This window comes from Pseudoliparis swirei, unplaced genomic scaffold (assembly GCF_029220125.1).
Source record: "Pseudoliparis swirei isolate HS2019 ecotype Mariana Trench unplaced genomic scaffold, NWPU_hadal_v1 hadal_27, whole genome shotgun sequence".
NCBI lineage: Eukaryota > Metazoa > Chordata > Actinopteri > Perciformes > Liparidae > Pseudoliparis > Pseudoliparis swirei.
In genome coordinates, this window is record NW_026613263.1 from 1071157 (window position 1) to 1143245 (window position 72089).

Sequence of the window (72089 nt, forward strand, 5' to 3'; positions counted from 1 at the left end):
TGTTGTAATGTTGTACCCATGTTGTCCCATGTTGTCCCCATGTTGTACCCATGTTGTCCCCATGTTGTCCCCATGTTGTCCCATGTTGTCCCCATGTTGTCCCATGTTGTACCCATGTTGTCCCCATGTTGTTTGTCCCCATGTTGTACCCATGTTGTCCCCATGTTGTCCCCATGTTGTCCCCATGTTGTCCCATGTTGTCCCCATGTTGTCCCATGTTGTCCCCATGTTGTCCCATGTTGTCCCCATGTTGTCCCCATGTTGTCCCCATGTTGTCCCCATGTTGTCCCCATGTTGTCCCCATGTTGTACCCATGTTGTACCCATGTTGTCCCCATGTTGTACCCATGTTGTACCCATGTTGTCCCCATGTTGTCCCCATGTTGTACCCATGTTGTACCCATGTTGTCCCCATGTTGTCCCCATGTTGTACCCATGTTGTCCCCATGTTGTACCCATGTTGTCCCCATGTTGTACCCATGTTGTCCCCATGTTGTACCCATGTTGTCCCATGTTGTCCCCATGTTGTACCCATGTTGTCCCCATGTTGTCCCCATGTTGTCCCCATGTTGTCCCCATGTTGTCCCCATGTTGCCCCATGTTGTCCCCATGTTGTACCCATGTTGTCACATGGTGTCCCCATGTTGTCCCCATGTTGTACCCATGTTGTCCCCATGTTGTCCCCATGTTGTACCCATGTTGTCCCCATGTTGTCCCCATGTTGTCCCCATGTTGTCCCCATGTTGTACCCATGTTGTCCCCATGTTGTACCCATGTTGTCCCATGGTGTCCCCATATTGTCCCATGTTGTCCCCATGTTGTACCCATGTTGTCCCCATGTTGTCCCCATGTTGTCCCCATGTTGTACCCATGTTGTCCCCATGTTGTCCCCATGTTGTCCCATGTTGTCCCCATGTTGTCCCCATGTTGTACCCATGTTGTCCCCATGTTGTCCCATGTTGCCCCATGTTGTCCCCATGTTGTCCTCATGTTGTCCCCATGTTGTCCCCATGTTGTACCTATGTTGTCCCCATGTTGTCCCCATGTTGTACCCATGTTGTCCCCATGTTGTACCCATGTTGTACCCATGTTGTCCCCATGTTGTCCCCATGTTGTCCCCATGTTGTCCCCATGTTGTCCCCATGTTGTCCCCATGTTGTCCCCATGTTGTCCCCATGTTGTACCCATGTTGTATGTTGTACCCATGTTGTCCCCATGTTGTACCCATGTTGTCCCATGTTGTCCCCATGTTGTCCCCATGTTCCCATGTTGTACCCATGTTGTCCCCATGTTGTGTTGTCCCATGTTGTCCCCATGTTGTACCCATGTTGTCCCCATGTTGTCCCCATGTTGTACCCATGTTGTCCCCTGTTGTCCCCATGTTGTACCCATGTTGTACCCATGTTGTCCCCATGTTGCCCCATGTTGTCCCCATGTTGCCCCATGTTGTACCCATGTTGTCCCCATGTTGTACCCATGTTGTCCCCATGTTGTCCCCATGTTGTCCCCATGTTGTACCCATGTTGTACCCATGTTGTCCCCATGTTGTCCCCATGTTGTACCCATGTTGTCCCCATGTTGTCCCCATGTTGTACCCATGTTGTCCCCATGTTGTCCCATGTTGTACCCATGTTGTCCCCATGTTGTCCCCATGTTGTCCCCATGTTGTCCCCATGTTGTACCCATGTTGTACCCATGTTGTCCCATGTTGTACCCATGTTGTCCCCATGTTGTACCCATGTTGTCCCCATGTTGTCCCCATGTTGTCCCCATGTTGTCCCCATGTTGTCCCATGTTGTCCCCATGTTGTCCCCATGTTGTACCCATGTTGTCCCATGTTGTCCCCATGTTGTACCCATGTTGTACCCATGTTGTCCCCATGTTGTCCCCATGTTGTCCCCATGTTGTCCCCATGTTGTACCCATGTTGTCCCCATGTTGCCCCATGTTGTCCCCATGTTGTCCCCATGTTGTACCCATGTTGTCCCCATGTTGTCCCATGTTGTCCCCATGTTGTCCCCATGTTGTCCCCATGTTGTACCCATGTTGTCCCCATGTTGTACCCATTTTGTCCTATGTTGTCCCCATGTTGTTCCCATGTTGTCCCCATGTTGTCCCCATGTTGTCCCCATGTTGTACCCATGTTGTACCCATGTTGTCCCCATGTTGTCCCCATGTTGCCCCATGTTGTCCCCATGTTGTCCCCATGTTGCCCCATGTTGTACCCATGTTGTCCCCATGTTGTCCCCATGTTGTACCCATGTTGTCCCCATGTTGTCCCCATGTTGTACCCATGTTGTCCTCATGTTGTCCCCATGTTGTCCCCATGTTGTACCCATGTTGTCCTCATGTTGTACCCATGTTGTCCTCATGTTGTGTCCCCATGTTGTACCCATGTTGTCCCATGTTGTACCCATGTTGTCCTCATGTTGTCCCCATGTTGTCCCCATGTTGTCCCCATGCTGTCCTCATGTTGTCCCCATGTTGTCCCCATGTTGTCCTCATGTTGTCCCCATGTTGTACCCATGTTGTCCCATGGTGTCCCCATGTTGTACCCATGTTGTCCCCATGTTGTACCCATGTTGTCCCCATGTTGTCCCCATGTTGTACCCATGTTGTCCCCATGTTGTCCCCATGTTGTACCCATGTTGTCCCCATGTTGTCCCCATGTTGCCCCATGTTGTCCCCATGTTGTACCCATATCCCCATGTTGTCCCATGTTGTACCCATGTTGTCCCCATGTTGTACCCATGTTGTCCCCGTGTTGTACCCATGTTGTCCCCATGTTGTCCCCATGTTGCACCCATGTTGTCCCCATGTTGTCCCCATGTTGTCCCCATGTTGTCCCCATGTTGTCCCCATGTTGTCCCCGTGTTGTACCCATGTTGTCCCATGTTGTACCCATGTTGTCCCCATGTTGTCCGCATGTTGTCCCCATGTTGTCCCCATGTTGTCCCATGTTGTCCCATGTTGTCCCCATGTTGTCCCCATGTTGTCCCCATGTTGTACCCATGTTGTCCCCATGTTGTCCCATGTTGTCCCCATGTTGTCCCCATGTTGTCCCCATGTTGTTGTCCCCATGTTGTCCCCATGTTGTCCCATGTTGTCCCCATGTTGTCCCCATGTTGTCCCATGTTGTCCCCATGTTGCCCCATGTTGTCCCCATGTTGTCCCCATGTTGCCCCATGTTGTACCCATGTTGTCCCCATGGTGTCCCCATGTTGTCCCCATGTTGCCCCTATGTTGTCCCCATGTTGTCCATGTTGTCCCCATGTTGTCCCCATGTTGTCCCATGTTGTCCCATGTTGTCCCCATGTTGTCCCATGTTGTCCCATGTTGTCCCCATGTTGTACCCATGTTGTCCCATGTTGTCCCCATGTTGTCCCATGTTGTCCCCATGTTGTACCCATGTTGTCCCCATGTTGTCCCCATGTTGTCCCATGTTGTCCCCATGTTGTCCCCTGTTGTACCCATGTTGTCCCCATGTTGTCCCATGTTGTACCCATGTTGTCCACATGTTGTACCCATGTTGTACCCATGTTGTCCCCATGTTGTACCCATGTTGTCCCCATGTTGTCCCATGTTGTACCCATGTTGTCCCATGTTGTACCCATGTTGTCCCCATGTTGTCCCATGTTGTCCCCATGTTGTCCCCATGTTGTCCCCATGTTGTCCCCATGTTGTCCCATGTTGTCCCCATGTTGTCCCCATGTTGTCGCCATGTTGTACCCATGTTGTCACCATGTTGTACCCATGTTGTCCCCATGCTGTCCTCATGTTGTCCCCATGTTGTCCCCATGTTGTCCCCATGTTGTACCCATGTTGTCCCCATGTTGTCCCCATGTTGTCCCCATGTTGTCCCCATGTTGTCCTCATGTTGTACCCATGTTGTCCCCATGTTGTCCTCATGTTGTCTCATGTTGTCCCCATGTTGTACCCATGTTGTCCCTATGTTGTCCCCATGTTGTACCCATGTTGTCCCCATGTTGTCCCCATGTTGTCCCCATGTTGTCCCCATGTTGTCCCCATGTTGTCCCCATGTTGCCCCATGTTGTCCCCATGTTGTCCTCATGTTGTCCCATGTTGTCCCCATGTTGTCTCCATGTTGTACCCATGTCGTCCCCATGTCGTCCCCATCCCATGTTGTCCCCATGTTGTCCCCATGTTGTCCCATGTTGTCTTCATGTTGTCCCCATGTTGTCCCCATGTTGTCCCATGTTGTCCCATGTGGTCCCATGTTGTCCCCATGTTGTACCCATGTTGTACCCATGTTGTCCCCATGTTGTCCTCATGTTGTACCCATGTCCCCATGTTGTCCCCATGTACCCATGTTGTCCCCATGTTGTCCCCATGTTGTCCCCATGTTGTCCCCATGTTGTCCCCATGTTGTCCCCATGTTGTCCCCATGTTGTCCCCATGTTGCCCCATGTTGTACCCATGTTGTCCCCATGTTGTCCCCATGTTGTCCCCATGTTGTACCCATGTTGTCCCATGGTGTCCCCATGTTGTACCCATGTTGTCCCATGGTGTCCCCATGTTGTACCCATGTTGTCCCCATGTTGCCCCATGTTGTCTCCATGTTGTCCCCATGTTGCCCCATGTTGTCCCCGTGTTGTCCCTGTGCTGTCCCCATGTTGTACCCATGTTGTCCCCATGTTGGACCCATGTTGTCCCTATGTCGCCCCCATGTCGTCCCCATGTCGTCCCCATGTTGTCCCCATGTTGTCCCGTGTTGCCCCCATGTTGTACCCATGTTGTCCCCATGTTGTCCCATGTTGTCCCCATGTTGTCCCCATGTTGTCCCATGTTATACCCATGTTGTCCCCATGTTGTCCCCATGTTGTCCCATGTTGTACCCATGTTGTCCCCATGTTGTCCCCATGTTGTCCCCATGTTGTACCCATGTTGTCCCCATGTTGTCCCATGTTGTCCCCATGTTGTCCCCATGTTGTCCCATGTTGTCCCATGTTGTCCCCATGTTGTCCATGTAGTCCCCATGTTGTCCCCATGTTGTCCCCATGTTGTACCCATGTTGTCCCCATGTTGTCCCCATGTTGTACCCATGTTGTCCCATGTTGTACCCATGTTGTCCCCATGTTGTCCCCATGTTGTCCGCATGTTGTCCCCATGTTGTACCCATGTTGTCCCCATGTTGTCCCATGTTGTCCCCATGTTGTACCCATGTTGTCCCATGTTGTCCCCATGTTGTCCCATGTTGTCCCCATGTTGTCCCATGTTGTACCCATGTTGTCCCCATGTTGTCCCCATGTTGTCCCCATGTTGTCCCCATGTTGTCCCCATGTTCCATGTTGTCCCATGTTGTCCCCATGTTGTCCCCATGTTGTACCCATGTTGTCCCCATGTTGCCCCGTTGTCCCTATGTTGTCCCCATGTTGTACCCATGTTGTCCCCATGTTGTACCCATGTTGTCCCCATGTTGTCCCCATGTTGTACCCATGTTGTCCCCATGTTGTCCCCATGTTGTCCCCATGTTGTACCCATGTTGTCCCCATGTTGTCCCCATGTTGTCCCCATGTTGTCCCATGTTGTCCCCATGTTGTACCCATGTTGTCCCCATGTTGTCCCCATGTTGTACCCATGTTGTCCCCATGTTGTCCCCATGTTGTCCCCATGTTGTCCCCATGTTGTCCCCATGTTGTACCCATGTTGTCCCCATGTTGTCCCCATGTTGTCCCATGTTGTCCCCATGTTGCCCCATGTTGTCCCCATGTTGTACCCATGTTGTCCCATGTTGTCCCCATGTTGTACCCATGTTGTCCCCATGTTGTCCCATGTTGTACCCATGTTGTACCCATGTTGTCCCCATGTTGTCCCCATGTTGTCCCCATGTTGTACCCATGTTGTCCCATGTTGTCCCCATGTTGTACCCATGTTGTCCCCATGTTGTACCCATGTTGTCCCCATGTTGTCCCCATGTTGTCCCCATGTTGTCCCCATGTAGTACCCATGTTGTCCCCATGTTGTCTTCATGTTGTCCCCATGTTGTACCCATGTTGTTCCCATGTTGTCGCCATGTTGTACCCATGTTGTCCCCATGTTGTCCCCATGTTGTCCCCATGTTGTCCCCATGTTGTCCCATGTTGTCCCCATGTTGTACCCATGTTGTACCCATGTTGTCCCCATGTTGTCCCCATGTTGTCCCCATGTTGTCCCCATGTTGTACCCATGTTGTCCCCATGTTGTCCCCATGTTGTACCCATGTTGTCCCATGTTGTCCCCATGTTGTACCCATGTTGTATGTTGTACCCAAGTTGTACCCATGTTGTACCCATGTTGTACCCGTGTTGTCCCTATGTTGTACCCATGTTGTCCCCATGTTGTCCCCATGTTGTACCCATGTTGTCACATGTTGTCCCCATGTTGTTCCCATGTTGTCGCCATGTTGTACCCATGTTGTCCCCATGTTGTCCCCATGTTGTCTTCATGTTGTCCCCATGATGCCCCATGTTGTACCCATGTTGCCCCCATGTTGTCCCCATGTTGCACCCATGTTGTCCCCATGTTGTCCCCATGTTGTACCCATGTTGTCCCCATGTTGTACCCATGTTGTCCCCATGTTGTCCCCATGTTGTACCCATGTTGTACCCATGTTGTCCCCATGTTGTCCCCATGTTGTCCCATGTTGTACCCATGTTGTCCCCATGTTGTACCCATGTTGTCCCCATGTTGTACCCATGTTGTCCCCATGTTGTCCCATGTTGTCCCCATGTTGTCCCCATGTTGTCCCCATGTTGTCCCCATGTTGTCCCATGTTGTCCCCATGTTGTACCCATGTTGTCCCCATGTTGTACCCATGTTGTCCCCATGTTGTCCCCATGTTGTCCCCATGTTGTCCCATGTTGTCCCCATGTTGTCCCCATGTTGTCCCCATGTTGTCCCCATGTTGTCCCATGTTGTCCCCATGTTGTCCCCATGTTGTCCCCATGTTGTCCCCATGTTGTCCCCATGTTGTCCCCATGTTGTCCCCATGTTGTCCCCATGTTGTCCCCATGTTGTCCCCATGTTGTCCCCATGTTGTACCCATGTTGTCCCCATGTTGTCCCCATGTTGTCCCATGTTGTCCCCATGTTGTCCCATGTTGTCCCCATGTTGTCCCCATGTTGTCCCCATGTTGTCCCCATGTTGTCCCCATGTTGTCCCCATGTTGTACCCATGTTGTCCCCATGTTGTCCCATGTTGTACCCATGTTGTCCACATGTTGTCCCATGTTGTCCCCATGTTGCCCCATGTTGTCCCCATGTTGTACCCATGTTGTCCCCATGTTGTCCCCATGTTGTCCCATGTTGTCCCCATGTTGTCCCCATGTTGTCCCATGGTGTCCCATGTTGTACCCATGTTGTCCCCATGTTGTACCCATGTGTCACATGTTGTCCCCATGTTGTCCCCATGTTGTCCCCATGTTGTACCCATGTTGTCCCCATGTTGTCCCCATGTTGTCCCCATGTTGTACCCATGTTGTCCCCATGTTGTACCCATGTTGTACCCATGTTGTCCCATGTTGTACCCATGTTGTCCCCATGTTGTCCCATGTTGTCCCCATGTTGTCCCCATGTTGTCCCCATGTTGTCCCCATGTTGTACCCATGTTGTCCCCATGTTGTCCCCATGTTGTCCCCATGTTGTACCCATGTTGTCCCCATGTTGTCCCCATGTTGTCCCCATGTTGTCCCCATGTTGTACCCATGTTGTCCCCATGTTGTCCCCATGTTGTACCCATGTTGTCCCCATGTTGTCCCCATGTTGTACCCATGTTGTCCCCATGTTGTACCCATGTTGTCCCCATGTTGTCCCCATGTTGTCCCATGTTGTCCCCATGTTGTACCCATGTTGTCCCCATGTTGTCCCATGTTGCCCCATGTTGTCCCCATGTTGTCCCATGTTGTCCCCATGTTGTCCCCATGTTGTCCCCATGTTGTCCCCATGTTGTACCCATGTTGTCCCATGTTGTCCCCATGTTGTCCCCATGTTGTCCCATGTTGTCCCCATGTTGTCCCCATGTTGTCCCCATGTTGTACCCATGTTGTCCCCATGTTGCCCCATGTTGTCCCCATGTTGTCCCCATGTTGTACCCATGTTGTCCCCATGTTGTCCCATGTTGTCCCCATGTTGTACCTATGTTGTCCCCATGTTGCCCCATGTTGTCCCCATGTTGTCCCCATGTTGTCCCATGTTGTACCCATGTTGTCCCCATGTTGTACCCATGTTGTCCCCATGTTGTCCCCATGTTGTCCCCATGTTGTACCCATGTTGTCCCCATGTTGTCTCCATGTTGTCCCCATGTTGTCCCCATGTTGTACCCATGTTGTCCCCATGTTGTACCCATGTTGTCCCCGTGTTGTCCCTGTGTTGTACCCATGTTGTCCCATGTTGTCCCCATGTTGTACCCATGTTGTCCCCATGTTGTACCCATGTTGTCCCCATGTTGTCCCCATGTTGTACCCATGTTGTCCCCATGTTGTCCCCATGTTGTACCCATGTTGTATGTTGTCCCCATGTTGTACCCATGTTGTCCCCATGTTGTCCCCATGTTGTACCCATGTTGTCCCCATGTTGTACCCATGTTGTCCCCATGTTGTCCCCATGTTGTCCCCATGTTGTCCCCATGTTGTCCCCATGTTGTCCCCATGTTGTCCCCATGTTGTCCCCATGTTGTACCCATGTTGTACCCATGTTGTACCCATGTTGTCCCCATGTTGTACCCATGTTGTCCCCATGTTGTCCCCATGTTGTACCCATGTTGTACCCATGTTGTCCCATGTTGTCCCCATGTTTGCCCCATGTTGTCCCATGTTGTCCCCATGTTGTCCCCATGTTGTCCCCATGTTGTCCCCATGTTGTACCCATGTTGTCCCCATGTTGTCCCCATGTTGTACCCATGTTGTCCCCATGTTGTCCCCATGTTGTACCCATGTTGTCCCCATGTTGTCCCCATGTTGTCCCCATGTTGTACCCATGTTGTCCCCATGTTGTCCCCATGTTGTACCCATGTTGTCCCCATGTTGTCCCATGTTGTCCCCATGTTGTTGTCCCCATGTTGTCCCCATGTTGTACCCATGTTGTCCCCATGTTGTCCCCATGTTGTCCCCATGTTGTAATGTTGTCCCCATGTTGTCCCCATGTTGTACCCATGTTGTCCCCATGTTGTACCCATGTTGTCCCCATGTTGTCCCATGTTGTCCCCATGTTGTCCCCATGTTGTCCTCATGTTGTCCCCATGTTGTACCCATGTTGTCCACATGTACCCATGTTGTCCCCATGTTGTACCCATGTTGTCCCCATGTTGTACCCTTGTTGCCCCATGTTGTCCCCATGTTGTCCCCATGTTGTCCCCATGTTGTACCCATGTTGTCCCCATGTTGTCCCCATGTTGTCCCCATGTTGTACCCATGTTGTACCCATGTTGTCCCCATGTTGTCCCCATGTTGTACCCATGTTGTCCCCATGTTGTACCCATGTTGGACCCATGTTGTCCCCATGTTGTATCCATGTTGTCCCCATGTTGTACCCATGTTGCCCCATGTTGTACCCATGTTGTCCCCATGTTGTCCCATGTGGTCCCATGTTGTCCCCATGTTGTACCCATGTTGTCCCCATGTTGTCCCCATGTTGTCCCATGTTGTCCCATGTTGTACCCATGTTGTCCCCATGTTGTACCCATGTTGTCCCCATGTTGTCCCCATGTTGTACCCATGTTGTCCCCATGTTGTCCCCATGTTGTCCCCATGTTGTACCCATGTTGTCCCCATGTTGTACCCATGTTGTCCCATGTTGTCCCATGTTGTCCCATGTTGTCCCCATGTTGTCCCATGTTGTCCCCATGTTGTCCCCATGTTGTCCCCATGTTGTACCCATGTTGTCCCCATGTTGTCCCCATGTTGTACCCATGTTGTCCCCATGTTGTCCCCATGTTGTACCCATGTTGTCCCCATGTTGTCCCATGTTGTACCCATGTTGTCCCATGTTGTCCCCATGTTGTCCCCATGTTGTACCCATGTTGTCCCCATGTTGTCCCCATGTTGTCCCCATGTTGTCCCCATGTTGTCCCATGTTGTCCCCATGTTGTACCCATGTTGTCCCCATGTTGTACCCATGTTGTCCCATGGTGTCCCCATGTTGTCCCCATGTTGTACCCATGTTGTCCCCATGTTGTCCCCATGTTGTCTCCATGTTGTCCCCATGTTGTCCCCGTGTTGTACCCATGTTGTCCCATGTTGTCCCCATGTTGTACCCATGTTGTCTCCATGTTGTCCCCATGTTCCATGTTGTCCCCATGTTGTCCCATGTTGTCCCCATGTTGTCCCCATGTTGTACCTGTTGTCCCCATGTTGTCCCATGTTGTCCCATGTTGTCCCCATGTTGTACCCATGTTGTCCCCATGTTGTACCCATGTTGTCCCCATGTTGTCCCATGTTGTACCCATGTTGTCCCCATGTTGTCCCATGTTGTCCCCATGTTGTCCCCATGTTGTCCCCATGTTGTCCCCATGTTGTCCCATGTTGTCCCCATGTTGTCCCCATGTTGTCCCATGTTGTCCCCATGTTGTCCCATGTTGTCCCCATGTTGTCCCATGTTGTCCCATGTTGTCCCCATGTTGTCCCCATGTTGTCGCCATGTTGTACCCATGTTGTCACCATGTTGTCACCATGTTGTCTTCATGTTGTTCCCATGTTGTCCCCATGTTGTACCCATGTTGTCCCCATGTTGTCCCATGTTGTACCCATGTTGTCCCCATGTTGTCCCCATGTTGTCGCCATGTTGTACCCATGTTGTCACCATGTTGTCTTCATGTTGTTCCCATGTTGTCCCCATGTTGTACCCATGTTGTACCCATGTTGTACCCATGTTGTCCCCATGTTGTACCCATGTTGTACCCATGTTGTCCCCATGTTGTACCCATGTTGTACCCAAGTTGTACCCATGTTGTACCCATGTTGTACCTATGTTGTACCCATGTTGTCCCCATGTTGTACCCATGTTGTCCCCATGTTGTACCCATGTTGTACCCATGTTGTACCCTGCATTCTGGCCTGGCAAAGGTATTTTACGAGGCATCTTTGCTACCTTAAAAAATGTAAATGTTTTTTAATAACTCTACTCTCATTTACAAAAACATGCCTAATTCTATTGCACAGATGTCCTGTCTTTATGTTAAATTCTTTATAATACATCTTACTTGTTCAAAGTGCTGTTTGGAAATTTATTGAGAGGGTCCTTTTCTTAGGCCTGCAAATAAAGAGATAAATGCTATGTGGCCAGCCTTAACAAACAATGCTCTGATGTGTTGAGCATGCAGTCTACCAAGAGGTTATACCAAGAAGTTAACACGATGCTCTCCTGCTGCTTGTTATGACAGCTGAGTTTACATCACCACACAAAATCACACGCACAAACACAACACATTATTTCAAGATTTAAAGTTTAAGAGAGTGAGAACTTAATTGAACCACATGTCATTAACAGGGCTCTTAAGTTTTGAAAACAGGCAAGAGTGACATATCTATCCAGGATGCTTTATTTTCATTGGTTGCTGGATTAAATCTTACCCAGATACAACAGATACGGTTTTTCTTCTGATTGTCTATTGTGTCGCCCATTTCTTTTTTTTGATTGGCTGATAAGTGGCTCCTCACAGCAGAACTCCAGGGGAGCGTTTGATTCCTCCACGGTGAGGGCAGCGCGGCTCATGTTGGCGGCACATTAAAACATTAAATAGCCGAGAGTTTTTTCAGCGTGAGAAATACGATGTGTGGCGGGAGTGCGTGATGTAAGACCGATACGTGACTGTCCCGCTCAATGCGTGACACTTGAGAGCCTTGCACTAACACACCGTAGTCTCTGCTCGTTGTGTCTGTTTGAAAATCTTCTTCTGTTGCTAACTTCGGGACTCTTTGGGGTAAACAGGATGTCTATGCAGCGAATAGGTTTATAGATGCGCTCCTTAGCGCCATCTATCGTCGCGGAGTTTAAAAAGAAACCAACGCACCTCGGCCCAAAATCAGAATTTCTTTTGCCGTGAGATATTGGTTGTGTGGCATGAGAGCGTGAAAACATGCAAAAGCGTGTGTCACACGGCGAAACCGTGAGAGTTGGTAGCTCTGGTATATATATATATATGTTTGTGTGAATACATATATGTGTGTGCAGGCATGTGCACAGGTAGAGCCCTAGTGGTGCTCAAGCTCCTCCCCTTTGCCCTGGATGAGTAAAGTGCCCTTTTTGCTGGAGACACATTTTTTTCATTCATCAGTATTTAAGAATAAAAGTTACTCTTTCTGTCATCAAGTCCCCCCAAATGTGTTTTAATATCCGACGGGGCATTTATTTGAGTTATTGTGAGAATTTCGCCCCGACATGCTGTCTGATGCTGCCAGAGGAAACGCAGGTTGAGGACAGCGTCATCAGTGTATTGATGCTAATGCTTCAACTCTGTCAGAAATTTTTTTTGGCATTGGGTGCCCTTTTTTTGGGTTTGAGCACCTGCCCCCCAAAATGTCTGTGCACGTGCCTGTGTGTGTGTGTATATATATATATATATATATATATATATATATATATATATATATACATATATACTGGATTAAATAACACACTAGCACTGTCTCGTTTATCTTGTTCTGGTTTATATGCATGCAATAGTTCAAGAAACACATGTTGACAACATACATGACGATCAGAAACATAAGCTTACCACTTTAACTCTTTCATCAAAGCTTCTGTAACTGAAGTCCAAGAGAAGAATGAGTGCTGAGGCTGCAGAACGACACCAGTTTGATCCCTTTAAAGCAGTCTGATCACTTTACAGCAGTTTACAGCAGTTTGATCTCTTTGCAGCAGTTTACAGCAGTTTGATCACTTTACAGCATTGCAGTTGTCAACTCGGAAACCGCACACGCGTAACCAACCAGGGAGGTCAGGTGACATTCATGTGGGTTCTAGCACATATAGGGGTGAGTGGGAATGAGAGGGCAGACAAGTTAGCAAAGAGGGCTTAAAGAAAGGAGACATAGAAATGAGAGTTAGCATCAGTAAGGCGGAGGTCAAGAGTATTATCTGGGAAAACGTCAACCAAATGTGGCAAAATAGGTGGGACAGAGAAAAAAGGGAGACATTTGTATCTTATTCAAAGGAGTGTTACGGCAACCAGGGTGGGAAGTTGGAACAGGAGAGAGGAAACAGTGCTGACAAGGCTACGGTGGGCCGCACTGCACTCAACATGACACTGGAAATGATCGTGAAACACCAGACAGGGCTGTGTGAAGCATGTGGAGAAGAGGAGTCAGTGGAGCATGTGGTGGTTCATTGTAAGGCGCATGAGACTCATAGAGGTGATGAGGAAGAAACTGGGGGAATTGGGGGTGCGTGAGTGTCCACTGAAGGGAATACTGAGCATGGGGGGGAGAGCAAAGATTAGAGTACTGTTCACGTTCTTAAAGGACACAGGGGTTTATTATAGGGTATAGTTGAAATGTAGGGATGAGGGTTACATTAAAAATTTATATATATTTTATATATATATATATATATTTGGTTTTTTGTTTTGTTGGTTTTGTTTGTTTTGGGGGTAAGGCGTCAACTGACGGAATAGTACTCCAGAGGGTAGCGGTAATGCATCAATAATATGGATGACAACCGCCGTTAAAAAAGAAGAAGAAGAAGAACTCGGAAACCGGCTCGTGAGCTACTTTAAACACGACCTGACGTCACACATATTATGTATGAAGCCGAGTAAAAAACAAACCGGTTCTCACTACGACCTGCACGTCGTGAACATTATGACGTCAAAGGTGCTTTTTATCTACATCCGCTCCGAAAGAAACCACAATACCCAAAATGCTCTGCGCGACTTCCGGGGTCGGTGAACAACAGCAGCGGAGCGGTAAGCGTTTGATCTTGTTTTCCGTAATTCATGTTATTAAAGTTCTCTAGAAGTGTAAAATAATCTCTCATACACATGAATACATACGTGTGTACGTGTAGTGTATGTTATAAAGAGAATCTCTACATATGTGTGTATGTGTTGTGTATGTTATGAAGAGAAGCTCTACATACGTGTGTATGTGTAGTGTATGTTATAAAGAGAAGTTCTACATATGTGTGTATGTGTAGTGTATGTTATAAAGCATCACAAATAAAACGTTATTTATTTAGTTTAGTTCTTTGAAGATCACAAGTTCGCAGTACTTTGAGGTACTTAAGTATGTCCATGTCCTGCTACTGTGTCCTTGTTCCCCGCTGCAGATTAATAATGCAACATGTAATCAACAGAAAAACCATTCTGCTGTCTTATTATAATAGATTTAGAGTCCACCTCGACCATAAGCATCACCACATGTGATCATAGACCTCGTTCTGAGGTGGGCTGCAACACGGGTACTCATCACTATATGTATATATACTCATCAGTATATGTATATATACCCATCACTATATGTATATATACTCATCAGTATATGTATATATACCCATCACTATATGTATATATACTCATCACTATATGTATATATACTCATCACTATATATACTCATCACTATATGTATATACTCATCACTATATGTATATATACTCATCAGTATATGTATATATACCCATCACTATATGTATATATACTCATCAGTATATATACTCATCACTATATGTATATACTCATCACTATATGTATATATACTCATCAGTATATGTATATATACTCATCACTATATATACTCATCACTATATGTATATATACCCATCACTATATGTATATATACTCATCACTATATATACTCATCACTATATGTATATATACTCATCACTATATGTATATATACTCATCACTATATATACTCATCACTATATATACTCATCACTATATGTATATATACTCATCACTATATATACTCATCACTATATGTATATATACTCATAACTATATGTATATATACTCATCACTATATGTATATATACTCATCAGTATATGTATATATACTCATCACTATATGTATATATACCCATCACTATATATACTCATCACTATATGTATATATACTCATCACTATATGTATATATACTCATCACTATATGTATATATACTCATCAGTATATGTATATATACTCATCACTATATGTATATATACCCATCACTATATATACTCATCACTATATGTATATATACTCATCACTATATGTATATATACTCATCAGTATATGTATATATACCCATCACTATATGTATATATACTCATCACTATATGTATATATACTCATCACTATATGTATATATACTCATCACTATATATACTCATCACTATATGTATATATACTCATCAGTATATGTATATATACCCATCACTATATGTATATATACTCATCACTATATGTATATATACCCATCAGTATATACTCATCACTATATATACATTATGATACTATTGTTCTTTCGTAAAACATAAATCATTCAGGGCAGAAAACAAGAGCGGATGTAAGGTGTAGGAAGGTTTAGGAAGTCGAGTCCTGTTGGCGTGAGGGTCATCCCGTTGCTATGGAGATGTGGCTCATCCCTGGTCCTCCAGTTCAAGAGGAGACGGGCGAGTTTCTTCTGACCCTTCATCAATAGAGAAAAGATAAACACGGAAACGGCGGACAGATCCTGACTTTAGTTTACACTTCCCATAATGCACCTCTTCATTCTACACATGGCTCTTTAACTCCTCCCACCGCGGTTGTGTTTGTGTGGTTCAGGTGCCGTGATGCCCCTGGAGGTCAGATGGCCGTTCCCACAATGCCCTGCTTTGGCCTGGAGGATCTCCAGCTCACTGATCATGGGGATGGTGGGCTCCTACTCCTACTTCTGGACCCGTGAGTTCTCTTGAGATGTGATGATAAACTGGAGGATGAAGTGTTCCTTCATGCGATGATGAGTGTTTATGATAAACTGGAGGATGAAGTGTTCCTTCATGTGATGATGAATGTTCATGATAAACTGGAGGATGACGTGTTCCTTTATGTGATGATGAATGTTTATGATAAACTGGAGGATGAAGTGTTCCGTCATGCGATGAGTGTTTATGATAAACTGGAGGATGAAGTGTTCCTCTATGTGATGATGAATGTTTATGATAAACTGGAGGATGAAGTGTTCCTTCATGTGATGATGAATGTTTATGATAAACTGGAGGATGAAGTGTTCCTTCATGTGATGATGAATGTTTATGATAAACTGAAGGATGAAGTGTTCCTTCATGTGATGATGAATGTTTATGATAAACTGGAGGATGAAGTGTTCCTCTATGTGATGATGAATGTTTATGATAAACTGAAGGATGAAGTGTTCCTTCATGTGATGATGAATGTTTATGATAAACTGGAGGATGACGTGTTCCTTTATGTGATGATGAATGTTTATGATAAACTGGAGGATGAAGTGTTCCTTCATGTGATGATGAATGTTCATGATAAACTGGAGGATGAAGTGTTCCTTCATGTGATGATGAATGTTTATGATAAACTGGAGGATGAAGTGTTCCTCTATGTGATGATGAATGTTTATGATAAACTGGAGGATGAAGTGTTCCTTCATGTGATGATGAATGTTCATGATAAACTGGAGGATGACGTGTTCCTTTATGTGATGATGAATGTTTATGATAAACTGGAGGATGAAGTGTTCCTCTATGTGATGATGATTGTTTATGATAAACTGGAGGATGAAGTGTTCCTTCATGTGATGAATGTTTATGATAAACTGGAGGATGAAGTGATCCTTTATGTGATGATGATTGTTTATGATAAACTGGAGGATGAAGTGTTCCTTCATGTGATGATGAATGTTCATGATAAACTGGAGGATGAAGTGTTCCTTTATGTGATGATGAATGTTTATGATAAACTGGAGGATGAAGTGTTCCTTTATGTGATGATGATTGTTTATGATAAACTGGAGGATGAAGTGTTTCTTCATGCAATGATGAATGTTTATGATAAACTGAACGATGAAGTGTTTCTTCATGTGATGATGAATGTTTATGATAAACTGGAGGATGAAGTGTTTCTTCATGCGATGATGAATGTTTATGATAAACTGAAGGATGAAGTGTTTCTTCATATGATGATGAATGTTCATGATAAACTGAACGATGAAGTGTTTCTTCATGTGATGATGAATGTTTATGATAAACTGGAGGATGAAGTATTTCTTCATGTGATGATGAAATGTTTATGATAAACTGGAGGATGAAGTGTTTCTTCATGTGATGATGAAATGTTTATGATAAACTGGAGGATGAAGTGTTTCTTCATGCGATAATGAATGTTTATGATACACTGAAGGATGAAGTGTTCCTTCATGTGATGATGTATGTTTATGATAAACTGGAGCGTGAAGTGTTCCTTCCTAATGATTATCTAATCATTATACACTCACGGGAAACATTTCACTGCACTATAAATATGTTTTACTTCTCAGTTTTTTTATGCAGAACTTTTACTTGTAATGTAGAATTCCCACAGTTTTTTCTTAATCTTCAGACTACATGAACTGCTTGACGGTCCACAACCACGAGGTTTTGTTGGACTTGATTGACAGGCGGCCCTCAGACACGCCCCTCATCACTCTGTCCAATCACCAGTCTTATATGGATGACCCACATATCTGGGGTAAGCAACAGAAGTGCCCTCTGACATCACACGTCACATGATCAGTGAGAACCGTCCCGTGTGCCAACAGGTGTGCTGAGGTTCAGACAGCTGTGGACCTTCAACAAGATGCGCTGGTGAGTTCCGTCCCACTCGGCAATCACTCGGGATTTCGGTTTAAATCCTCCGCATTGTTATTTTTCTGAAACCGCGTAGGACTCCGACAGCATCGGACATCTGTTTCACGAAAGAGCTGCACTCCAGGTTCTTCAGTCGTGGGAAGTGCGTTCCGGTCTGCAGAGGTGAGTCTGTTGTTGTTGATTCCCCGACGTGAACTCGCCGTCTCACGCCATGTTGTGTTTCCTGCAGGCGACGGCGTGTACCAGAGAGGAATGGACTTCATGGTGGAGAAGCTGAACAGTGGAGAGTGGGTACACATCTTTCCTGAAGGTATTCTAACATTCCTCTTTCTATTCTTGCAGTGGAAATAACATATATAATAATATCTATAATAACACGTATAATAACATATATAATAACATATTTAATAACATCTATAATATATAAGTAAATATAAAATCCTATATAATATATAAATAACATATATAAACATATATATAATAACATATTTAATAACATCTATAATATATAAGTATAAAGATAAACATATATCATATATAAATAACATATATAAACATATATATATAATAACATATAATAATATTCATAATAACATATATGAGATGAAGATAAGAAGTGGAGACATGTTGTCACTCAACTGGTTTGTGGTTTAAGGATTTATTTAACTTGGGTATAACCAGAGGAGGAGAGAGAATGCAGCTTTAACACATGAAGCATAGTCTTGACTTTACACAACCAAAGGTTTTGTCCTGTGAAATAAGCCCTTCCTCTCTCTTTCGACAGGCAAAGTGAATATGACGGAGGAATCCATTCGGTTGAAGTGGGGTGAGTCCAGTGTGACGCTGCTCGACATGTCCAGCATAAGAGATTAGTGATGATCAACAGAGCTTTTGCAACATGTCTGTACGGTCTTTGTGTATTAGGGATAGGTCGGCTCATAGCAGAGTGCTCCCTCAACCCCATCATCCTGCCGCTCTGGCATGTGGGTGAGTAAGATGACGTCATCACATGTTGCTGCTATGTCATCACTTTGTCTTTAGAGATGGAGTCCACTACATTCACGAGAGGATAGATGGAAAAGCAAAATGTCTGCGTTTTTATTTTAAGAGAATTCAATACAGAGGAAGCAAAGTGACAACATGCATCCATTGCTGTCGTTGTGAAAGCACAAGGCACATTGTATTCTTCTGAACGGCATTCAGAGTAAACATGTAGATGTGATGTTCATGGTTGGTTGGGTTCTCAACTGTTTGGGTTTCGGTACCTTGAAGGTGTTCGAAAAGTAGAGTCACTTTCTATAGACTTCTATACAACCAGAGGAGTCGCCCCCTGGTGGTCAGGAGAGAGAATGCACAGGGTGTCCGCGGGGCATTAAAAAGTCTTAAAAAGTCTTAAATTGCTTTTCCTAAAAATAAGGCCTTAAAAAGTCTTAAATTGTCTTAAATTCAGATTGGATTGGTCTTAAATTTTTTGGGTGTCATGTCATTACGAATATGAGGCAATCTGTTCCGCCACGTCCGTATTTTGCTCCGGTTGCTCTGCGGTGTCTCTGGTGTCACCGGGGCCACGCCCCTTCTCTTAAAGGGGCCCCGCGTATTCGGTCCCATCAATCCCCTACAACGTGAAGCATCGGCTACTTTAGAAAACATGGCAGGAGGCAAGTTCAACAACGGCTTGAAAAGAACGAGTGTTTCTGGTCACGGTCGGTGAAATGCTTCTGAAGCTGCGTTGTGTGTCGGGAGACTTTCCAGCGGTGGAATCTCACGAGCAGAGCAAGAAGCACAGAGACTAGCGAATGCCGCCAGCAGCCCGCGGGGCTAGCTGCTGCTCCGCCGCAAGTTCCTGCTCCGCCGCGAGCTGCTGCTCCGCCGCTAGCTCCTGCTCCGCCGCTAGCTCCTGCTCCGCCGCCCGCAACAACGTCAACTACAACGCTGGAGGTCACCGGAGGAAATCCAGCGCCGTGCAACAAAGAGCTCATCACCGAAGTCCAACGCTGCAGTGAGTTCTTCATTCTGTTCCACGAGACTCTGGACCAGACCACCGCGAGCAGACAGCTGGACTTCATGTGCGCTATTGGTGAAATGACCACGTCCAGTCAGGATCCTATGGAGCACAGCTCATGGGCCATGACACGCCCAGGACCTACTTCAGCATCTCAAAGTAAGTCTAACATAAATATATATGTATTAACTATCCTCATGTATATGAGTGTGTTTCATATAGTTAAGCTCTACTCATGTGTCAAGTTAATAACAGCTATGGATAGGCGCACTACACATGAATTAGACTAATTAAAAATAGTTTTAGAATGGTAGTAGAGTGGTGTTTACCTGTCAATATGTCTACATAGTGTTCACTAGGCTCAAGGGATGGCTCACGTTGCTTAATTTGTAAAAATAGTTTTCATTCATATTTATCCAGTCTGACATTAATCTGAAGTGGTGGTGTCATAAAAAGATGTGTTGACTGTTGGCTAATGTCTGCCTTTTTTTTCTTTTTTCCAGGAGAATGGACCAAATGTCAACTGGAAGTTTTTGTATTCATACAGTTTGAAAAGGATTGTTTTCCTAGTATATTCACAAAAGCTCAGGAGTAGACATGAACCTGTGCACAAACATCCATCACATAGAGATATGAGAACTCACTCACTCTCTCACACACACACACACACACACACATACATTCTATTATGTAAATGTATTTGCATTTTAAAAGCAGCTGGAAATGTTATTTATGTTATTTTATAGATTTTTTTTGTTCAAAAGGAACTGTTGCACGTATTTAAAAAATATATTTACTTGATTTTATAGACATTTGTTCATGGGACCTAAATGTTCTGAAAATGTTGTATTAATAAATATAATTTACAACAGCAATGACATTTGTGTTATCCTTTTGCATTACACCATACTGTTAATTTTGAACAGACATCAGTGTGTTTACTTTGAATTAATTAATTTAGATTAATGTATATTTCCTTTGTACGTTAGGTCTTAAATTTTATTTAGACGTGGTCTTAAAAAGTCTTAAATTTCACTGGTTTATTCCTGTAGACACCCTGATGCAGCTCTAACACATGAAGCATAGACTTCTATACAACCAGAGTTGTATTATGGTATGGATGGCCTTGCAGCTCAGGTGAGAGCAGCAGGACCACTCGTGGTCTTAAATCTCCATATGAAAACCAAGTGCTCTGCTTTGTCTCAGGTCTGAATGACGTTCTGCCCAACGTGGCGCCCTACGTTCCTCGGACTGGAAAGGTGGGAACGCTCCATCAGACCGCCGCTCTACTTCCTGCTGCCGAGTTCTGTGGTGGTGAACCGGTTGTTTTTTCTTCCAGAAAATCACCGTCCTGGTGGGGAAACCGTTCAGCGTGAAGGACCTGGTGGAATCCCTCCGAGCCGAAAACATGAGCCAGGTGAGACAAACTATAAATGATGTGACTATTATATTACACCAGAGATGTCTCTTTCATTATATTACACCAGAGATGTCTCTTTCATTATATTACACCAATTCAATTCAATTCAGTTTATTTGTATAGCCCAATTTCACAAATTACAAATTTGTCTCGGAGTGCTTTACAATCTGTACACATAGACATCCCTGCCCCAAAACCTCACATCGGACCAGGAAAAACTCCCAAATAACCCTTCAGGGGGAAAAAAAGGGAAGAAACCTGCAGGAGAGAACAGAGGAGGATCCCTCTCCAGGATGGACAGATGCAATAGATGTAATGTGTACAGAAGGACAGATTTAGAGTTAAAATACATTCAATGAATATGACAGAGTGTATGAATAGTTCATAGTAGGCATATTCCACGATGGAGACCTCCACGATCCATCAGGCAGATGGCGGTGGGGAGGAGGAGTGGGCGGAGTCTCAACAGTGGGCGGAGTCTCAACAGGACAGTGGTGCAGTCAGGAGCAGGAATTCCACGACCCAGACCTCGATGATCCATCAGCAGATAGGATCTATGTCGTCTCATAGGGTCCGATGACCCCATGAGACGTGAAGTCAAGGACTCCGGGAGAAAGCAGAGTTAGTAACGTGTGATTGAGAGATGAAAATTCATCCTTAAGGAGAGAAAAAGAGGAGATAGGTACTCAGTGCATCCTAACGCCCCCGGCAGCTATAAGCCTATAGCAGCATATCAAGGCTGGACCAGGTGAACCTGATTCAGCCCTAACTATAAGCTGTGTCAAAGAGGAAGGTGTTCACTCTACTCTTAAACGAGGTGACTGTGTCTGCCTCCGGGACTGAAGGTGGAAGCTGGTTCCATAAAAGAGGAGCTTGATAACTAAAGGCTCTGGCTCCCATTCTACTTTTTAAGACTCTAGGAACTACAAGTAGTCCCGCATTTAGTGAGCGTAGCTCTAGTCGGGCAATATGGTACTACAAGCTCCTTAAGATATGATGGTGCATCACCAATCAAGGCTTTGTAGGTTAAGAGAAGAATTTTAAAAGTGATTCTTGATTTTACTGGGAGCCAGTGCAGAGCAGCTAGTGCAGGAGTGATGTGATCTCTTTTCTTAGTTTTAGTGAGAACACGAGCTGCAGCATTCTGGATCAACTGGAGGGACCTAAGAGATTTATTAGAGCAGCCTGATAATAAGGAGTTGCAGTAATCCAGTCTCAAGTAACGAACGCGTGAACCAATTTTTCTGCATCTTTTTGAGACAAGATGTGCCTGATTTTTGAAATATTACGTAGATGAAAGAATGCAGTCCTTGAGATTTGCTTTACGTGGGAGTTAAAGGACAAGTCCCGATCAAAGATAACGCCAAGATTCTTTACAGTGGTGTTGGATGCCATTATATTACACCAGAGATGTCTCTTTCATTATGTTACACCAGAGATGTCTCTTTCATTATATTACACCAGAGATGTCTCTTTCATTATATTACACCAGAGATGTCTCTTTCATTATATTACACCAGAGATGTCTCTTTCATTATATCACACCAGAGATGTCTCTTTCATTATATCACACCAGAGATGTCTCTTTCATTATATCACACCAGAGATGTCTCTTTCATTATATTACACCAGAGATGTCTCTTTCATTATGTTACACCAGAGATGTCTCTTTCATTATATTACACCAGAGATGTCTCTTTCATTATATTACACTAGAGATGTCTCTTTCATTATATTACACCAGAGATGTCTCTTTCATTATATTACACCAGAGATGTCTCTTTCATTATATCACACCAGAGATGTCTCTTTCATTATATTACACCAGAGATGTCTCTTTCATTATATCACACCAGAGATGTCTCTTTCATTATATCACACCAGAGATGTCTCTTTCATTATATTACACCAGAGATGTCTCTTTCATTATATTACACCAGAGATGTCTCTTTCATTATATCACACCAGAGATGTCTCTTTCATTATATTACACCAGAGGTGTCTCTTTCATTATATCACACCAGAGATGTCTCTTTCATTATATTACACCAGAGATGTCTCTTTCATTATATCACACTAGAGATGTCTTTCATTATATTACACCAGAGATGTCTCTTTCATTATATCACACTAGAGATGTCTCTTTCATTATATTACACCAGAGATGTCTCTTTCATTATATTACACCAGAGATGTCTCTTTCATTATATCACACCAGAGATGTCTCTTTCATTATATCACACCAGAGATGTCTCTTTCATTATATCACACCAGAGATGTCTCTTTCATTATATCACACCAGCAGTGAAACCATGTTTTCTCAATCCGTGTGAAATCTGTATATTATGAACCGGAAGCATCATTAATACTGTATAGTCACATCTTTAGGTATTATATACATCTGTATATATAATATATATATATACAGTATAAATATATAAAGTATAAATATATAAACAATGTATATCAATTAGGGCTGGGCAACGATTAACATTTTTAATCGCGATTAATCGCATGATTTCCCTGATTAATCACGATTAATCACGATTAATCGCATTTGTATACGCAAAATCCAATAATTAATTCAAAAGTAGTGTATAGCGCACTTCTATTTTAAATGTTCTGCCATATGAATGAAAGTGCCATAACATTTGTTGTCCCTGTTAGAGTGAGACACCAGAAAACACTTTCAGTGCAGTTTGTCAATTCCTAGAACTTGACACTTATTTTAAATGTACTGCCATATGAACTAAAGTGCCATAAAATCTGTCAGGACATTGTCCAACGCAGTTATGCAGAGACACTGTGACAGAACGCTGGAGACGCGAAGCAGGGGACATGATCAAAGGCAGTCGTCTGGCAGCAGGGATCATATTTGGTGCTCTATCTGTGCTCAGTGTGGTGACTTTATTTGACACATTCCACTGCTGTGCAACTTCTGTAAAGTGTCAGCATCATGTGTCTCCTCTGTGTTCATCACAGTCAGGGCGTGTGAATGCAGCGCCCACTTCTCATCAACATAATGCACAGTCACTCCGAGGTCATTGTGGTTACCGAGTGATGTCCAGTAGGGTGACCAGATTTGAGTTTGTGAAAAAGAGGGGGTGGGGGGGCTGAGATTAAACATCTCTCTTGTTCTGCCTGTTTTGTGATATACATGCCTAAAAGGTGCCTAATATTTCTAGACTGAAATAATATCGGCATTATAATTATTATAACTATGAGGATTTTTTAGTTGCCTATTTTGTGGAGCCCCCTCAGGACGTGGTGCCCTCTGGGAGCGGCGGCGCTGGTTGGAGTTTATAGCACAAACAACAATGAACTAGTGGAGGCGGCAAGGTGCTCCGTGTTGCCAGATTGGAGATGGTGAAGTATCGTACCAAAGGCTCAACATGGTTGGATTTGGAGGATAATTATCGTGTATCTGGCAACCCTGAGATCGGTCGACCAATGACTGCTCTCTATACTGTCAGAGCTCACGCAAGAAGGTGGAACGTAAGGGAGATACCATTTCCAAAACTTGTAAGGGGTAAATACTAGTTTATGAAAACCCAGAGTAACACAAATATCCGACGAAGCAAAATCCCGACGTTTTTGGAATCCCTGCCGGACGCATTTTGTAGATCTCAAAAGCAGGGCATGTCCGGGGAAAGAGGACGTCTGGTCCCCCGATGTCCAGTCGTCCCCAGAGAGCAACAGCACGTTGTGAAGCTGTCGCTTTGCAGTCCTCTCCTTTTCATACAACTGGTGTATTCTCCGTGTGATGTGTGTCTTGAGGGCGTCTCATACCTGCCGTCATTTGTTGAGATTCTCCATGTTTGTTAAACCACGAATGACTTTCTTTTCCGGTTCCGCAGCAATCAGAAGCAGACTTTTACAAAATAAAAGCCTGTGAGTAACACACTTTTACAATAATAAAATAAATAATAAAACCTGCGTTAACGCGCGATAAAATAATTGTCGGCGTTAATTAATTGATGCGTTAAAGCAACACTATGTAACTTTTGGACCTTAAAATAACAGCTTGAAAAAAATTGTGCCGCGACAATGACTTTTAATATGACGATTTGCGTCTCCGCTATTGCCATCGGGGGTCTGTGGGGAAATAACTCCGCTATGTAAGATTCTGGAGCCGCCCGGTATACGCCACCCCCCAAAAGCCGGCAAACAGCTGATCGACCAGGCAGAGACGTGGCGAGGCGCCACGTTCAATCCCCGCGCTACTTCACCCTAGTCCGGTAGGTGCTGGGCCCAGTTCAGTGTTCCTGCGCAGTCTTCTATTAGTGATCCCGCCCGTTGGTATGAATCCAAAATAGAAAGTCGCCGGATTGCTGCCGTTCTGAGTCCGCCGTCGGTCAGCGCGCTCCAAACAAAAAAAAACTCGCGTCACCTCCCCCTCGTCACCTTTTATAACCTGTGACACGTACAAATAATAATAATAATATTATTATAATACAGGACAACACATGATCCCAACTCAATACAAGTGTATGCGAGGCTGCAATTATCGTCACTGGGTATTTACGACACTGAAATCGATACCTAAATACCTAAAAACCTGAAGGGGGCGCCAAAAGTGAAAAGTTACATAGTGTTGCTTTAACGCAAGATTAACGCGTTAACGTGCCCAGCCCTAATATCAATACATATTATATACATACAACTATTTGTAAAAATCTTTTGATCATTAAAGTAAATGATTTCCATTCTGTGAATATGTTGTTGTTTCTTTTGTGTTCTGACATTCTTTAGAATAATGGATCAAGTAATCAATAAAATAAAAGATCAAGTAAACAATAAAATAAATGAATGAATCAATAAAATAAATGATCAATTAATTCATCAAATTAATTAATTGATCAACAAAATAAATGATTAAGTAATCAGTCATTAAAATCACCCTCGTTTTATGTTCAAAATGTTTTAAATGTTTCTTTCAGTTGGAAATGAGGAAGACCTTGACTGACTTCATCCAGGGGGAGTTCCAGAGCCTGAAGGCCCAGGCCCAGGCCCTGCACCAGCAGGTCCAGACTACCACCTGAGACCCTGCACCAGCAGGTCAAGACCACCACCTGAGGCAATGCACCAGCAGGTCAAGACCACATCCTGAGGCCCTGCACCATGTGTTGTGTGATGACATCATGTGTTGTGTGATGACATCATGTGTTGTGTGATGACATGTGTTGTGTGATGACACCATGTGTTGTGTGATGACATGTGTTGTGTGATGACATCATGTGTTGTGTGATGACATCATGTGTTGTGTGATGACACCATGTGTTGTGTGATGACATCATGTGTTGTGTGATGACACCATGTGTTGTGTGATGACACCATGTGTTGTGTGATGACATGTGTTGTGTGATGACATCATGTGTTGTGTGATGACATCATGTGTTGTGTGATGACACCATGTGTTGTGTGATGACATCATGTGTTGTGTGATGACATCATGTGTTCTGTGATGACGTGTTGTGTGATGACATCATGTGTTCTGTGATGACGTGTTGCGTGATGACACCATGTGTTGTGTGATGACATCATGTGTTGTGTGATGACATGTGTTGTGTGATGACATCATGTGTTGTGTGATGACATGTGTTGTGTGATGACACCATGTGTTGTGTGATGACATCATGTGTTGTGTGATGACATCATGTGTTCTGTGATGACGAGTTGTGTGATGACATGTGTTGTGTGATGACATCATGTGTTCTGTGATGACGTGTTGCGTGATGACACCATGTGTTGTGTGATGACATCATGTGTTGTGTGATGACGTGTTGTGTGATGACATCATGTGTTGTGTGATGACATGTGTTGTGTGATGACACCATGTGTTGTGTGATGACATCATGTGTTGTGTGATGACATCATGTGTTGTGTGATGACATCATGTGTTGTGTGATGACACCATGTGTTGTGTGATGACGTGTTGTGTGATGACATCATGTGTTGTGTGATGACACCATGTGTTGTGTGATGACATGTGTTGTGTGATGACATCATGTGTTGTGTGATGACATCATGTGTTGTGTGATGACGTGTTGTGTGTTGACATGTGTTGTGTGATGACATCATGTGTTGTGTGATGACATCATGTGTTGTGTGATGACATGTGTTGTGTGATGACATCATGTGTTGCGTGATGACATCATGTGTTGTGTGATGACATGTGTTGTGTGATGACATCATGTGTTGTGTGATGACATCATGTGTTGCGTGTTGACATCATGTGTTGTGTGATGACACCATGTGTTGCGTGATGACATCATGTGTTGTGTGATGACACCATGTGTTGCGTGATGACACCATGCGTTGTGTGATGACATCATGTGTTGTGTGATGACACCATGTGTTGCGTGATGACACCATGTGTTGTGTGATGACATCATGTGTTGTGTGATGACACCATGTGTTGCGTGATGACACCATGAGTTGTGTGATGACATCATGTGTTGTGTGATGACATCATGTGTTGCGTGTTGACATCATGTGTTGCGTGATGACATCATGTGTTGTGTGCAGTGGCGGTTCGTCCATAGGGGGCGCTAGGGCGCCGCCCCTCTTAAAATTTGGAGATGAAAAAAAAAAAAGAAAAAAAAAAATGTCAAAAACATTATATGCCAAATCATTTAAATAGTAAATATACCGTGTTTGCGCTAAATGTGTGTGGGAGACCGTGGCCCCTGTCAACAACCACTTAAGTTAATGTGAAAAATATAATATATCGCCATTATCACGGAGAGAAGCCCCCTTTTCGGGCGCTGGTCTAACGTGTGTACGGCATCGATACAACATTTCAGTCGTTTGGCAAAGACCGGCTTCACATTGGCGGATGAAACCGAATCTTGGGGTGCACAAATGTGCGCCGCGATTGGATTATTCGGCAGATCAGAGACCCGTATGTTCCCTCAGCCCATAGAGCAGTGTTGCCAGGTCCGCGGTTTTCCTGGAATCGGGCCACTTTTGAAGTGTTCTTGGTTGAATTTTTTTGTCCTTGGTTGGTAGACCTATTTTGCATGCAAATTACATGAATATCTTTAAATAAAATCCATATTTTAAATGAAATAATTTATTCATACCCAAATCCTACCAAACTGACTCCAGATCAGCACGTACACATTTTATTTATGATAATATACTGTATCTAATTACACAAGGCCATTTTAGGACATAGGGGAAATAACTGTTTAGGGAAAACTGCTTTTAATGCTGGCAAACTAAACATATGTTGTTACTTTGTAGATATTACAATATATTTGGCAATGATAGCAATGCTGTTGGACTTTAAAAGCAGTGTATATGGTTTGGCACGGGCATATTTTGAGTTCTGATATTGGGCTGGTTTTGGGCTGGTTTTGATTGGCCATTGGGCTGGTTTTGTCACACAGACCTGGCAACCCTGCTCACAATGGTTTTATATTGCTGAGGGTGAGTTGAGTGAAAACGATGTTGCACTATTTTGGCTATATTCTTTTATAAAATTAACCGTTTATGTTACATACAGTAATGGTCGCAATACGATCACGGCGTCCAGCTGTCGTGGTCATTTAGACCGTCAACATATACGCTTGGTGGCGGTCTCATTGAGCCACTTTGGCACCGCTTGTTTAGCTACATCCGGTCGCCCACGTATATTTTCCTTGTGTAAATTGTGTTTTATGTCTAGGAAGTGGAAGTGCAGAGACAGATCAGAAGGCAAATGTGTGTGTTCTGTTGTCTTCTGCAGGTATGTGTTTCCCTTTGTTCAAAGTTAGAATTTTCTCTGTTTCTGCTGAAATGACTCTAGCTCATGTAGTTATTTATTTTGTCCATTAGGGTCTCTGTTTTCCCTTGTATGTTACATGTCATGGTTTTGATGAGAATTGTTATTATTTAGATTTAATGTGGTCCTGTCTTCCATGGACAATGGTTTTATTTTGCTGAGGGAAGTGGAAGTGCAGAGACAGATCAGAAGGCAAATGTGTGTGTTCTGTTGTCTTCTGCAGAATAAATAAGTGCTGGGAAAATCCACCATCTGAGCCGACTTCTTCCATGCCCGTTCCACATCTGTAACATCTGCTCTGAACCTCTTTCATGTGAGGGTGAAACTCTTTTATTTTGCAAACCTCTAAAACCCAACCCAATGTTTCTTAAAGAATTCTGCTCTGAACCTCTCATGCCCAAAGTTACAGTGTGTTGATAGTTGTTATTGGACAGTGTTGAGCACGCTGTGTTCTTGAAATAAAGCTTTGGTTTTTACAATATTCTACTCAAAACCTCTTTTCTTCTCATTGTTGAGTGCTATTTAAACCGCGTCGCCCAACTGCGCCCCCCCAAAAAAAAATTTCACCAGCCGCCACTGGTTGTGTGATGACACCATGTGTTGTGTGATGACATCATGTGTTGCGTGATGACATCATGTGTTGTGTGATGACACCATGTGTTGTGTGATGACATCATGTGTTGTGTGATGACATGTGTTGTGTGTTGACATCATGTGTTGCGTGATGACACCATGTGTTGCGTGATGACATCATGTGTTGCGTGATGACATCATGTGTTGCGTGATGACACCATGTGTTGTGTGATGACACCATGCGTTGTGTGATGACATGTGTTGTGTGATGACATGTGTTGTGTGATGACATGTGTTGTGTGTTGACACCATGTGTTGTGTGATGACACCATGTGTTGTGTGATGACACCATGTGTTGTGTGATGACATGTGTTGTGTGATGACATGTGTTGTGTGTTGACACCATGTGTTGTGATGACACCCCCCCTGTTTTAAATTTAAAAAAAATAACATTTTTTCCCTTTTAAACCCAAATTTTTTTTAAAATGGTAGGGAATGGGCCTTCATTTTTTTCCCAGGTGAGACAAAAAAAACCATTTTCGTGGTTTTAAATTCCTAGAAAACCAAAATGTCTCCCTTTGAAAAAAGGTCCAAAAAAATTGCGGCTTCCCCCAAACTTTTGGCCCTTTCGCCTGGGACGGAAAGGGGGGAACTCCTCAGCCGGGTAAATTTTGGGTGCCATTTCTGGTGGTAAACTTTTTTTTCCTTCCAGGGAAAAATTCACCCGTCCCTTGGGGGGAAACCCCTTTCGGGGCGGGGAAGGACCCCATTTAATCCCTTCCAGCCCAAAACTTTGGGCCAGGTGAAAAAAAATATAAATTTTGTTTTGTAAAAACTAATTAAACACCCTTTTTTCTCCTTTTTTATTTTACACCAAAAGGTGCCTTTTTCAAAAAATTTTAAACCAAAAAAAATTTTTTAAATTGGGGTTTTTATTGTATTTTTCCCTTCAAATTTGTCTCGGGCTTTAAATTTAAATAGCACCCCCCAAAACCCTAATGGACCAAAAAAACTCCCAAAATTTAATTGGGAAAAAAAAGGGAAACCCTGGGGAGGGGGAAAAGGAGGAACCCTGGGGATGGCGAAATGATTTTTAATGTGACCAGAAGAATTTTAATTTAAAATCCCTTTTAAAAATTGAAAAAATACAAGTTTATAAAAAAGGTTCCCAGAAAGGAAAAACCCATTTTTGGAACCCTCCACGTTTTTACCCAAAGGCGGGAAGGGCCGGGGGAAAAGGAGGAGTGGCCCAACTGGGGGAGCCCAAACCCCCCCCAGTGGGAAACGGGAGGGAATTCCCGCCCCCAGCCCCCCTTTTCCCATACAATGGTTTTTTCCCCGTTATGGGCCCGGGGGGCCCCATAACCCCCGGAAGTTGGGGACCCCGGGGAAACCAAAAGTTTCTTTTGGTTAGAATGAAAATTTTTCAAAAAAAAAGGGAGAAAAAAAAAATTAAAAAAATAATCCCCGCTTTCCCCGGCGAAAAATAATTGCGGCTTAATTAAGGCTTGGAACCAGGTAACCCTTTTCCCCCCTTTAAAATAAAGCTTGAAAAAAGCCCCGGCTATTTTTAAAAGGAGGACGGCGCCCCCGGGCTAATTGGGGGCCATGGGGTTTTGGGGGAAATAATTTAAAGGGTTCGGGGCCCCCATTCCCCCCAAAAGCCGGAAAAAAGTAGCCGGCAAAGTGGCGGGGCCCATTTAAATTTGGTACCCCCCAAGTCCAAAGGTTGGGGGCCCCATTCACCTCCGGGGTTTTTTTGTAGGTTGGAGAAAAAATTTAAAAGGGGGATTTTTGGTTTTCTGGGGCCGTGGCAGGCGAAAACAAAATGGTACCCCCCTTTCTTATTTTATAAACCGGTGACACGGATAAATAAAATAAAATTTTTTAAAAACAGGAAAAAGGATTAAATAATAAAAGTTATGCAAAGGCTGCCAATTTTTTCCCCGGGGTTTTAGACAAAAAATCCGATTTTAAATAAAAACCTAAGGGGAAAAAAAAAATTTCCTTAGTTTGTTTTAAACGGGGATTAAAAGGAAAGTCCCGAATTCAAAATAAAACCCAAAAAATTTTTTCTTTACATTTTTGGGTTTTCCATTTTTAAAAGGTTGTTTTTCTTTTTTTTTACACCAGAAAAGGGTTCTTTCAAAAAAATTAAAAGATTTTCCAAAAAATTAATAATTAAAAAAATGTCTTTTTAAAATTAAATTAATTACAAAAAAAAGTTTGTTCTTTCTTTAAAAATCACCCCGGTTTTTTAAAATTTTTAAAAGGTTTCTTTCATTAAATAAAAAATTGCTTTTTCTTTAATTAAAACCGAAGGCCCAAGGTTCACCAGAGGTCCAAATTTCCCACCGAGATGCCCCATTAAAACCCCCATGGGGAATGCCCCATTAAAACACCGGGGCCCCCTTTTTCCCATTTTTGGATGCTCTTTTTTATACACCAGGTTGTTTCTTTTTTTTTACACCAGGTTGTTTTTTTTTTATACACCAGGTTTTTTCTCTTTTTTATACACCAGGTTGTTTCTTTTTTTTTACACCAGGTTGTTTTCATTTTTTAACCAGGTTGTTTCTTTTTTATACCCCAAAGGTGTTTTTTTAATTGGGTGTCTCTTTTTTATACACCAGGTTTTTTCTCTTTTTTTTTACACCAGTGTTCTTTATTTATACATAAGTTTTCTTTATTTTTTTACACCAGGTTGTTTTCATTTTTATACATAGGTTGTTTCTTTTTTTTTACACCAGGTTTTTTCTCTTTTTTTTTACACCATTTTTTTGTCTTTTTCATTTTTATACAAAAGGTGTTCTTTATTTTATACACCAGGTTTTTTCTCTTTTTTATACACCAGGTTGTTTTCATTTTTATCACACCAGGGGGGAAACCATGTTTTTTGTGAAATCTGTTTTTGAAAAACATCATTTTTGTAAGCCCCATTTTAGGTATTTTTATACATCTGTTTTTATAAATTTTTTATACAGTTTTTATAAGTTTTAAAAAACAATGTTTTTAGCTGGGGTTAACATTTTTTAATGCTTTAATGTGTTTTGTTTAATCAGTTTGGTATAAGGGGGAAATAATAATTTTCAAAAGTAGTGTATGACTTTTTTTAAATGTTTGTTAAATGAAAGGGGTTTTTTAACATTTTTTGGGGTCCCTGTTTGGTGAGACACCAGAAAACTTTTCAGTGGTTTGTCAATTTTGCTTGACCCCTTTTTTAAATGGGGTTTTGAACAAAGTGTTTGTAGGACTTTTCCAAGGTTTGGAGACCCCTGGGGCCAGAACCTGAGGGTTAAAGAAAAGGGGTTGATAAAGGGTGTGAGCAGGGGTTTCATATTTTGGTGTCCCAATCTTGGGGTTCAGTTTTGGTAAACTTTTTTTTGACCCCATTTTTGTGTGAAAACCTTCTTTGTGTAGCATCATGTGTTTTATCCCTGTGTTTTGTTTACATCAGGGCGTAAATGACCCCATTTTTTAATGACATCATTTGGGGTTTTCATTTTTGGTTACCCAGGTTGGTTGTCCATTTTTGGGGTGCCCAGTTTGGTTTTGAAAAAGGGGGTGGAAAAACCCCATTTTTGTTCTGTGTTTTTTTGAATCATGTTGGTGTAATATTTTCTGATGAAATAATTTCGGCTTTATTTTTTATAACCCCATGGGGGATTTTTTGGTTGCCTATTTTGTGGAGTTGGGGGTTTTGGTGTACCCAGGGTTTTGCGTTTTGGACCGGGTTGGGTTTTGGTTTTATGACAAAAAACTGAACTAGTGGGGGGCAAGGTGCTGTGTTCCAGGTTTGGGAAAATTGGTTTTGGTATGCACCCAAAGGCTAAAAAGGGTTTTGGGTATTTGGGGGATAATTTATGTGTTCTGGAAAACCCCTGAAAATCGGTTTTGCCAATGACTGTTTTGTGATACCCCAAAGGGGTGGAACTTTTTGGGGAGAACCATTTTTAAAACCCCTTTTTGGGAAAAATACTAGTTTTGAAAACCCGGGGGATAACCCCACAAATTTTGGGAAGCAAAATCCCACGTTTTTGGAACCCTTGGGGACATTTTTTTGGTTCTAAAAGGGGGATGCCGGGGGAGGACGTTTGGTGATGCCAGTTTTTAAGAAAACCAGGTTGTGAACCCCTGTGTTGGTTCTTTTTATAAAACGGGTGTTTTGTGTAAAATGTGTTCTTGAGGCGTTTTTATGCCTCATTTTTTTGGTTTCCCCATGTTTTTTTAAAAACCCAGGGGTTTTCTTTTGGTTGAAAATTTTTTAGAACAGGTTTTTAAAAAAAAAGTTTTGGTAACACCTTTTTTAAAAAAAAAAATTTTAATAAAACCTTTTTAAATAATTTTTCGGGTTAATTTAATTTGGGGGATGAAAACATTTTGGTTTAACACGGATTTTAAATAACAGGTTTGGGGAAAAAAATTTTTCCCGGGACAATGTTTTTATGACACGGGTTCCGTTTTTGCCATGGGGTTGGGAAAATAACCCCATGTGTTTGGAGCCGGGTTATGCCCCCCCAAAGGGGAAACGGGGCTGATGCCCAGGGCGTGGGGCCCACGTTAAAACCCCCGGTTTTTTTTTCACCCACCGGGGTGGGGGCCCATTTAAAAAAGGGGCCTGCCAGCCAAATTAGGGCCCCCGCCCCTTTTAAAAAAAACCAAAATTTTTAAAAGTGGGTTGTGGTTTGGTGTGGTGGCCTAAAAAAAAGGGGGGTCATTTCCCCTGGTATTTATTAACCTGGGGCCGAAAAAAAATTTAATTTTTTTAATACAGGACCCCCTGACCCAAACTAAAAAATTTTTGTTGGGGGGTGAATTTCGTCCTGGGTTCGGCCAAAAACCCCCGGTGTAAATCCAAAAAAATGGGGGGCCAAAAGTGGTTACCAAGGTTTCTTTGCAAGTCCGTTAACTTTGCCCCGGGCCTTATCTTCCTTTAATCTAAAACTAAGGTAAAAATTTTTGGGACCCTTAAATTTTAAATTTTCACTGTAAATTGGGGTTGTTTCTTTTGTTTTTGCCCATTCTTTAAAATTGGACCCCCGGGTTTTTTAATAAAATTAAAGACCCCAAAAAACCCCAATTAAAAAAATTGGTTTGAACCCCCAAAAAAATAAATACCCCTTAAATTTTTAAATTTTTAATTTGTCCCAAAATAAAAATTTAAGAACCCCTTAAATACCCTCCCCTTTAGTTCAAAATGTTTTAAATTGTTTTTTAGTTAAAATGGGAAACCCCTTGTGTTACCGGGGGATTTCCAGAGGGGCCCCACCCCCAAACCCGGGGACCGGCGGGGTGGGGGGACTCCCCCCCTAAACCCCGGGGCCCGGCGGTAAAGGAAACCCCAGGTAAGCACCGGGGGGTTTTAAAGCCCACCAACCCTTTGGGCCCGGGAACCAGGGTGTTGGTAAATTAAATAAATGGGTTAATCCCCCCTCTGGTTTTTGGATGAAGTTTTGGTGTGAGAACCTGGGGGAAGATATTTTTGGGATCTGTTTGGGGTAAAAAATGACCCCAGGGAAAGGAGGAACCAAATGTGTTTTATACCTTGTTTTATGCCCAGGGGGGGGGGGCCACCGGTTTTGGTAGTATTTTGTGGAGAACATTTTGGGAAGGGAAAATGGGGTTTTAAGGGGGGAAGGGATCAGAGGAATTGTTTTGGGGTAAAATGAGTGGGGTTTTAGCACAGGTTTCGTACCCCCCCGGTTCCCTTTGGACCCAGTTTTGGGTTTTATAAAAACCCCCCAATGTGTTCGGTACAAGGTTTTGTGTTCACCCCAGGGTGTAGCCATTGTGTTGTTTTTAGGACACCTTTTGTTGTGTGAAAAAATAAATTCAGGTTTTGTGGGGATGCCCGGCCCCCCTTGGCGGGTTGTTGGGGTGCTGTGTTGTGTGTGCCATAGGGCCTGGTGCGTGTTCGTGTTTCCACCTGTTTGGTATCCTCGGGTTTTGTTGATGCCCGTGTTGTATGCCCATGTTTCCCGGTAAAGACCGGGTTTGGAGCATCGGGGTTGTTGGAGGGACATAAAAGGTTTTGGGTTAAAAGACCCAATTTTAGTGGGGACGGGGTTGTGGTTGATGACTCATTGTTTGTGTGACCCATGGGTTTGGTTTGGACATTTTTCCCGTAAATCCCAGGGTGTAGCTCATTGTTGGTAGCCCCGGTTGTTTTATAGTTGGTTTTGGGATGAAAAAAAATGGGGGGGTGTTTTAACAGGGGGAGACATTGTGTTTTAAAGGGCATAGGTTTTGGTAACTTTTTTTGGTAGACAGTTGTGGGGTGAAAGTTTGGGATGACTTTTTTGGTTTTTCCCCCTATTTTTTTAGACCCCCAAAGGTTGGGATACTTGTTTGGGGAAATAACACCATGTGGTTCCGTATGCCCCTGTGTTGTGGGGGATGAACCTGGGGTTGTGGATAAACCCAAGGTGGGGCGGATGAACCCAATTTTGGTTGGGAGGAAAAAATCAATGTTTGGGGTGCACCATTTTTGTTGCTAAAGAAACCTATTGTTTAAGACTCTTGTTTGTTGAGGAAAAAAAGGGTGGTTGGGGCGTGCCGCCCCATCAGTGTTTGGGGAGACAAAAATGTTGTTCAGTGGGGGTTTCGTCCTTGGCCCAAACCCCCTCTTAAAATTTGGAGGGGAAAAAGGAAAAAAAATTGGAAAAACCCCCTTTTTTCCCAAAAATTTTAAAATGTAAAAAGTTTTGCGGGGCAAAATGTGTTGGGCCGAAGGTTTGTCAAAAAAATTAATTTTAAAAAAAAAACCCCTTAAAAAAAGCCCCCCCCTTTTTCGGGCGCTGGCAACCGTTTGTCCATCAAACAAACATTTCAGTGTTTTGGAAAGGGTTCACATTGGGGATGAAACCAATTTTGGGGGAAAAAAAATGTGGGGTTTGGAAATTGGGTGAGACCCTTGTTTTACCCCCATGGGTGTTGCCAGGTTTTTTCCCGGTTTTTCCCTGCGGTGGGCCCACTTTTGAAGTGTTGTGGTTGAATTTTTTTTCCTTGGTTGGGTAGCCCTATTTTGCATGAAAAATTTTTTTAATGAATATTTTTAAATAAAAACCCATTTTTTAAATGAAATTTTTTTTACCCAAAATTTTTAAATGACCCAGGTTTGGGAATACACCATTTTTTTTAATGTTTTGTTTACAAAAGGTTTTAGGACATAGGGGGTTTAACCCCTGTTTGGGAAAACGGGTTTTTAATGCGGGGGAAAAAAACCCCATTGTTGTTAACTTTTTTGGTTTTTAAAATATTTTGGTGATAAATGTGTTGGTTTAAAACATGTTTGGTTTGGGCCCCATATTTTGGTTTGAATTGGGTGGTTTTGGGCTTGGTTTTGTTTGGCCATTGGGCTGGTTTTGTCCCCACAGACCGGGGGAACCCGGGTTTAACAATGGTTTTAATATTGCTGGGGTGGTTGGTAAAAACATGTTTGCAACTATTTTGGTATAATTTTTTAAAAAAATTAACCGTTTTGTTACATCATTTGGTAAAATACTTTCCGGGTCCGGTTGTGTGTCATTTTGGTAACATTTTGGTTTGGGGGCGGTTTTTAAACCCATTTTGGGAGCTTTGTTTTGGTACACCCGGTGGGTATAATTTTTTGTGTAAATTGTGTTTTGGTGCTAGGGTGGAAGTGGGGAGAAAATCAGGGGGAAAATGTTTTGTGTTGTTTTTCTTTGAGGTTGTGTTTCCTTTTGTTAAAGTTTGTTTTCTTGTTTTGTAAAATGACTCAGTTTGTGTTAATTTTTTTGTCCATTGGGTCTCTTTTTCCCCCTTGATGACTTTCAGGGTTTTGTGAGAATTGTTTTTTTTAATTTTAATGTGGTTGTCCCCATGGTTGGTTTTATTTTGCGGGGGGGGAAAGTGGGTGAAAACCCCAGTTTTGGGAAGGCAAATGTTTTGTGTTCTTTTGTTTTGAGAAAAAAATGTGTTGGGAAAATCCACCTTTTTGAGCCACTTTTCCATGACATCTGTAAACATCGGGTTTTAAACCCTCTTTTTTCTTTGTGGGGTTTTGAAATCTTTTTTTGAAACCTTTTAAAACCCCAACCCAAGGTTTTTAAAGGTTTTGTTGAACCTTCGGGAAATTCAGTTTTGTTGAAAAATTTTTATTGGAAAAAATTTTGTTGATGACACCTGTGTTTTGAAAAAAAAGTTTGGTTTTAAAATTTTCCCCTAACTTGTTTTTAATGACATCATGTTGTGTGATGACATCATGTGTTGTGTGATGGCGGTAACGTATCATGTGTTGTGTGATGACATGTGTTGTGTGATGACATCATGTGTTGCGTGATGACATGTGTTGCGTGATGACATCATGTGTTGCGTGATGACATCATGTGTTGCGTGTTATCGATGACATGTGTGTTGACATCATGTGTTGTGTGATGACACCATGTGTTGCGTGATGACATCATGTGTTGCGTGATGACACCATGTTGCGTGATGACATCATGTGTTGCGTGATGACATGTGTTGTGTGACACCTACAAAGGTGTGATGACACTGGGCATGTTGTGTGATGACATGTGTTGCTAGCATGACATGTGTTAAAAGAAAATGCGTATTAACACCATGGCCAGCAAGCGTGTGATGACACCATGTGTTGTGTGTGACGGTTATGATGACACCATGTGTTGTGTGATGACATCATGTGTTGTGTGACATCATGTGTTGACATCATGCTGTGTGATGACATGTGTTGTGCGTATTGACATCATGTGTGTGTGATGACATCATGTGTTGTGTGATGACGCACAGTGACATGTTGTGTGATGACATCATGTGTGTGTGATGACATCATGTATTGTGTTGACAATGTGTGATAACGCATGTGTTTTATGTGTTGTGTGATGACGCAAAGGGATATGTTGTGTGATGACATGTGTTGTGTACATCACCGCGCGTGATACCATGTATTGTGTGACACATACGTTGTGTGATGACATCATGTGTTGTGTAACTTATCATATAACACCATACGGTATTAACATGTGTTGTGTATTAACGGATGACATGTCATGTATTCGTGATGTACATATGTGCTGGCGTGGATGACACGCGAGTTGTGTGACACCATGTGTGTGATGATATGTGTGTGATGACACTATGTGTAATAACATCATGTGTAATGATGTGTCGCGGTTGAGACCATGTGCTGCGTGATGACAACATGTGGCCGCGGACACCATGCGTTATGTGATGACATCATGCCGTGTTGTGTGAAACATCATGCGGTGTTGACATCAGTGTTGTGTGTGTGATGACACCATGTGTTGTGTGATGACACCATGTGTTGTGTGATGAATATGTTGTGTGTTGACATCATGTATTTGTGTGATGACATGTGTTTGCGTGGTATCATGTGTTATGATGACCTACATATATCATGTGTTGTGTGATGACATCATGTGTTGTGTGATGACATCATGTGTTGCGTAATCATGTGTTGTGTGATGCCATCATGTGTTGTGTGTTGACACCCGGCGTGTTGTGTGATGACACCATGTGTTGTGTGATGACATCATGTGTTGTGTGATGACATCATGTGTTGCGTGATGACATCATGTGTTGCGTGATGACATCATGTGTTGATATCATGTGTTGCGTGTGATGACATCATGTGTTGCGTGATGACACCATGTGTTGCGTGATGACATCATGTGTTGTGTGATGACATCATGTGTTGCGTGATGACACCATGTGCTGCGTGATGACATCATGTGTTGCGTAATGACATGTGTTGTGTGATGACACCATGTGTTGTGTGATGACATCATGTGTTGCGTGATGACACCATGTGTTGTGTGATGACACCATGTGTTGCGTGATGACATCATGTGTTGCGTGATGACACCATGTGTTGTGTGATGACACCATGTGTTGTGTGATGACATCATGTGTTGCGTGATGACATCATGTGTTGTGTGATGACACCATGCGTTGTGTGATGACACCATGCGTTGTGTGATGACATGTGTTGTGTGTTGACATCATGTGTTGTGTGATGACATGTGTTGTGTGATGACGTGTTGTGTGATGACATCATGTGTTGTGTAATGACACCATGTGTTGTGTAATGACACCATGTGTTGTGTGATGACGTGTTGTGTGATGACATCATGTGTTGTGTGATGACACCATGTGTTCTGTGATGACGTGTTGTGTGATGACATCATGTGTTATGTGATGACATCATGTGTTGTGTGATGACATGTTGTGTGTTGACATGTGTTGTGTGTTGACATGTGTTGTGTGATGACATCATGTGTTGTGTGATGACATCATGTGTTGTGTGATGACACCATGTGTTGTGTGATGACGTGTTGTGTGATGACATCATGTGTTGTGTGATGACATGTGTTGCGTGTTGACATCATGTGTTGTGTGATGACATCATGTGTTGCGTGATGACATCATGTGTTGTGTGATGACATCATGTGTTGTGTGATGACATCATGTGTTGCGTGATGACACCATGTGTTGTGTGATGACACCATGTGTTGTGTGATGACATCATGTGTTGCGTGATGACATGTGTTGCGTGATGACATCATGTGTTGTGTGATGACATCATGTGTTGCGTGATGACATGTGTTGCGTGATGACATCATTCAAGATTCAAGATTCAAGATGTTTTATTTGTCACATACACACACAGGGTGTGCAGTGAAATGAAAGTGGCAATGCTCAGCAGGAATGTGCAAGGGCAACAAGTACACTATTTACAATAAAAACAACACAAAATTTACAGAAAGTGTGTGTGAGTGGGTGTGAGGGTGTGCCTAAGAGGGGCAGTTGTGGGTCTATGTGGGGGTCCTGGTGAGGTCGGAGTTCACAGTCCTGATGGCCTGAGGAAAGAAACTCCGTCTCAGTCTCTGTTCTTGCAGCGTGACTACGGAGGCGCCTGCCTGACCGCAGCAGCTGAAACAGTCTGTTGTTGGGGTGGTGAGGATCCTTCATGATCCTGCCGGCTCTGGTTCTGCACCTCCTGGTGTACAAGTCCTGCAGGGTGGGGAGTGTAGTTCCAATAGTGCGTTCAGCCGAGCGCACTACTCTCTGCAGAGACCTCCTGTCCTGAGCGGAGCAGTTGCCAAACCAGGCTGTGATGCTTCCTGTCAGGACGCTCTCTACAGCTCCAGAGTAGAAGGACTGAAGGATCCTCTGGGAAACTTTAAATTTCCTCAGCTGCCTGAGGTGGTAGAGGCGCTGCCTTGCCTTTCTCACCAGAGTGTCTGTGTTTGGTGACCATGTCAGATCCTCGGTGATGTGGACTCCCAGGTATTTATACCCGCTCACCCTCTCCACAGTAGTCCCGTTAATCCCCAGTGGTGAGTACGTCCTCTGTTGTTGTACCTCCTAAAGTCCACAATCAGCTCCTTAGTTTTGGTGACATTCATGATGAGGCTGTTGTCCTGGCACTAGCATGCCAGATCAGCAACTTTCTCCGGGTTAGCCTTCTCGGCGCTGTCCGAGCTCAGGCCCACCCCCACTGTGTCATCCATAAACTTGATGATGGTGTTGAGCTGAACCTGGCCACACAGTCATGTGTGTACAGGGAGTACAGTAGGGGCTGAGGACGCAACCCTGGGGATCCTGTTCAGGGTGAGGGGTTTGGAGGTGTGTCTGCCCACCTGACCACCTGTGGCCTGGCGGTCAGGAAGTCCAGGATCCAAGCACACAGGGGGTGTTCAGTCCCAGCTCAATCAGCTTGCCGGCCAGTCTGGAGGGACTATGGTGTTGAAAGCTGAACTATAATCAATGAACAGCAGTCTCCACATAGCCCCCTCTGGCTGTCCAGATGAGAGAGTGTGGTGTGCAGTACCTGGGAGACAGCATCATCCGTGGATCTGTTTGGGCGATAAGCAAACTGCAGCGGGTCCATGGAGGAAGGGAGGAAGGCAGATGTAGTCCTATATCAGCCTCTCAAAGCATTTCATGACCACCGGTGAGGGCCACCGGTCGGTAGTCATTCATACATGCTGGAGAAGCATTCTTGGGCACAGGGACAATAGTGGATCTCTTGAAGCAGGCGGGGACCACGGACTCAGCCAGGGAGAGGTTGAATATTGTGGTGAACACTGGAGCTAGCTGGTTAGCACAGGTCTTCAGTACTCGCCCAGATATGCCATCTGGACCTGCAGCTTTCCTGGTGTTCACCCTCAACAGAGCCCTCACACTGTGCTCGGTCACAGAGAGTGTGTGTTCATCCCCAGCGGTAGAACTCACCTCGGCTCGCTAACAGTGTTGTTGTTAGCCGCGAGGCTAGCGCTGTTGTTGCTAGCCTCAAACCGTGCATAAAATGAGTTCAGGTCGTCCGCTAGGGATGCGGCACTCACCATTCGCTGGGTCTGCTCTAGTAGTCTGTGATAGTCCGTAGCCCCTGCCATAGGCGCCTGGTGTCGCGCTGCTCCATCTGTGATTCCACTCTGTCTCGGTACCTCCTCTTGGCCTTCTTCACAGCCCTCCTCAGTCCATAGACCGCTGCCTTGTACTCGTCCATGTTGCCGGATACAAGACCGGAGTTATAGGCAGCAGTACGGGCGCTCACTGCTTCACGGATGGATCTATCAACCCACGGCTTTTGGTTAGAAAGACCCTAACTTTTACCGTGGGAGACGATGAGTGTCCGCTAAGCGTTGCTATGAGGCTCATTGCTACTCATGACTCGCTGGCGTCACTGGAACTGGATTGGATCATGTCCCAGTCGGCGACACGCAGAGCGTCCTGTGCTCAGCCTCTGATTGGTCAGACCACCGCTTTCGTTCCTCGCCACTACCGCTTCCAGCGACTTTTGCGGTACTCGGAAGCAAGAAAATGGCGGCATGGTCCGATTTGCGAGCGGAGGAGAGAGACAGCCTTGTAGCCTCTCTTGAATGGCGATAGCAGTGGTCCAACGTTCTTTCCTCTGGTAGCACACGTAATGTGCTGGTGAAAGTTCGGCATGACTTTTTTAGGTTTGCCCTATTAAAGTCCCAGCCACCACCACAGCCGCGTCGGGATACTTGTTCTGATGCCGACATAACACATCATGTAGGTCCGATAGTGCTACGCCGGTGTCCGCTTGTGGTGGTATGTAGAGCGGCTGTGGTGATGACCGAGCTGAACTCCCCGGGAAGGTAGAATGGACGGCATGAGATCGTCAGATGTTCCAGGTTGTGAGCAGGAGCGAAAGAGTCTTAATGTCCTTGGGGTCGCACTACTTGTTGTTAGTCATGAAGCAAACCTCCACCCATAGATTTACCAGACTCTTCCGTTCTGTCTGCACGGAAAACAGAGAAGGACCGGTTGGGCATATGACTCGATCCGGCACCAGCGGGTCAGCCATGTTTCCGTCAGACAAAAGATGTTACAGTCCTCATGTCCCGTTGGAATCTGATCTCGCCCTAACATCATCCATCTTATTTTCCAGAGACTGGGCGTTAGCAAGAAGGATGCTGGCAGGGTGAGTGTGCTTGAACTCTCAGTCTGTTCAATTCGCCCGTTTCCCTCGATGTTTTTGCGTCTCCCGTAGATGGCTCCACTGTTGTTGTTGTCGCCAGACGATCTCCTTCTCCGCCGCCACGCTGGATCGATGGAAAAAGTGGACAAAACCCTTGTTTTATGAAAGTTTATGTCCAAAAGTGTGCTGCCGTCGATAAAGTGTTTGCGTTGGTAAAGAAAAGACGAAAAAACACAAAACTAAAAGAGCGCACAATCTCCGCGAGCTACTGACGGCGCCTGACAGCCGCGCTATCAGTCAAGCATCAACACATCATGTTGTGCGTGATGACACCATGTGTGTGTGAAGAAAGTCCATATGTTCAAGGTGTGACCCCGACATGTTAGTGATGACATCATGTGTTGTCTGATGACAGCCATGTGTCATGACATCATGTGTTGTGTGATGACACCATGTTGATGACATCATGTGTTGTGATGACATGTGTTGTGTGTTGACACCATGTGTTGTGTGATGACATGTGTTGTGTGATGACATGTGTTGTGATGACGTCATGTGTTGTGTGTTGACATCATGTGTTGTGTGATGACACCATGTGTTGTGTGATGACACCATGCGTTGTGTGATGACATGTGTTGTGTGTTGACATCATGTGTTGTGTGATGACATCATGTGTTGTGTGATGACATCATGTGTGTGATGACATCATGTGTTGCGTGATGACATCATGTGTTGTGATGACATCATGTTGTGTGTTGACATGTGTTGTGTGATGACACCATGTGTTGTGTGATGACATCATGTGTTGTGTGATGACATCATGTGTGTGTGGCACCATGCGTTGTGTGATGACACCATGTGTTGTGTGATGACATCATGTGTTGTGTGATGACACCATGTGTTGTGTGATGACATCATGTGTTGCGTGATGACATCATGTGTTGTGTGATGACATGTGTTGTGTTGTGTGATGACATGTGTTGTGTGATGACACCATGTGTTGCGTGATGACATCATGTGTTGCGTGATGACATCATGTGTTGCGTGATGACATCATGTGTTGTGTGATGACATCATGTGTTGTGTGATGACATCATGTGTTGTGTGATGACACCATGTGTTGTGTGATGACACCATGTGTTGTGTGATGACATGTGTTGTGTGATGACACCGTGTGTTGTGTGATGACACCGTGTGTTGTGTGATGACACCGTGTGTTGTGTGTTGACATCGTGTGTTGTGTGATGACATCATGTGATGACATGTGTTGTGTGATGACACCATGTGTTGTGTGATGACACCATGTGTTGTGTGATGACATCATGTGTTGTGTGATGACATCATGTGTTGTGTGATGACACCATGTGTTGTGATGACTGTGTGATGACATCATGTTTTGTGTGATTGTGTTGTGTGACACCATGCGACATCATGTGTTGTGTGATGACATCATGTGTTGTGTGATGACATCATGTGTTGCGTGATGACATCATGTGTTGTGTGATGACACCATGTGTTGTGTGATGACATCATGTGTTGCGTGATGACATCATGTGTGATGAATGACACCATGTGTTGTGTGATGACATCATGTGTTGTGTGATGACACCATGTGTTGTGTGATGACATCATGTGTTGCGTGATGACGTGTTGTGTGATGACATCATGTGTTGTGTGATGACACCATGTGTTGTGTGATGACACCATGTGTTGTGTGATGACATCATGTGTTGTGTGATGACACGTAAGCTGCGTGATGACACCATGTGTTGTGTGATGACATCATGTGTTGTGTGATGACACCATGTGTTGTGTGATGACATCATGTGTTGTGTGATGACACCATGTGTTGTGTGATGACACCATGTGTTGTGTGATGACACCATGTGTTGTGTGATGACACCATGTGTTGTGTGATGACATCATGTGTTGTGTGATGACATCATGTGTTGTTTAATGACACCATGTGTTGTGTGATGACACCATGCGTTGTGTGATGACACCATGCGTTGTGTGTTGACATCATGTGTGTGTGATGACATCGTGTTGTGATGACACCATGCGTTGTGTGATGACATCATGTGTTGTGTGATGACATCATGTGTTGTGTGATGACATCATGTGTTGTGTGATGACACCATGTGTTGTGTGATGACATGTGTTGTGTGATGACATCATGTGTTGTGTGATGACACCATGTGTTGTGTGATGACATCATGTGTTGCGTGATGACATGTGTTGTGTGATGACACCATGTGTTGTGTGATGACGCGGAGCGATGACATCATGTGTGTGATGACATTATGTGTTGTGATGACATCATGTGTTGTGTGATGACAATGTGCCGTTGACACCATGTGTTGTGTGATGACATCATGTGTTGCGTGATGACGTGTTGTGTGATGACACCATGTGTTGCGTGATGACACCATGTGTTGTGTGATGACACCATGCGTTGTGTGATGTTGTGATGTGTGTTGCGTGATGACATCATGTGTTGTGTGATGACACCATGTGTTGTGTGATGACATCATGTGTTGTGTGATGACATGTGTTGTGTGTTGACATCATGTGTTAAAAGGTGACATCATGTGTTGTGTGATGACATCATGTGTTGTGTGATGACACCATGTGTTGTGTGATGACACCATGTGTTGTGTAATGACACCATGTGTGTTGACATCATGTGTTGTGTGATGACACCATGTGTTGTGTGATGACATCATGTGTTGTGTGATGACACCATGTGTTGTGTGATGACATCATGTGTTGTGTGATGACACCATGTGTTCTGTGATGACGTGTTGTGTGATGACATCATGTGTTGTGTGATGACATCATGTGTTGTGTGATGACATCATGTGTTGTGTGATGACACCATGTGTTGTGTGATGACATGTGTTGTGTGATGACATCATGTGTTGTGTGATGACATCATGTGTTGTGTGATGACATCATGTGTTGTGTGATGACATCATGTGTTGTGTGATGACACCATGTGTTGTGTGATGACACCATGTGTTGTGTGATGATATGTGTTGTGTGTTGACATCATGTGTTGTGTGATGACATCATGTGTTGAACACCATGTGTTGTGATGACACCATTGTGTGATGACATGTTGTGTGACACCTATATGTTGTGTGACATTGTGTTGTTATCATGTGTTGTGTGATGACATCATGTTGTGTGATGACATCATGTGTTGTGTGATGACACCATATGTTGTGTGATGACATCATGTGTTGTGTGATGACACCATGTGTTGTGTGATGACATCATGTGTTGTGTGATGACATGTGTTGTGTGTTGACATCATGTGTTGCGGGATGACACCATGTGTTGTGTGTTGACATCATGTGTTGTGTGATGACATGTGTTGTGTGTTGACACCATGTGTTGTGTGATGACACCATGTGTTGTGTGATGACACCATGTGTTGCGTGATGACACCATGTGTTGCGTGATGACATCATGTGTTGTGTGATGACACCATGCGTTGTGTGATGACATCATGTGTTGTGTGATGACATCATGTGTTGCGTGATGACATCATGTGTTGTGTGATGACATCATGTGTTGCGTGATGACACCGCGCGCGGATGACATCATGTGTTGTGTGATGACACCACGTGTTGCGTGATGACATCATGTGTTGTGTGATGACACCATGTGTTGTGTGATGACATCATTCAATTCAATTCAGTTTATTTGTATAGCCCAATTTCACAAATTACAAATTTGTCTCGGAGTGCTTTACAATCTGTACACATAGACATCCCTGCCCCAAAACCTCACATCGGACCAGAAAAACTCCCAAATGCAACTTCAAGGGGAAAAAAGGGAAGAAACCTGCAGGAGAGCAATAGAGAGGATCCCTCTCCTAGGATGGATGCAGATGCAGATGTAATGTGTACAGAAGGACAGATTTAGAGTTAAAATACATTCAATGAATATGACAGAGTGTATGAATAGTTCATAGTAGGCATATTCCACGATGGAGACCTCCACGATCCATCAGGCAGATGGCGGTGGGGAGGAGGAGTGGGCGGAGTCTCAACAGGACAGTGGCGTAGTCATGAGCAGGAATTTTTAACCCAGACGATCCATCAGGCAGATAGATTTATGCCGTCTCATAGGGTCCGGCGACCCCATGAGACGAAAGTCGGACTTCCGGGAGAAAGCAGAGTTAGTAACGTGTGATTGAGAGATGAAAATTCATCCTTAAGGAGAGAAAAAGAGGAGATAGGTACTCAGTGCATCCTAACGCCCCGCAGCTATAAGCCTATAGCAGCATATCAAGGGCTGGACCAGGCAAACCTGATTCAGCCCTAACTATAAGCTCTGTCAAAGAGGAAGGTCTTAAGTCTACTCTTAAACGAGGTGACTGTGTCTGCCTCCCGGACTGAAATTGGAAGCTGGTTCCATAAAAGAGGAGCTTGATAACAAAAGGCTCTGGCTCCCATTCTACTTTTTAAGACTCTAGGAACTACAAGTAGTCCCGCATTTAGTGAGCGAGTTTCTAGTGGGCAATATGGCACGACAAGCTCCTTAAGATATGATGGAGCATCACCAATCAAGGCTTTGTAGGTTAAGAGAAGAATTTTAAAAGTGATTCTTGATTTTACTGGGAGCCAGTGCAGAGCAGCTAGTGCAGGAGTGATGTGATCTCTTTCTTAGTTTTAGTGAGAACACGAGCTGCAGCATTCTGGATCAACTGAGGGACCTAAGAGATTTATTAGAGCAGCCTGCTAATAAGGAGTTGCAGTAATCCAGTCTCAAGTAACGAACGCTGAACCAATTTTTCTGCATCTTTTGAGACAAGATGTGCCTGATTTTTAAATACGTAGATGAAAGAATGCAGTCCTTGAGATTTGCTTACGTGGGAGTTAAAGGACAAGTCCCGATCAAAGATAACGCCAAGATTCTTTACAGTGGTGTTGGATGCCAGGGCAATGCCATCACAGAATCCACATCACCAGATAATTGATCTCTGAGGTGCCAGGGCCGATTAAAATTACTCGGTTTTGTCTGAGTTTAACATCAAGAAGTTGCAGGTCATCCATGTTTTTATGTCTTTAAGACATGCTTGAATTTTACAGAGTTGGTTGCTCTCCTCTGGTTTTATCGACAACATAGTTGAGTGTCATCTGCATAACAATGAAAGTTTATGGAGTGTTTCGACAATATTGCCCAAAGGAAGCATGTATAAGGTAAATAAAATTGGTCCAAGCACAGAACCTTGTGGAACTCCGTGATTAACGTTGGTGGTTATCGAGGCGCCATCGCTACAAATACAAACTGAGATCGATCTGATAAATAGGATTTAAACCAAATTAGTGCCGTGCCTGAAATGCCAATCGACTGCTCCAGTCTCTGTAACAGGATGTCATGGTCATCGGTGTCGAATGCAGCACTAAGGTCTAACAAGACCAGGACAGAGAGGAGTCCTTTATCTGCCGCCATTAAGAGGTCATTTGTAATTTTCACCAGTGCCGCCTCGGTGCTGTGGTGTTTTCTAAATCCTGATTGAAATTTCTCAACAAACTATTATGATGTAGAAAGTCGACAACTGATTTGGCGACCACTTTCTCAAGGATCTTGGAGAGGAAGGAGGTTAGAGATCGGTCTGTAGTTAGCCAATACCTCTGGATCCAGAGTGGGCTTCTTCAGGAGAGGTTTAATAACAGCCACCTTGAAGGAGTGGCACGGGCCTGTTAGCAGAGACACATTGATAATATCTAATAGAGAGCCGCCAATTAAAGGCAAAACGTTTAAGCAGCCTCGCCGGGATGGGGTCCAAGAGACAGGTAGACGAAATTCGGTAGAAACCGCTGAAAATAATTGGTCACGGTTGATAGGAGAAAATCCTCCAATATACACCAGGGCATACAGCGTGTTTCAAGGCCATTCCACTTGAGGACAGATTACACTGGTTATGGGCAAGAGATTATTAATCTTGTCCCTAATAGTTAAAATCTTTCATTAAAGAAGTTCATAAAGTCATTACCACTAAGGTTTATAGAATGCTCGGGCCCACAGAGCTGTGACTCTCTGTCAGCCTGGCTACAGTGCTGAAGAGAAACCTGGGGTTGCTTTTTTTATTTTTCTATTATTAATGAGTAATAGGCTGCTCTGGCATTACGGAGGGCCTTCTTATATGTTTTAAGACCATCTCGCCAAACCAAGCGGGATTCTTCGAGATTAGTTGAACGCCACATGCTCAAGCTGCGTGACGCTTTGCTTCAGTTTGGCGGGTCTGAGGTTATACCAGGAGCAAACCTCCTCTTCCTCACTGTCTTCTTCTTCAGAGGGCTATCGAGTCCAGTGTCATTTCAGAGAGCCTATGGCACTGTCAACAAGATGATCAATCTGGGACGGACTAAAAGTTAGACCAGGAGTCCTCTGTTAGACCAGGAGTCTCATACAGAAGACATCGCTTCAAACAGAAGGAATCGCTTTAAATTTGAAGCTACAGCACTATCAGTTAGACATCTAGTGTAGAAACTTTTGACTAACGGAGTACACCCGGCAGTATAAATTCAAAAGTTATGAGGTTGTGGTCTGACAGAAGAGGATTCTGTGGGAAGACGCTCAAATGCTCAATGTCAACGCCCATAAGTAAGAAGAACAAGACTGTGCAGGGCCAAAGCTGTGAGTGGGTTTCTGTACTCTCCGACAGAAGCCAATCGAGTCCAACAAGAGATGAATGCAGCACTAAGGCAATCATTGTCAACATCCACATGGATTAAAATCTCCAACAATAATAACTTTATCGGTTTTAAGAACCAAACTTGATATAAATTTGAGAATTCAGATATAACCTGAATATGGACCTGGTGGCCGGTACAGAATCACAAATCGAAATTGGCTGTAGTTTCCAGGTTGGATGAAAGACTAAGAACAAGGCTTAAAATGAGGGTGTAATTTTGTTGAGGATTAATTAATAGGCTCGATTCAAAGATGGCTGTTACCCACCTCCCCTGACCTGTGCCTCGAGGAATGTGAGTATTAATATGACTTGGAGGAGCTGATCCTATTCCAGCAGACATATTCTTCTATGGCTCAGCCAGGTTTCAGTTAGGCAACATAAATCAATGTGATTATCTGATATTAAATCATTCAGTAACACAGCTTTAGATGACAGAGATCGAATATTTAGGAGACCACATAATAGACCTATTTTGTTGCACTGCTGAAATAATGGTGTTAACTTGTATAAGGTTGCTTGTGTACGCACTCTTCTGCTTACTTTTGATTTATTAAACTGAAGTGGCCGTGGGACAGACACAGTCCCTACTCTAAAGTCAAGGGTGGGTGGTAACTGCTCGAATGGAAGAGCAGAAGGGTGTTAAACCACAACCTCTGCCCCCGGTTCCTGATCTGAACCCTGGGTTGTCATAGATTGTCCGTGATCAATCTGGTCATATTCGCAGAAATGAGGCCCGTCTAACGTGGGATGAATGCCGCTCTCCTCATCAGATCAGGTTTTCCCCAGAAAGTCTTTCAGCAGTTGTTCACGTAGTCTACATTATCTCGCTGGCACCACCGGTTGCGCCAGCGGTTGAAAGACCTACATTCTGCCATACAATTCGTCTGTCTGCAAATTTGGGAGAGGGCCAGGAGAAAATACGGTGTCCGCCAAACGCCTTGGCATAAGCACACACCGATTCCACATTAATTTTAGTGAGTTCACGGCGGGCTTCGGGCGCAGTCATTACCACGGCGTATTACAATCTACACCCGACTGTATTCTCCGCCATCCTTAGCCAGCAGCTTCAAACAAGACTCCATCACCGCCGCTTGGCCCCGGGAGGCACACGACGGTGGTCCGTGGCTTCGCTATTTTCACGTTCTGACTATAGAGCTCCCGATAACTAGGGTGTGTTCTCAGCGGGTGTGTGCTGAGCAGGAAAACTGGTTCGAAACGGAAGTGGTTGGTGCAGCGCTAGCGGCTCTGTAGACTTAGACCCCGACTTGCAACAGTTACCCAACCATCCGTTGCACGGTTACCGCCGGCACAGCCAACAGTTGACTGTAGCCCGCCGTCGACCACGGAGAGGGCGGCTAACAGCATAGCTGTCTGAGCTGGATAGCGGCAGTCTAACCAACCCCCAACCTTAGACCTGCCTCCAAGCAAATAACTACTGCCACTTGTTGCATGTATCGTTATCATTAAGGGAGGCAGGGGGATAACTATACATGAGACACACTGAGCAAGAGGGAGCGGGAGGGAGAGAAGAAGAAGTCATGCTCACTGTTGAGCTGGCAACCAAAGCTTACCGGAAGAGTGATGACACCATGTGTTGCGTGATGACATCATGTGTTGCGTGATGACACCATGTGTTGTGTGATGACGTGTTGCGTGATGACATCATGTGTTGCGTGATGACATCATGTGTTGCGTGATGACACCATGTTGCGTGATGTATTACGTTGTGTGATGACATGCAAGCTGGCGTGGATGGTCATGCCGCGTGTGATGACATGTGTTGTGTAGCGGATGACACCATGTGTTGCGTGATGACATCATGTGTTGTGGTGATGGACGGCGGATGACACTGCCAAAGGCGTGATGACATCATGTGTTGCGTGATGACACCATGTGTTGTGTGATGACATCATGTGTTGTGTGATGACATCATGTGTTGCGTGATGACACCATGTGTTGCGTGATGACACCATGTGTTGTGTGATGACGTGTTGCGTGATGACATCATGTGTTGCGTGATGACATCATGTGCTGCGGATGACATGCGTGATGACATGTGTTGCGTGATGACATCATGTGTTGCGTGATGACACCATGTGTTGCGTGATGACATCATGTGTTGTGTGATGACATCATGTGTTGTGTGATGACATCATGTGTTGCGTGATGACACCATGTGTTGTGTGATGACATCATGTGTTGCGTGATGACATCATGTGTTGCGTGATGACACCATGTTGTGTGATGACACCATGTGTTGTGTGATGACATCATGTGTTGTGTGATGACACTGGTGTTGCGTGATGACATCATGTGTTGCGTGATGACACCATGTGTTGTGTGATGACACCATGTGTTGCGTGATGACATGTGTTGCGTGATGACATCATGTGTTGCGTGATGACATCATGTGTTGTGTGATGACATGTGTTGCGTGATGACATCATGTGTTGCGTGATGACATCATGTGTTGTGTGATGACATCATGTGTGATGCGCGGATGATTATCATGTGTTGACGGATGATCATGTGTTGCGTGATGACATCATGTGTTGCGTAATGACATCAGCGCTGGCGTGATGACATCGGCGTGCTGCGTGATGACACCATGCTGCGTGATGACACCGCGCGTAAGCGCGTGATGACACCATGTTGCGTGATGACATCATGTGTTGGCGGATGTGATGACACCATGTGTTGCGTGATGACATCATGTGCGTGACATCTGGCTGTGTTGCGTGATGACATCATGTGTTGCGTGATGACATCATGTGTTGGCGTGATGACACCATGTGTTGTGTGATCGTTATGCGATGACATCATGTGTTGCGTGATGACATCATGTGTAGTGTGATGACACCATGCGTGTTCTTGACATCATGTGCTGCGTGATGACGTCATGTGTTGTGATGACATGTGTTGCGTGATGACGGTTGCGTGATGACCATGTGTTCGTGATGATGCACCGTGCGTGATGACATGTGTTGCGTGATGACATCATGTGTTGCGGATGACATCATGTGTTGCGATGACAATTATGTGTTGTGATGACATTGCTGTGGGGTGCTGCGCAAGATGACATTGCGTGTTATGTGATGACAAAGCGTGATGACACTGGCGTGTCAGGTGATGACATCACAAAGTTAAGTGTTGATGACATGTTGTGTGTGGATGACATGTTGTGATGACATCGCAGCGGATGATTACGTGTTGTGTGATTTATTACGTGTTGTGTGATGACACTGTGTTGTGATGACATGCTGGCGTGACGATAAGGTAAGCTGTGGTGATGACATCGCTGCGTTGTGATGATATGTGCTGTGTGATGACACCGTGTTGTGTGATGACGTCATGTTGCGTGTTGACATGTGTTGCGTGACACTGGCGTTGTGTGGGCGACATCATGTGTAGTGTGATGACATGTGTTGCGTGATGACATGTGTTGCGTGATGACATCATGTGTTGTGTGATGACATCATGTGTTGCGTGATGACATCATGTGTTGCGTGATGACATCATGCGTTGCGGACATTACTGGCAGCGCGTGATTATTACCCATGTGTTGTGTGATGACTACAAGCGTGACATCATGTGTTGTGTGATGACATCATGTGTTGTGTGATGACATCATGTGTTGCGTGATGACATGTGTTGCGTGATGACATCATGTGTTGCGTGATGACACCATGTGTTGCGTGATGACACCATGTGTTGCGTGATGACACTGGCAAAATGTGTCATGTGATGACATCATGTGTTGTGCTGCGCGGATGACATCATGTGTTGCGTGATGACGCTGCGTGTTGTGTGTTGATCATGTGTTGTGTGATGACATCATGTTGTGTGATGACATCATGTGTAGTGTATTATTAAGGTAAGCTGTGCGTGATGACATCATGTGTTGCGTGACATCATGTCAGTGACACCATGTGTTGTGTGATGACACCATGTAAGGCGTGACATCATGTGTTGCGTGATGACATCATGTGTTGCGTGATGACACCATGTGTTGCGTGATGACATCATGTGTTGCGTGATGACACCATGTGTTGCGTGATGACACCATGTGTTGCGTGATGACACCACAAAGCGTGATGATCATGCCGCGTGATTTATTACGTGTGTTGCGTGATGACCGTGATGACATCATGTGTTGTGGTGGTTGCGTGATGACATCATGTGTTGCGTGATGACATCATGTGTTGCGTGATGACATGTTGCGTGATGACATCATGTGTTGCGTGATGACACCATGTGTTGCGTGATGACATCATGTGTTGTGTGATGACATCATGTGTTGCGTGATGACATCATGTTGCGTGATGACATCATGCGCGCGATGTTATATTGGTGTGATGACATCATGTGTTGCGTGATGACACCATGTGTTGCGTGATGACACCATGTGTTGTGTGATGACGTGTTGCGTGATGACATCATGTGTTGCGTGATGACATCATGTGTTGCGTGATGACATGTGTTGCGTGATGACATCATGTGTTGCGTGATGACACCATGTGTTGCGTGATGACACCATGTGTTGTGTGATGACATGTGTTGCGTGATGACATCATGATGACATCATGTGTTGTGTGATGACATCATGTGTTGCGTGTTGATGACATGTGTTGTGTGATGACATGTGTTGTGTGATGACATCATGTGTTGCGTGATGACATGTGTTGTGTGATGACATCATGTGTTGTGTGATGACACCATGTGTTGCGCATTGACACCATGTGTTGGATGACATGTAAAAGGTGTGATGACATCATGTGTTGCGTGATGATATGTGTTGTGTGATGACATCATGTGTTGTGTGATGACATGTGTTGTGTGATGATATGTGTTGTGTGATGACATCATGTGTTGTGTGATGATATGTGTTGTGTGATGACATCATGTTGTGTGATGACATCATGTGTTGCTGCGTGGATGACACATAAAGGCGCGGGATGACACTGGCGCATGTTGTGTGATGACATCATGTGTTGCGTGATGACACGGCGTGCGGACACATCATGTGATGACACCATGTGTTGTGCGATGGACATTGAACCATGTGTCAGTGATGACATCATGTGTTGGCGAATATCGCGTGTGTGTGATGACGCTGGCTGTGCACTGTGTTGCGTGATGACATCGTACATGTGTTGTGTGATGACATGTGTTGCGTGATGACACCATGTGTTGTGATGACATCATGTATGTGTGATGACATCATGTGTTGCGTGATGACACCCGATGTGTTGTGTGATGACATCATGTGTTAGGTGATGACATCATGTGTTTGTTTTAAGGGTTATGAAATTTTTTGAATCAGTGTTCGGGGAAAAGTGTTGTGTGATGACAAGTGTTTTTATTAAAAAACCAAACAAGCGGGGGAATTTTTGGGGAAAGGGTGGAAGAATTGGGGAAAAAAAATCATGGTTGTTATCTAGTTTGTGTGTTCGGGGGGATGACCTCATGTGTTTTAAAAACTTTTTTTAGTTAAAACAGTGGGTGATGAACATGGACACAGGGCGTGATACACCAGGGAAAACTAAAATTTCTTTCATGTTCTGATGAACCCAGGGTTAGACCCTTGGTTGGGGTGCTCCCGGGGTGATGTCAGGTTTGGGGAACAATGGTTTTGGGGGTGAACCCGGGGCGGGCATTTTCTAACACATTTTCTATTGGGCACTTGTTTTTACTGTGGGGTACCGGTTCGTATGCCCCAGGGGGTCCCTGTGTTTGAGGAACTTTTTCGGGTGCAGGTTTTTTTAGCACCCGGAGCTTAATACAAGGGCCTAGCACGGGCTATGTGGCCTGAAAAACTTTTGTTTCGTGGACCGGTTCTGATGTGGTCCAAAAAGTTTGATAACCGGTTTTTGAAGAATCAAATTTTTGTTAATAGTTTTTTGGGAGAAAGGGTTTAAAACCTTTTGTTGTGTAGAAATATTTTGTGTTAAAGGTTGGGGTTACACCTTGTTTTGGGGTTTAATTTTTGGGGGGTGTTTCACGGGCCCAGGGCAGACCCAATTGTTGCCTGGTGTGATGAAATGGGCCTTTTACTCAGGGGGGAGGCAAGTGGGGAGCACTGGTGTTGTGGATGCATCGTGTTTAGGGCACCAAGACACCAAAGGGTTTTTGGCCCTTTTTGTGGGACCTTTTTGGGGGGACCAATCATGTGGGGGACTCCGCCCAGGTTTTGGTCTCGGGTTTGGAACACCTGTGGTGGAGTGCTCAGGTTGCGGAGAAAGTGGCGTAACAAGGGCTGATAAAATTTTGTTTTCAAAAACAAAATGTGGCGTTAAATTTTTGTGTTCCTTTTTTTCCCTAAAAAAAATCCTTGTTCGTATAAAAAAAAGGGGGGAGGGAAAATTTTTGGGAGAAAAAGGGCAGAAAGGGGGGAAACCAGGTTTTTAGCCCAGTGTCTGATCCAGGTTCTGGAAACTTTTCCCGGTACCCTGTTGGGGGTGGATGCTCAGGTTCCCGGAGACACCAAATTTTTGGGGGGCCCCATTGGGCAATAAAACCCCGTTTTGGGAGCGGTTCCCTATACCCAGGGAAGAACCTTGGTTGAACATTGGGGAAACACCACGGGGAACCTTTTTGGGGGAACGTGTTTCGTGAAGGGGGCCCGTGTTGGGGGGATGAACTGGGCTGGACACCCGGGGGGAAAAAACTTTTTCATAAAGGGCGGGGAAAAAACCTTTTTCTTAACCCGGGGTGGCGGGGTGAGACAAAGGGCATACTCATTTTTGGGTAATTTTTATCCCCCATGGCGGAGCCCCTGGTTGGGAAACCCAGGGTTTTTGGTTGGGGGATAAATGTTTGGTTAAAACCTCCCCGGGGGAGCCCCTGGTTGGAAGACCCCAAGTGGGTGTCAATGTTCCTAAAAGACAAGGGCCCGGGGCCCCCCTTTTTGGTGGAAACCCGGTTTTTTTTAGGCGGAAAAAGTGTTTGTAAAACCTCCCCCTGGTTGGGATGAACCCGGTTTTTGGTGAAGCCCCCCTGGTTTCGGATACATTTTGCTAAAACCCCCCCCATGGCGGAGCCCCTGGTTTTGGGGCCCCCGGGGGCGGATAAATGTTTTGCTAAAACCCCCCCCATGGGGGAGCCCCCGGGTTTTTGGGGCCCCCTGGTTGCGGATAAATGTGTTGCTAAAACCTCCCCCTGGGCAAGGGAAAGGGCCCCCTGGCCGGGTTTAATACCCTTTTGGTGGAGCACAGTGTTTTGTTTGGGTGTTGGTAAGACCTGGTTGGGGTTGTGCGTTTGGGCCCAGTGTTGTGGTTTTCGGTTTTGGGTTTCCTGGGGTGTAACCCCGGTTTGCGTTGCCCCAAATTTGCTGAACCCTCCCGGTTGGGGACCCCATTTTGTTTATTTACGGTTGATTTAACCAGGCTTTTACTTTGAAAGGGTTGTTTGTTTGTATGAACAACAAGCTCCATCAATTCGGTCTGATGGCCGTGTATCGATCACCTATTGATGACGTATTGACACACAACTGATCGTGGACGGTAACTAACTAATCACCAATATAAATAAACCTTCTTACCTTGTGTTGAGCTTCGATCTGTGATTGTTATACAACCGTCTTTCTGCTCTGAAGCTTCACGAGCTGCGCATCACCATCACCCGCAAGCACGAGCACTAACATCACTTCCGGTGTCTTCTTTCCAAAATACAAGTCCTGTCTTCACGAGGGGTCAGAGACCAAAACAACGGAGTCCCGAAAGTCCCGCTAGGTCATTTGTATAATTATTGATGTGACAATTATGTTTGTTCATGTTGAAATAAACGAACAATAAAACCCGTTTGTTGGTTTCGTTTCAACGAGATTAAGGCTTTTATTTTGAAAGCGGATTCTCCAGACGTCACGTTTGTGGGAAACTTTACTGCGCATGCGTATTGACAAAAGCCTGATGTCATGGTGTTTTACCTGTAAATGTCAGAAGGGGGGGGTGTTGCTGTTTGAGACGCCGCCAGGAGGGAGACAATAGAATACCGGAAGAACTGTTCTCTACTTCCGGCTTCCTGTCAGTCTCTTTTCCTCTATTATATGTTTAACGATGTGCAACTACGTCATTTACATGCTGCACAGTGTTGGCGTTTCAATTGGAAACCTTTATTGTCAAGTCCAGGCGGAATCGGGTGTGTTTACGTCGAAGGACGTGCTGACGTCACTTCCGGTTGCAGCGGATCTTTTGTCTGATAGTTGTGGGATATTTTTCAGTACAAGAGGCTAACTAGCTTCTGTACATGAAACATGGAAACATGGAACATGTAAATATGTCAACATAGAACATGTTTACATGCTGGTTCAGCTTTAAACATGAGTGACATCATCTAAATAAAAAAAATAAAAAACTCAAAGTTGGATAAGAAAAAAACCTGGTGTAAAGTTCCCCTGTGGACGGCTTCAGTACTACACGAGGTAACCCAGAGAGGCTCCTGACGAGCGGAGGTCTTGTGTGGGGAACTCCTTTTCCTGGTTGCTTCTTGTGAAACTGACTATGAAGTGTTGACTATTTGATTTTGATTTAAAATAAGTGCCTTACGGTCCCAGATCAACAGGGTCTTGGTGTGGTCCAGGGTGGACCGGGACCTCTCGTTATCCTGCTAGCAGCAGGACCGGAGGCCACTGCGGTCAAGCCAGCCGCCACTTCGAAAAACACAGTCAAGCCAGCCCGCACGATTTTTTTCAGTACACGTATATACCAGACATTACGGTACGAGCGTGTGAAAGCTGTCTTCAAAATAAGAGCGAACTTCCGGTGAACGTGATATGACGAAACACGCCTTTAAATACAGATATAGTGATAGATTAAACTAAATGAAGAGATGAAAAATCATGAATGGTATTAATGATGAACACATTAAATGAAAGAAAGTAATTATTCCAATATTGGGATATTCTGATTTAGAATTTCAAAATAAAAGCTAAAGAAAATCACATTCATGCGCAAATGGGTGTCTAATTTCAGAATAGATTTAGAACACAATGGTGCGTAGTTACAAAATACTTTCACTTCTGATTCATGGTAGAGTACCTCAAGGTGTCATCCAGAGATAATCAAGACATTCTGACGTTTGATTTCTAAGAAGACCAAGGAGCTGATCGTGGACTACAGGAAGCGGAGAGGAGAGCACACCCCCATCTCCATAGACGGAGTTGCAGTAGAGAGGGTCAGCAGCTTCAAGTTCCTCAAGGCACATCTCCGAGGGACCCCACATGGACTACGACACCACCACGCGGGTGAAAAGGGCCCAATAACGCCTGTATTTCCTTAGGCGACTGGAGGAAATTCAACATGGCCCCCTTCGCATCCTCAAAACATTCTACACCAGTACCATCGAGAAAGTGTTCTGACAGGTTGCATCACCGCCTGGTACGGGAACTGCACCGCCTCTGGAGCGAGGGCACTACAGAGGTGGTGCGTCGGCACAGTACATCGCTGGAGGTGAGCTTCCTCCATCCTGGACATACACTAAGCGGTAAGTGGGCCAGGGCCAAACGGATGCTGAAAGACAATAACCACCGCCACAAACTGTTCACCCTTCTACTGCCAGGTAGGCGATACCGCAGTATCAAGTGTCGCGACAACAGATTGCCGAGAGGGACAGTCAGTCAGGCCATCAGGCTGCTGAACAAGGACTGAGACCACACCTGCTACACACCAGAAATATATTCTGTGAATATCTATGGCTACAGGTATATTTTATTACATTGTTTATATATATATATATTGTATATATATATTGTATGTATATACATATATATATATATATAAATCTCAAAAGTGTATATTTTATTACATTGTTTTATATATATATTGTCATGATGTATATTTTATTACACTGTTTTATATATATTGTTAATACTTTCTTCTTTTGTGTGTGGATATTACAGTTTATTCTCATTCTTATTCTTTTTTTAGTCTGCTACTGCTGTCGGGTGTTTTGCACATAAGAATTTCACGAACCGATTATACTTGTATAAAAGGGGATGTGACAATAAAAAACTTGAAACTTGAAACTTGAAAGCACTTCATAAAGAAAATAATAGTAATATATTTCCAATATTTGATATTTCTTTGAAGCAAATCTGTAACTTTCTTGAAAAAATCACACTGCAGTCTTGTTAGTGGTGACCTCAGCTAGGTCCATGATTATTTTCATGAGATATTACTGTGGGGATTTTGAATGAATTCAGTTTAAAGTTAGCGAGAAATAAATATTATTAATATTATGGCAAAATTTGGATTTTATTTAAAGCAAATCTGAAACTTTCTTCAAAAAAGGTACACTGCAGTCTTGTTAAGGGTGACCTCTGCTAGAACCATGAATATTTTCATGAGATATTACTGTGGAGATTTTGAATAAATTCACTTAAAAGTTAGCGAGAAATAAATATGATTAATATTATTGCAAAATGTGGATTTTATTTAAAGCAAATCTGAAACTTTCTTCAAAAGAGGTACACTGCAGTCTTGTTATTGGTGACCTCAGCTAGACCCATGAATATTTTCATGAGATATTACTGTGGAGATTTTGAATAAATTCACTTTAAAGTTAGCGAGAAACAAATATTATTAATATTATGGCAATATTTGGATTTTATTTTAAGCAAATCTGAAACTTTCTTGAAAAAAGGTACAATGCAGTCTTGTTAAGGGTGACCTCTGCTAGGTCCATGATTATTCTCATGAGATATTACTGTGGAGATTTTGAATAAATTCACTTTAAAGTTAGCGAGAAATCAATATGATTAATATTATTGCAATATTTGGATTTTATTTAAAGCAAATCTGAAACTTTCTTCAAAAGAGGTACACTGCAGTCTTGTTATTGGTGACCTCAGCTAGGTCCATGATTATTCTCATGAGATATTACTGTGTAGATTTTGAATAAATTCACTTTAAAGTTAGCGAGAAATAAATATGATTAATATTATTGCAATATTTGGATTTTATTTAAAGCAAATCTGAAACTTTCTTCAAAAGAGGTACACTGCAGTCTTGTTAATGGTGACCTCTGCTAGACCCATGAATATTTTCATGAGATATTACTGTGTAGATTTTGAATAAATTCACTTTAAAGTTAGCGAGAAATAAATATGATTAATATTATTGCAAGATTTGGATTTTATTTAAAGCAAATCTGAAACTTTCTTCAAAAAAGGTACACTGCAGTCTTGTTAAGGGTGACCTCTGCTAGGTCCATGATTATTCTCATGAGATATTACTGTGGAGATTTCGAATGAATTCAATTCAAAGTTAGCGAGAAACAAATATTATTAATATTATGGCAATATTTGGATTTTATTTAAAGCAAATCTGAAACTTTCTTCAAAAAAGGTACACTGCAGTCTTGTTAAGGGTGACCTCTGCTAGGTCCATGATTATTCTCATGAGATATTACTGTGGAGATTTCGAATGAATTCAATTCAAAGTTAGCGAGAAACAAATATTATTAATATTATGGCAATATTTGGATTTTATTTAAAGCAAATCTGAAACTTTCTTCAAATAAGGTACAATGCAGTCTTGTTAAGGGTGACCTCTGCTAGGTCCATGATTATTCTCATGAGATATTACTGTGGAGATTTCGAATGAATTCAATTCAAAGTTAGCGAGAAACAAATATTATTAATATTATTGCAATATTTGGATTTTATTTAAAGCAAATCTGAAACTTTCTTCAAAAGAGGTACACTGCAGTCTTGTTATTGGTGACCTCAGCTAGGTCCATGATTATTTTCATGAGATGTTACTGTGGAGATTTTGAATGAATTCAATTAAAAATGAGCGAAACTTTTGATTAGAAAGGAAATAACCGATAGTTACACACACACTAGTCTGTAACATTTACCTCCATACCTTCCTTTTATTAGTTGTTTTCATCCTGTCTGCCTGTTTCACTCACTATCTATCATGTCATTCCAGATCCTGCTTCCCACCTCGTCAGTCCAACTCCCTTCACCTGTTCTCTCACCTGCCACTGATCACTCCCTATTGTCATAATATTGATAATATTTATTTCTCGCTAACTTTAAAGTGAATTTATTCAAAATCTACACAGTAATATCTCATGAGAATAATCATGGACCTAGCTGAGGTCACCAATAACAAGACTGCAGTGTACCTCTTTTGAAGAAAGTTTCAGATTTGCTTTAAATAAAATCCAAATTTTGCAATAATATTAATCATATTTATTTCTCGCTAACTTTAAAGTGAATTTATTCAAAATCTACACAGTAATATCTCATGAAAATATTTATGGGTCTAGCAGAGGTCACCCTTAACAAGACTGCAGTGTACCTCTTTTGAAGAAAGTTTCAGATTTGCTTTAAATAAAATCCAAATATTGCCATAATATTGATAATATTTATTTCTCGCTAACTTTAAAGTGAATTTATTCAAAATCTACACAGTAATATCTCATGAGAATAATCATGGACCTAGCAGAGGTCACCAATAACAAGACTGCAGTGTACCTCTTTTGAAGAAAGTTTCAGATTTGCTTTAAATAAAATCCAAATATTGCAATAATATTAATCATATTTATTTCTCGCTAACTTTAAAGTGAATTTATTCAAAATCTACACAGTAATATCTCATGAAAATAATCATGGACCTAGCTGAGGTCACCAATAACAAGACTGCAGTGTAGCTCTTTTGAAGAAAGTTTCAGATTTGCTTTAAATAAAATCCAAATATTGCAATAATATTAATAATATTTGTTTCTCGCTAACTTTGAATTGAATTCATTCGAAATCTCCACAGTAATATCTCATGAGAATAATCATGGACCTAGCAGAGGTCACCCTTAACAAGACTGCATTGTACGTTATTTGAAGACAGTTTCAGATTTGCTTTAAATAAAATCCAAATATTGCCATAATATTAATAATATTTGTTTCTCGCTAACTTTGAATTGAATTCATTCGAAATCTCCACAGTAATATCTCATGAGAATAATCATGGACCTAGCAGAGGTCACCCTTAACAAGACTGCAGTGTACCTTTTTTGAAGAAAGTTTCAGATTTGCTTTAAATAAAATCCAAATATTGCCATAATATTAATAATATTTGTTTCTCGCTAACTTTGAATTGAATTCATTCAAAATCTACACAGTAATATCTCATGAGAATAATCATGGGCCTAGCAGAGGTCACCATTAACAAGACCGCAGTGTAATTTTTATCAAGAAACTTACAGATTTGCTTCAAAGAAATATCAAATACTGGAAATATATTACTATTATTTTCTTTATGAAGTGCTTTCATTTAGAAATCAAACGTCAGGATGTCTTGATCATCTCTGGATGACACATTGAGGTACTCTACCATGAATCAGAAGTGAAAGTCTTTAGCTTTTATTTTGAAATTCTAAATCAGAATATCCCAATATTGAATAATTACTTTCTTTCATTTAATGTGTTCATCATTAATACCATTCATGATTTTTCATCTCTTCATTTAGTTTAATCTATCACTATATCTGTATTTAAAGGCGTGTTTCGTCATATCACGTTCACCGGAAGTTCGCTCTTATTTTGAAGACAGCTTTCACACGCTCGTACCGTAATGTCTGGTATATACGTGTACTGAAAAAAATCGTGCGGGCTGGCTTGACTGTGTTTTTCGAAGTGGCGGCTGGCTTGACCGCAGTCGGAGGCCGGGCTGGAACTCGGTGGTCTTACTTGTGTGAACGGGAACCGGCATGCACCCTGCGGTGGACCGTATGCTGTTACTAGGCAGCAATGGCAGTGGCGACACGTGTTCCACCTGTTGTACGTACACACATGTGAGCAGTCCCACGCAGGTAGACGGCTGTGCAGTTCTGCTGAAGAGGAACCATCCAAACAAAGCACGGAGCGGAATGTGTGACGGACACGTCATCAGCCAATCAGTGTCGCTCACATGACCATGTATAGCAACTGGTCTTTCTAAAAGTAACCGTCCAATTGCAAGCCGCGGTGGGAGGGCCATCCGCACCCTTTGCTCCTTCCATGGACCCGATAGGCTGTTCCACGGGCGTGCTGCCCCACAACCAATCAGAATGCCAGCACCTAGTGTCGTTTCCGTGGGCGTATTCCCTGGCTAGTCCAATCAGATGCGCGGCTCAGTCAAGGTTGTGTTCAGTGCAGGACCGGAGAAGCTGCTGCTCTCACAAGGTACGACTGAATCACAGAAACCTGCATTTCTGCTTTAGCACGACTTCGCGCTCAGTGTTATTTGTATAAATAGTTGCATTTAGTTTGGAGGCATTTTTATTTCTTAACAGGTTTGAGCTTGTCAGCAGATCTCGCAGATTAGCTTCCTCTAAAACTCAGACTGATCCTTTTATAATGTAACAGTAGAGCAGCTAGCCGTGGGCCGTGGGCCGGCCGGCCTCGCTCCCGCCCTGGACCCGGCTCTCATGCCGCTCAGAGGGGCGACAGCTAGCTGCCGGTGTGCGGTATCAACTGGTTTTTGAATGAACTGGTCTTGGTAGCGTGCATGAGGAAGATGTTCCGTACGAGTGGCCTCGAGTTGCCTCTCAGGACCCGTCTGAATCACTATGAAATGCACATTTCCGTCGCTTAGCCTCTCTGTCACGTTCTTTTGATGTAACGCTAATGTTTTAAAGACTAAACACGGATGACTTTTCTGTAAAATGTGATACCTGTTCGGGAGGCTGTAGCTGAGACGCCGAGGACACGGAGCGAGGACAAAGTAGGTGACTCTGCTGATGCCTGTTCAATATACTACTAACTTCAATAAATACTTGACATAATGCTCTTGTTGTCAGTCTGATATTTATGTTTTATGTCGTTATCTGACGTCCAGTCGATGTGAGACCAGTTTACTCTTCATACAGTGTGTAATGAAGCATGTAGCCCGTTGTTTACACCCAGCTCGCCCACCGCTGTCAGCTGGGAAACTGATCGACTCAGATTAAGTTGTGATCCAACAACACTGAGTGCTGTCTCACGTCTCTTATGTTTTATATTCGAGACTACGGATCCACATATATCCTCGTAACTATACTCTACCCTGTGCAGCACTCACTGTCCAGATTAAACATGACTGTTACCTGTTGTTTTGTTACGATAAGGACACGCATAACTACACACAGGAGCGTGTCTTTTGACACATGACGGGGGAGCAGCTCCAGCCTTCATTTAGGATTTCGACGGCATTAACGAAACGTTGTCCACCTTCATGACGATCATATCACTTGTTGACTGGCGATAAAAAAATATCTAAAACGACAATAAAAAAATAATAAAATCATGGATATCTCAAAGAATCAAACAGCCGACTTGTGCACCTGCTGTTCTGTTCGTTGCTTGTGAACTACCATTGAGCTATAGGGTATTTCACCCGGTTACCCGCTTTACATTACAATGTACTTTACAATAACAAAAACTGACTTTGAGCAAATTAGGTAAGTAATATAGTAACTTTGAAAGACATTAATATTTATATAATATATTCTAACACCGACTGCCTTTTCTTCTTACATCATAGACCCACCTAACTCAAATACGTGATTGCATAGGCAACAGCCGCTTTGTGCATTAAAGTTGATGCGACCATAGGAAACGCAGTTACTGATGATCACTATTAGTGATTTATCTATTAATCTAAAACGTAAACTGACTGTAATCAACCCATATTCCTCTATAGCTCAGTGTGGTAGTTGGGATGCCACTCAGGAGGCCCTGTGGTCGCAGATGATCGCGGGTTCGATTCTTGGCGTTAATCTTTATCCATTTTTGTAATTTTTTTTATCGCCAGTCAACAAGTGATATGATCGTCATGAAGGTGGAAAACATTTCGTTAATGCCGTCGAAATCCTAAATGAAGGCTGGAGCTGCTCCCCCCGCTCCTGTGTAGTTATTCAATGTGTCCTTATCGTACCAACAGGTAACAGTCATGTTTAATCTGGACAGTGAGTGCTGCACAGAGTAGAGTATAGTTACGAGGATATATGTGGATCCGTAGTCTCGAATATAAAACATAAGAGACGTGAGACAGCACTCAGTGTTGTTGGATCACAACTTAATCTGAGTCGATCACAGTTTCCCAGCTGACAGCGGTGAGCGAGCTGGGTGTAAACAACGGGCTACATGCTTCATGACACACTGTATGAAGAGTAAACTGGTCTCACATCGACTGGACGTCAGATAACGACGTATAACATAAATATCAGACTGACAACAAGAGCATTTTGTCAAGTATTTATTGAAGTTAGTAGTATATTGAACAGGCATCAGCAGAGTCACCTACTTTGTCCTCGCTCCGTGTCCTCGGCATCTCAGCTACAGCCTCCCGAACAGGTATCACATTTTACAGCAAAGTCATCCGTGTTTAGTCTTTAAAACATTAGCGTTACATCAAAAGAACGTGACAGAGAGGCTAAGCGACGGAAATGTGCATTTCATAGTGATTCAGACGGGTCCTGAGAGGCAACTCGAGGCCACTCGTACGGAACATCTGCCTCATGCACGCTACCAAGACCAGTTCATTCAAAAACCAGTTCATACCGCACACCGGCCTGCCGACGGCCCGAGGGAGGCGAGCAGCCCGGACTCCGGGCGGAGGGCACGTCGTGGGCAGAGCTCCCTTCTGTTCCACCTGAAGGCCGGACACGAACGGGACCGAGTTGCACAAACAAAGTGAATCAGTCTCTCTGTGGGGAACCGGCTGGGGTCAGGGGTCAGTCTCCATGCGAGAGGAGAACACGCTGCTCCGTGACCCGGATGTGAGGAGCATCCCCGGGTTTACAGAGCGTGTCCTCGTGATCCACCGGCACCTCGGCTCACCTGGATGAGGTCCCGGGACAGGTGGTGCCTGTCCAGCGTGGACACACGTTTGATTTTGGGCCAGGGGTCCCCGAACTGTTCCCGTGAGGCCGCATAACTCCCCTTCTCTGACGGGGGTTTGTTCCGGAACTCGTGTGACGATCGCAGGGTGCCTCCATGTAAACATGTATTGTTTTCCAGAAAGCCACATAACCACATATTAATAACCCTTTCGAGGATCTTCACAGAAAAAAAGTCAGGAAATAAATAATAACTAAATACCGCTCTCTGTGTTCTTCACAGGAAAAGCGTTTCTTTGAGCTGGGACTCTGCTCGGTTTGGCCTTGTTCTCATCCTGGTCTTTGTGACTCATCGTGTATTCTTAGAATACCGCCTCTTGACAGATGACACAAACAGACTTTTCTTTGCATTGAACAAAACTATAATCGTTTGACCACTGCAGGTTAAATAATCTGCATTCTGAATAAATGTTTCTCTTGCCTGACCTTTTTGACATTATTCCGTTCTATTTTACAGGGCTAGTCTAGGATTTGCGTGGCCAGACTGGAAAACAAATCATAATGCATCTGGTATTGTTCAGGGGGCCGTACACGGGCCACGGGCCATAGTTTGGGGACCACTGTACATGACAGTCAGATACTTGTCTTGGCATTAATGTCCTCCCAGTATGTGGTTCCACTGATGACGGTTCTCACAGCAGAGCAGGCTGCACACAGGACACTGCTACAAGTCACGGTATTTAGATTATACATTGAGTAAATCTGTTGAGGCCGACTCCAATAGTTTAGAGAATATTCAACCGTTGCTTCTTTACAATGCAGTGAATACTTCCTGCTTCATTTATATGGTTATAAGGTGTGTGTGTGTGTGTGTGTGTGTGTGTGTGTGTGTGTGTGTGTGTGTGTGTGTGTGTGTGTGTGTGTGTGTGTGTGTGTGTGTGTGTGTGTGTGTGTGTGTGTGTGTGTGTGTGTGTGTGTGTGTGTGTGTGTGTGTGTGTGTGTGAGACTAAGCCCCCTAGAAAGTTTACCTGGTGGCCAATTCGGGGAACTACAAATTCCAGACCGCTACCCTATAAACTCAGTCACTTTTCAAGTTTTAGAAGTTTTATTTTTCTAACATGGTTCCAAGGCTGCAGGTCTTTCTCACTCACTCTGACACACACACACATATATTTTCAAATCACAGTTTATTATTACGGGTCAATAACTCTGAGTGCTGACATGTGGTTCCCCCGTGTCCCCGTGTACGCATATTGTATAGTTTTAGACATTACGTGTCACGGTAACATGTGTGGTTTAATTCAACTGACCAGGTTCATTTAGTGATTTATATCGATGTCAAATCTCGCCGCGCTACAGGTTCTCTTTTTAATCCGTAATCGGCAAATTACTAATTTAATGGATCAACATTATTCAATTATATGACACACTGATTCCGATGTGAGGTCAAAGGTCAGCGATATCGTATGTGTACACCTTGTAAAGGCCGCTGAGGCTAGTTCGTAATTTGTGATAATGGGCGATACACAAAAAAGTGAATGTAATTGACGACCTGCTCACCTTGTACTCTTCATAAAACAGTGCTGCATTGGTTTCCACTTTTTCGTGTATTTTATTCACACTGTTCATTGTCTGGTTTTGTCCTTCTCCATCCAGTCGTGTAATCACGTAGTTTAACTGAAACTTAACGTGTGTAGTTGTTCATTAGTGTGTCACTGTGCACATGCAGCAGCTCAGAAGCGATCCTACGATGACAAGACGGACATTAACTTCACACAATGACGTTTTTTCTCTTCTTCCAAAATTGGTTGGCATCCTAAATGTAATTCCTGTGTTTTTATTCAAATGTTGAGTTATTAATTATTGGTGTACATCTGCAGGAACCGATGAGTTGTTCAAGCAGCTAACGGTGACTGTGTTCCAGCACCATGGGGAAGAAGAGCAGAGTGAAGACGAAGAGGTCTGGCTCGGGAGCCAGCGCTGTGGTTTCCCCCAAGGAGATGACCAACCTGATCTCAGAGCTGCTGCAGAGTAAGTCTGAGTCCTCCTCTTCTTCACTCACACGCCACCGCAGGGCTCACACGTCATGGAGAAGTCATGGGATTTAAAAATGTCAATCCAAAAAAATGTCAATCCCAAAAGTTTAGGAAAAGTCATGAAAATGTTTTAATGTTCATTTACAAGTTTAATTAAAGAAGAAACATTTATATCTATATTTATTCTTTTAATCAAACTATTGTCTCATTCATTTGTCATTTAAGGTTTATTAATAACTAATTTATACACTGAGATTTTACAATTTGGTCATGGAAATGTGGTTTAAAGTCGTGGAAAGTTTGTGGATGTCATCTTGTTGTTCTGCTCGTTATGATGTCATCTTGTTGTTCTGCTCGTTGTGATGTCATCTTGTTCTGCTCGTTATGATGTCATCTTGTTGTTCTGCTCGTTATGATGTCATCTTGTTGTTCTGCTCGTTGTGATGTCATCTTGTTGTTCTGCTCGTTGTGATGTCATCTTGTTCTGCTCGTTGTGATGTCATCTTGTTGTTCTGCTCGTTGTGATGTCATCTTGTTGTTCTGCTCGTTATGATGTCATCTTGTTGTTCTGCTCGTTATGTCATCTTGTTGTTCTGCTCGTGATGTCATCTTGTTGTTCTGCTTGTTGTGATGACATCTTGTTGTTCTGCTCGTTATGATGTCATCTTGGTGTTCTGCTCTTTGTGATGTCATCTTGTTGTTCTGCTCGTTATGATGTCATCTTGTTGTTCTGCTCGTTATGATGTCATCTTGTTGCTCTGCTCGTTATGATGTCATCTTGTTGCTCTGCTCGTTGTGATGTCATCTTGTTGTTCTGCTCGTTATGATGTCATCTTGTTGTTCTGCTCGTTATGATGTCATCTTGTTCTGCTCGTTATGATGTCATCTTGTTGTTCTGCTCGTTATGATGTCATCTTGTTGTTCTGCTCGTTGTGACGTCATCTTGTTGTTCTGCTCGTTATGACGTCATATTGTTGTTCTGCTCGTTATGATGTCATCTTGTTGTTCTGCTCGTTATGATGTCATCTTGTTGTTCTGCTCGTTATGATGTCATCTTGTTGTTCTGCTCGTTATGATGTCATCTTGTTGTTCTGCTCGTTATGATGTCATCTTGTTCTGCTCGTTATGTCATCTTGTTCTGCTCGTTATGATGTAATCTTGTTGTTCTGCTTGTTATGATGTCATCTTGTTGTTCTGCTCGTTGTGATGTCATCTTGTTGTTCTGCTCGTTATGATGTCATCTTGTTGTTCTGCTCGTAATGTCATCTTGTTGTTCTGCTCGTTATGTCATCTTGTTGTTCTCCAGAGGACGCCATGTTTACATGTTCTTACGTTAACACGTCATGGTTAAGCTTTGATCTGGCTGAGTTGTTCATTTAGAGCGATATAGTGAAGGTGTTTATGGTCAGCATTCTTTCCCAGAATGCAGCAGAGCAGCGCCCTCTGCTGGTAAAGAGTGGGAGGAGTACCTGCAGATCAGAGGCCTGGTGGACAAGATTCGCAAAAAACAAAAGGGTGAGTGAGCGTGCACACAGACTTGTAGTCCTGTGACGAGAGAGGAGTGAACAGGGTGTGTGTGTGTGGTTGTGTGTGGTTGTGTGTGTAGGTATGTCCATCGTGTTTGAGGGCAGCAGACAGGACTACTTCCCAGGCCTGTTGTCCTGGGCTCAGGACTGCGGCGCGTCCTGTGACAGCTTCACGGTGGCCCACTTTGGGAGCGAGGGCTACGGCCTGCAGGCCACCAGAGACATCAAGGTGAGCCCAGGTCCTCGGACCACATCCAGGTGTTCTGATGAACACTGGAGGAGGGGCGGAGCCACGGAAATGAAGCATGACAGGTATATACCACAGAGAGTCTAACATTATGACTCAAGAACAAAGACCGATTTATTTCTTATTTATTTATTTAGAGAATAAGGGACAGTGCATATTGATAGACAGTACAATGTACATGTAAATATGCCAGATTATAGCCGGGAGGCTAGTTTCCATCTGTAGTCCCTAGACTTCCAGGCAGAGTCCCGTTGCTCTTGGCAACCACAACGCTGCCCCTCAAACAGTCCAGCTCCTCCCTTCACCTCGGCCCCCTGGAGGCCACGGCTGTAACTTTGTGTGTGTGTGTGTGTGTGTGTGTGTGTGTGTGTGTGTGTGTGTGTGTGTGTGTGTGTGTGTGTGTGTGTGTGTGTGTGTGTGTGTGTGTGTGTGTGTGTGTGTGTGTGTGTGTGTGTGTGTGTGTTTGTGTTTGTGTTTGTGTGTGTAGGCAGAGGAACTCTTCCTGTGGATTCCCAGGAAGATGCTCATGACTGTGGAGTCGGCCCAGAACTCTGTGCTGGGTAAGGAATTCAATCCAGTTTATTTTATACAGCCCAACATCCCAAATTACAGCTTTACTCTCTGTACACATAGACATCCCTGACCTTTGACCTCACATCGTCATTTCTGACCTTTGACCTCACAAACAAAAGGTGGTGACCTCTGTAACTCCGGTGACCTCTGTCCCAGGCCCTCTGTACAGCCAGGACCGGATCCTCCAGGCCATGGGCAACGTGACGCTGGCCTTCCACCTCCTGTGTGAGCGGGCCGACCCCGCCTCGCCCTGGCTGCCCTACATCCGCAGTCTCCCCGAGGAGTACGACACCCCGCTCTACTACCAGCAGGAGGAGGTGCAGTTGCTCGTGGGCACGCAGGCAGTGCAGGACGTGCTGAGCCAGTACAAAAACACGGCGCGCCAGTACGCCTACTTCTACAAACTGCTTCAGGTGGGCAGGAGCACTGAACACACAGGCACACACACACACAGGCACACACACACACACACACACACACGCACACACACAAAGGCACAGGCACGCACACACACAAAGGCACAGGCACACACACAGGCACACACACAAAGGCACAGGCACACACACACACAAGTGATCGTTGATGAAATGGGCCTCTATACACCTCTGGAGACATGTCATTAGAAACCAGACGTTTCACCTAGAAGAGTCATTTACAACATTAACAATGTAGAGAGGGTATTTTTGATTAATGTTATCTTTATTGAAAAAAGAGTGCTTTTCTTTGAAGAATAAAGACATTTCTAAGTGACCCCACACTTTTGAACGGTAGTGTACAGATATATATATATTGAAAATGAATGATGTCTTCCCGACCTGAAGTCGGTTGCAGATCCCTTGCTGTCCGCTGAGGGCTACGCAGCTCTGGTAGAAACTATTGTTCACGTTGTAATGAAGTGCGACGGAACCTGAAAGTAGAACGCCTTAGGTCTCACTCAGGAACTGATGAGACTAAATCTAAAAGGAATAAAGGCAGTATTAATATCATGTTTACACCTGTTGACATGTACATCTATGTGTTGGTGGAAAGTCTTTACATGTAAATCTATATGGACACACCCATTAGAGTCTCCGATTGGCTAATTGTGCAGGTGTTAGAGCTGTGTACAGGTGTTGTTGTCTTATTGTTTGTTGTCTTGGTGTTTGTTGTCTTGGTGTTTGTTGTCTTAGTGTTTGTTGTCTTGGTGTTTGTTGTCTTAGTGTTTGTTGTCTTGGTG

General features: G+C 43.8%; 2 protein-coding genes and 1 long non-coding RNA gene across 9 annotated transcripts in view; all 3 read left to right on the top strand.

Moving 5' to 3' along the window:
• The first annotated feature begins 12941 nt into the window (after nt 1-12941).
• On the top strand, nt 12942-28923 carry tafazzin (tafazzin, phospholipid-lysophospholipid transacylase). 4 transcript variants are annotated; one of them, XM_056410787.1, is made up of 12 exons: nt 12947-13894; nt 15737-15853; nt 17522-17650; nt 17721-17766; nt 17846-17931; nt 17999-18079; nt 18554-18595; nt 18694-18756; nt 20978-21030; nt 21111-21188; nt 26132-26283; nt 28864-28923. In XM_056410787.1, exons 1-11 carry the CDS (start codon nt 13849-13851, stop codon nt 26231-26233), a joined length of 843 nt encoding a protein of 280 aa, XP_056266762.1. In that variant the 5' UTR covers nt 12947-13848; the 3' UTR covers nt 26234-26283; nt 28864-28923. The 4 variants fall into 4 exon arrangements, with proteins under 4 accessions (XP_056266764.1, XP_056266763.1, XP_056266765.1 ...); XM_056410789.1 differs by lacking the exons at nt 20978-21030; nt 28864-28923 and adding an exon at nt 25049-25082 and having other exon boundaries at nt 12942-13894; nt 26132-26224; XM_056410788.1 differs by lacking the exon at nt 28864-28923 and adding an exon at nt 25049-25082 and having other exon boundaries at nt 12944-13894; nt 20978-21188; nt 26132-26185.
• Nucleotides 18763-20646, top strand: LOC130191123 (uncharacterized). Its single transcript, XR_008831124.1, has 2 exons — nt 18763-19930; nt 20275-20646. It is a non-coding gene; the product is annotated as an uncharacterized LOC130191123 (long non-coding RNA).
• A 34710-nt stretch (nt 28924-63633) lies between the features above and the next one.
• setd3 (SET domain containing 3, actin histidine methyltransferase) overlaps nt 63634-72089 on the top strand; it is a 23346-nt gene continuing 14890 nt past the window's right edge. Inside the window, exons 1-6 of one of the 4 annotated variants that reach the window (XM_056410784.1) lie at nt 63634-63855; nt 68372-68522; nt 69950-70042; nt 70134-70282; nt 70788-70860; nt 71030-71286. In XM_056410784.1, coding sequence (XP_056266759.1) covers nt 68420-68522; nt 69950-70042; nt 70134-70282; nt 70788-70860; nt 71030-71286 — 675 coding nt within the window. In that variant the 5' untranslated portion in view covers nt 63634-63855; nt 68372-68419. Of the gene's footprint in view, nt 63856-66207; nt 66346-67511; nt 68314-68371; nt 68523-69949; nt 70043-70133; nt 70283-70787; nt 70861-71029; nt 71287-72089 lie in introns of those variants that run through there. The other 3 variants (XM_056410785.1, XM_056410786.1, XR_008831123.1) reach the window with 3 other exon arrangements.

Excerpts from the sequence above, each read along its gene's own strand:
- tafazzin (XM_056410787.1), top strand. The coding sequence starts at position 13,849 with ATGCTCTGCGCGACTTCCGGGGTCGGTGAACAACAGCAGCGGAGCG. Across the intron at positions 13,895-15,736 it reads TGAACAACAGCAGCGGAGCG|GTGCCGTGATGCCCCTGGAG; the intron begins GTAAGCGTTTGA and ends TGTGTGGTTCAG. Across the intron at positions 21,189-26,131 it reads GAGCCGAAAACATGAGCCAG|TTGGAAATGAGGAAGACCTT; the intron begins GTGAGACAAACT and ends TGTTTCTTTCAG.